Source organism: Entelurus aequoreus, linkage group LG01 (assembly GCF_033978785.1).
Source record: "Entelurus aequoreus isolate RoL-2023_Sb linkage group LG01, RoL_Eaeq_v1.1, whole genome shotgun sequence".
In the NCBI taxonomy this organism is placed as follows: Eukaryota; Metazoa; Chordata; class Actinopteri; order Syngnathiformes; family Syngnathidae; genus Entelurus; species Entelurus aequoreus.
In genome coordinates, this window is record NC_084731.1 from 12,706,206 (window position 1) to 12,778,294 (window position 72,089).

The window sequence follows — 72,089 nt, forward strand, 5'->3', positions numbered from 1 at the left end:
AGCATCACCAACACCACATGACTGCTTCAAGGCTGTTGTCACCACCTTGAAATTAGCTTTCCAAAGTGTCTGCTGCTGGATCAGTGCGATATTCGCAAGCTCCGAGGCGGCCGGACGGGAGCTGGTTTCATCCCCCAGCCCCGTGTTGGCGACCCCTCCATGTTTTATTACGGGAGATTGGTTCCAGAAGCTTTAGCTCCACCTGCTCGGGAGAACGAGGTGCAGGTGATCTGAGGGGGTCCTGCTCTACCATGTAGGCAGTCACAGTGTCTCAGTCACCATTAGCATCTCATTTCATACTGTTAGTTACCATTAGTCACACTGCTCTCTTACCTCACGGTTAACCGCCTCAAAAAAAAGCTTGGTGTGGCTAGCAGGTAATGATACCGGTACTAAAATTATTTCCATACTTTATGGTACTTTTCAGTACTTTTCTAAATAAAGGGGACCACAAACAAATTGCAATATTGGCTTTATTTTAACAAAACATCTTAGGGTTCGTTAAACATATGTTTATTATTGCAGTTAAGTCCTTAAATAAAATAGTGAACATACTAGACAACTTGTCTTTTAGTAGTAAGTAAACAAACAAAGCCTCTTAATTAGTTTGCTGACGTTTGCAGTAACATATTGTGTCATTTATACACATTATTAAGGACAAGTGGTAGAAAATGTATGATTAATCTACTGTCATGTTCTGTGGTCTGGATTATGTTTTGTTATTTTCTGCTAGTTTTGGACTCCATAGTTCCTGTTTTTGGCGCTTCCTTGTTTGTTTTGTCACCATGGCGACTCATTAGTTTCACCTGCCTCATTTGTTTGGACTCACGCACCTGTTCTAATCAAGAGACTATTATTTAAGTCTGTTTTTTCAGTTCGTCGTCCTGGCGACATTATTCTGTATCATGCGCTGTATTGTTTGTTTCATGCAGTGCCATAGACTACTCTGGATCTACTCTGTTTTGGCTCTGTCCATGCCATAGTTCTTGTTACAGTAAAAGTTTTTTGTTTCATGTCCATAGTTCTGCCCAAGTGTTAGTTTTTGTATCATGCGTTAAGTTTTGTCTTCGCCTTGTGCGCCCCTTTTGTTTTGTAGTACTTTTTTTGAAAGATTAAATCATGTTTTTACCTGCAAGCCTTGTCTGGTCAAGTCCGTTTGCATCTCGGGAAAACAATCCTCGCAGAAAGCTGGGTAAAGATCCACGTTATGACATCTACTTGTTCATTTACTGTTAATATCTGCTGATTTTCTCTTTTAACATGTTCTATCTACACTTCTGTTAAAATGTAATTATCACTTTTTCTTCTATTGTTTGAATACTTTACATTAGTTTTGGATGATACCACAAATTTGGGTATTGTTGCGTTGACCAGCATTCCTCCAATGGGGAATTCAAATTGCTAGTCTCTCCCAGATTATTTTTATGGCAATAAGCTGATGTTTACATTCAATCACCAGGCAGAAGTTGGTATTTTGTGGTTTATTCTCCAAGCTTAGAGGACAAACGTGAGACCAATCTAGGTCCAGATCGGTCTCCCCTCAAACCCCCGGAAGTCCCGTGATCTTCCCTCTGTCCCTCACCCCCACTCCCGTTGTTTAGACTACTCCGAGTTATCTCTACTCTGACACATTCCAATCTAGAAGGCCGACACCTTACTATGAGACTCAAAAGAAGGAAGAATACTAGCTATTCTTTATATGACTATAGGAGTTTAGAAAGAAATAACACTTAAATATGGATATGATTCTGATCTGCTTCCAACAGTATCGATCCGATACCAAGTAGTTACTGGATCATACATTGGTCATATTCAAAGTCCTCATGTGTCCAGGGACATATTTACTGAGTTTATAAACATTATATACATTTTTAAAAAACGAAAGAAATGTCGACGTAATCATAGTGGTATCGACTATGCCTGTACTTGATATAATTACAGTGGATGTCAGGTGTAGATCCACCCATGGCGTTTGTTTACATTGTGACGCCGGTGAGCTACGGTGTGTAGTGAAGCATGTTTAGCTATACCTCGTCCTGCAGGGATGATACTTGTAAGAAACTTACTTTATTTGTCGCCATGGAGACCAGGATTAGTGATTTAGAAGTAGCTAAAACACTGGCGACGGCGGATGGACTTTAGCCGCTAGCTAGCCAGCCATGTCTTGAAACACCTCTTCCTGTTTCAGTGTTATAACTTCACCTTTATCGTTAGTTTTTAAGCCAAAATGCGTCCGTTCTCCCTTTTCTGTCTACACACTGTGTCTGCTTGTAAGTACTCTGTGTGCGCGCGCTGCCGAACACGCTCCTCTGCTCGTAAACCAGCAATGTCGATTAATTAGTATCGCGTTGCTAAACTAATTCCGGTATACCGTACAACCCTACTAGCAGGTGCAGAACCTTGCTCATTCGGATTCGGTTACTGCCTCCCCGTTAGGTCGAACCGTCGGCCTCGGCGAGGTGAGCGTGGGTGCGGCGCCGCGTAGGAGGTGCATGCTCCTGATAAGCAGAATCTCGTAGGACGATGGTGAACTTGTTCTCTGCGGTACGCCGCTATCCCGCAGCGACTGATGAGCCATTGATACATTTAATTAGGGGGGGGTCCATTTCCCCTCCTCCTCCAAACGCTCTCTGGATCCACTTCTTCATGTCATTTACACCAGAACTGTGACCGAAGGCAGGCTGGGGGTGGGTGGGTGGGTGGGGGGGGGGGGGAGAACAAGATCCACTCACAAAAAAGAGATAAGGAAAAAAATTAATACTTCCACATTTTCCAGTGCTCCTTTCATCATTATTCAAAAATTAGTTTTTAATGCAATGGACTAGCTCCAATCATGTTAAGGTCTCCGTGATCCAGATACTATCATAATTACAATTAGATTACATTACCGCAATCAGAGAAAGGGTGATCGTTAAGAGAAGGAATATAAATTGCTTTAGTTTTACAAGTACTGAGCAAGCAGAAATTGGAATTAATCTCCACTTAAACATCTTCCCTCTTTCAGAACTGCAAAGTACGCTGAATTCTTCCGGCCCATCAATACAAATTAAGAGAGAAGTATGATTTTTTATTTTTTTTCCCTTCTTCCATTTCCTTCATATTTGAAGTTTTGGCCGCAGACATGTGCTTCACACATTCCGTGCAACTTTGGGGTGTAAACTTTGCAGCAAAATGCACACCGTGTGCAATTGTGTCTTCAATAATGACTTTATTATTCATCCATCCTCATTATGCTGGAGCCTATCCCAGCGACTTGAGGCAAGAGACTATGAGGGACACCCTCGGAGCAGATCGATATTGCTGTTGTGTCACCAACTCGCATGGATGCGGTAATTGTGGTCCCCGGGATGCAGGAGACAGGCGGACAAAGTGCAGGTAAGACAAGTATTTTAATAATTATGAACACAGGATGCAGCTAACATAGTAACATAAGCCATGTGCACATGGACACAAACACAACTTCAGATTGTTTTCTTTCTTTTACTTTGAACGAAAATAGAACAAGCACTTTATGAAAATGTACATTTTACAAATAATTCTATTGGCAAAACACTTCAAGTGAGTTGAAAGTTCTCAGGAAAAGAATCAAAACACTGTAAAGAACACAATGAACTAGACTTCTCAGTGTATTTACGAAGCTTTAAGCACTTCCTGTTTCGCATGTTGGCAGTTCACCGTTAAAAAAGTGTTTGGAAAATCAGCCGAGTGTTTCCTCAAACCGCCGCATTGGTGACACCCGCAACTGCCACAACATATTCATGTATCGTCATCCATATGCAGGGCACTCTAACTAAGATGATGGTCAAGTTGACTAAAGTCTTTGCATCTTTATTTGTTTTGTTATTTTATCCATCGGGTGGATGATTTACAAGGAAAGGAGGTATTTTGCGTCGATACTGCATCAGTCTGCCGCCATCTGCTGCCAGCTGATTGCTTGAACCTGCGCTGATTGGAGGGCGCTTAAAGTCAGCCGACACCATCTTTAAACAGTGTGCCATGCGTGACGTGGGTTGAACTCTAATTACTATTGCAACATCCAGTGGACACATTTAGAACAGCAGTTTCTTTCAATTAAAAAAAATGCAGCTCATTTGTATACTTTGCAAACTCATCTTGCGGGCCAGATTAAACCAGTACGTTTGACACCCCTGCCTTAGGATGTTCCATCCTCTAGAGCAGTGGTTCTTAACCTTGGTTCGATCGAACCCTAGGAGTTCGGCGAGTCTGGCTCAGGGGTTCGGCAGAGGTCAAAACACACCCGACTCATCGTGTAAATACAAACTTCTCCCTATCGGCGTATTACGGATACGGCAACAGCAGAAGTCAGACTGATTTGCAGCTGTGTCATTTGTTGTGAGTTTATGCACTGTGTTGGTTTTGTTCTTTGAACAAGGTGATGTTCATCCACGGTTCAATTTATGCACCAGTAAAAAAAACATGGTAACACTTTAGTATGGGGAACATATTCACCATTAATTAGTTGCTTATTAACATGCAAATTAGTAACATATTGGCTCTTAACTAGTCATTATTAAGTACTTATTAATGCCTTATTCGGCATGGCCTTATTATAACCCTAACCTTCTAACCCTGGCCCTAACCCTAACCTAACCCGAACCCTAACCCTAACCCTAACCAACTAACTCTAAATTAAGTCTTTGTTACTTAAAATATGTTCCCCATACTAAAGTGTTACCAAAAACATATAAATTTGTCTGGAATTTGAAAAAAAAAATTATTTTTCACTAAAGAAGGGTTCGGTGAATGCGCATATGAAACTGGTGGGGTTCGGTACCTCCAACAAGGTTAAGAACCACTGCTCTAGAGAGCATTGATCCGAAAATGTCAATTTTTCATCTCCTCAAGAACTTTTGGACAAATGAATGCTTCCAACTCGGAGGGAGTTTGAGCAAGATCATTTTCTCCTAGTAGGACTATTCCCCCCGTACACAAAGCATGTTCATAAAAGTACGGATGGCTGAGAACTTGACTGGAGCCTACCTAGAGATTGCAAGCCAACATCAGTGACCTCTGAACTGACAGACAAGTAGACAAAACACCCTACGGGACACATTTCCACAACCAAAAAGTTTTCTGAAAAGATTGGAAGAAGAGCTGCCAATGTCCAATTTAGCAATCGTGGTAGTAGTAGTGGTGGTAGTTGTGGTGCATTTGAATGAGTGTTGATGAGCCTGAGAGGAAGTGAATGCGATGTCCCGACTGTCCTCTGCAGCGGTCACATTCTGCAGGATTATCCCAAAGTGCAGGATGGAATAAAACACAAATGACAACAATGAAGCATCAGTGGAGTGATTAAGATTGAAGTTGGCAAATCCCTGAGCTGCTAATGAATCAAGACTTTCTTGATGACAGCTGACTATTTTGCCGCACAACAACAGTTTTGCTTAATTGTACTTGAATGAAGACCAAAACCGCTTCTCTGTCACTGCTGCTTGTGCGATTAATAATGCGGACGACCGCCTTAGTCTGCACAACTTTTTCGTCGGGTTTCTGCCCATTTGGCGACATATCAATTACCTATTTATCCCGTTGTAGAGATTAATGTGTGCCTGTAAATTAACTCGCATGCCCTCCATTTATCAGTTCCCAGAACAATCCTGCAGATTCATCCCGAGACTAAGTGGCAGAATATTCATGAAATGGTGAAAAAATGGGGAGTAATTTTGTTCATGCTTTGATGAAATAGAAAGGGAAAATTTCTCCTTTCGCTCATTTACTTTGTGAGTTTGTCTCATTGTTTTGCTTATTGTGCGGGCAAATCCTTCTTAATTTAGCTCAACACAGAGACTTATATTTATGGCGGGAAAAACAGGGCGATACATTACGCCGCAACAATGTGATAATAGCGATAGCGCGAGGCATTGTGCTTGTTTGTAAAGCCGCGGTTCTGAGGCCCATAATGGACCGCCATTCAATGGTTGACTTCAGTAATGAGTTGAGTAAACAAAATGAGTTTCTGAATCCGTGAATGGAGCGAGCACCGGGCGCTTCTGGTCCTTGACACTGCAGCTTTAATCAGGCACGAGGAAACGGGAGTGAAGATGTTATGAAAATGCAGCGCTGGCCTTTGTTCGGAGTCTGTCATGGCATTGACTTTGCTGACACAATGCTACAATGCATGACGGATCAAAGTAATTAAAGTTCCAATAATTTACCTTCCGCTGTTGCGTGTCAAGTCTGCCAGACCGGCGGCTCTGGGCCTGTCATTGATTTCCTCGCTGCTATCCGAGCGTCATCCTTAAAGACAGAGAGGCAGCTTTAATAACACGCTGATACAATGGCGACGCTTCACATGTTTAACCATTAATGATCACGGACAGATGACGGAGATGGAGAGACAAGGGCGCCCTCGGAGATTTCCACCGAACGCCACGGGCCGTGGAGTCGCTCCTGCTGGATGGCTCAGAGAGGTCAAACCCCAGCTCACTGCTTCACCTTGTTTACATTGCAAAACTCGGCTTTGCGCACAAATCCGCGGTGGGTGTACGAGGATTGTGACGCACCAACGGCAGACCATCGGAGTCGTTGTGTCTCGAGCCGAGATTGACGACTCCCTGCGTCGCGGTGGCAGCTCACCCTCCTTTCCGGCTCTCAGCCGCGACAATGTGTCATTGTGGTGTTCGAGCAGGTTCTCGCGGTGTAAGGTGGCGGTGGAAGCGTTGGGGGTTGGTTTTGGAGGCTTTGAGGCTTTTTTGAAGGCTTACTTCCTGAGCACGTCTCTCTCTCCCTTGACGAAAGTTAAATGGTTGAAGTATTCCTGTTCTGAGACATGATTAGCATGTCACACATTAAAATGCCACATTAAATAATCCCATCCTTCAGGCTTTACTTCCTCCACAGGTATTAGCTCAAACGGAGAATAATCCTAAGCTAGTTGGAAGTCCTGAGGAAATCCACAGAAAGATCTTGGCACTCTGCTGTTTGAATTTGCGATCTGCATCGGTTTTTACACCGCAGACGGCGGCAGAGGAAGCCGAGCTCCGGCGCTTAGAGCTCACCGTGGCAGCGCCAGGTTCTCTTCCTAATCTCTTTTCTCTGCAGACAAACGTGACAGTGATTCTTCGCTGCGAACGACTTGTTTTCCATCACATGTTGGAAGTTTTGTTACTCTTTTAAATATATTCGTCCCAGTAACTTGGGGAATCTTTCTTCTGCCAAGACGGTTATGTTGTCGATGCCATGTGCTCTTTTGTTTTGTTATTCAGTTGGATTATGCAAAATTGACTCTACGACAAAAAACTACAACTCGTTGTGAGGTGTCGGGTATGGGCCAGGAAAAAACTCCATGAAGATTTGGATACAAGTGTGAATCCAGGAAATGTTACTCTGTAAACATTAAACATATTGTATATACATATACACACATGTATAAATGTATGTGTATATGTATGTAAATATATATATATATATATATATATATATATATATATATATATATATATATATATATATATTATATATATATATATATATATATATATATATATATATATATATATATATATATATATATATATATATATATAATATATATATATATATATATATATATATATATATATATATATATATATATGCCATATTTTTCGGAGTATAACTCGCACTGGAGTATAATTCGCATTTTTGCGGAAATTTATTTGATAAAAGCCAACACCAAGAATAGACATTTGAAAGGCAATTTAAAATAAATAAAGAATAGTGAACAACAGGCTGAATAAGTGTATGTTATATGAGGCATAAATAACCAACTGAGAAGGTGCCTGGTATGTTAACGTAACATATTATGGTAAGAGTCATTCAAATAACTATAACATATAGAACATGCTATTGTTTACCAAACAATCTGTCACTCCCTAATCGTTAAATCCCATGAAATCTTATACGTCTAGTCTCTTACGTGAATGAGCTAAATAATATTATTTGATATTTTACGCTAATGTGTTAATAATTACACACATAAGTCGCTCCTGGGTATAAGTCGCACCCCCGGCCAAACTATGAAAAAAACTGTGACTTATAGTCCGAAAAATACGGTATATATATATATATATATATATATATATATATATATATATATATATATATATATAAATATATACTATATATATATATATATATATATATATATATATATATATATATATATGTATGTGTGGGAAAAAATCACAAGACTATTTAATCTCTAGAGGCCTGTTTCATGAGGGTTTCCTCAATCATCAGGAGATTTCCATCATCTCCTGATGATGGCCTATATATATATATATATATATATATATATATATATATATATATATATATATATATATATATATATATATATATATATATATATATATATATATATATATATATATATATATATATATATATATATATATATATATATATATATATATATATATATATATTTATATATATATATATATATATATATACATATATATATATGCCATATTTTTCGGAGTATAACTCGCACTGGAGTATAATTCGCATTTTTGCGGAAATTTATTTGATAAAAGCCAACACCAAGAATAGACATTTGAAAGGCAATTTAAAATAAATAAAGAATAGTGAACAACAGGCTGAATAAGTGTATGTTATATGAGGCATAAATAACCAACTGAGAAGGTGCCTGGTATGTTAACGTAACATATTATGGTAAGAGTCATTCAAATAACTATAACATATAGAACATGCTATTGTTTACCAAACAATCTGTCACTCCCTAATCGTTAAATCCCATGAAATCTTATACGTCTAGTCTCTTACGTGAATGAGCTAAATAATATTATTTGATATTTTACGCTAATGTGTTAATAATTACACACATAAGTCGCTCCTGGGTATAAGTCGCACCCCCGGCCAAACTATGAAAAAAACTGTGACTTATAGTCCGAAAAATACGGTATATATATATATATATATATATATATATATATATATATATATATATATATATATATATATATATATATATATATATATATATATATATATATATATATATATATATATGTATCGGTGGGAAAAAATCACAAGACTATTTAATCTCTAGAGGCCTGTTTCATGAGGGTTTCCTCAATCATCAGGAGATTTCCATCATCTCCTGATGATGGCCTATATATATATATATATATATATATATATATATATATATATAAAACAGCCTGTATGTCAGCTTTGGGTTATTATGTCAAAATTTCAACTTCTGGTCTTTTATTTCACTGTTTACGGGGTTTTTTAATTGTATTTTTAGAACGTGCTTAAAAAAAAATCTGTTGGGGCCGCAAACAACACCTGGGCCACACTATGAACTCTCCTGGTCTATAATATTGATTTTAATACATGTGCTGTGTATAAGTTTATTGTTCTTCTTTTAAAGCCTGCTACAGTACATTCAAAGGTCCAAGGAAAGGTATTGTCTTTCCAACACACATTAGCTACGCAATTTAGCACCCGAGGTCTCAGATTTAGCCCAATGAGTACCAGAAGAATGATAGTATGTATTTCAATAGAATAGGATATAAATAGTAGGTTGTAAATGACATGGGTTAATAGGAATAGCTTATGAATAGAATCAATTGTGATCTGTAGTGCAAATAGAAAAGATAACAATGACAGCAAATCAAAGCAAATAAAAGTCTAGTTAATGGGCTTTTAACACCACCATGGGCTCACGGCGGCATCGTAGAAGTTCAATTCATTTTAATGAAGAACATTGATTTGACATATGAATATTTTAAGTTACGAGTTGGGTCGCAGAACCATTTAAACTTGCGATCCTAGGTACCACTGGATATGTTGAGATTGATCTACGAGCTTTAGCCCAAACCAAAACAAGCTTATATGAGCCACATCTGTTTATTTGTTTGTCTTTCATGGGTCGTGTCAGGTCTCCACGGGTGGCAATTTAGCCCTTCCTTTATAAGCGCAGGTGCGGGTAATCAGGGGGAAGCGAGGTGGTGGAAGATAATCATCAGTTCACCGCTCGCTCGGCTTACTCACGTGACCTTTTGTTTCCCAGCAGAATAACATAATTCCATCGTTTTGCATCATTATAGTCTTGATAGTGTTGTAACTTTTTCAACGGTAAAGGTTAACCCCACCCAAACGTGGAGAGCTTTGGACAATTGTTCGTCGAGAGCAGTCTCCTATACCCATATACGCACGGTTGACTGACTACAGGAGGGCAGGATAGCAGCTATGCAGATGTTTGGCTTGTGACAATAAATAAGAATGCAATGCCTCTTTGATGGAAGCATTGCCGAGAGTCCAGCATTTGAAGGGTTTTATGGTATTGTCAGGGACATTTACAGCGCTCCAATTTAACCGCGGCAACTGCCCGCCCTCGACATTCGCCGTAATGCCCAAAAAATTGACCAACATTTGCGGCAAGAACATGTTAATGGACTAGGGATGTACTGGTAAACGGTATAATGATAATTTGCGATAATTTCCGACGATTAGTACCGTATTTCCCTGAATAGCCGCCGGGGCGCTAATTAATTTAAAACCTCTTCTCACTCCTGCGTTTACCAAAAGCATGCGGGATTGGCAAGAATGCGCTAATTATTTTAAAACATCTTCTCACTCCGGCGCTTACCTTATCATGAAAAGCACATTTAACAAAAAAACGTTATTATGGTCTTACCTTTAGGAATAAATGAGTCCATGCGCAGCTCCTATAGAATTCTTCTTTATCTTTCTTCAGTTTTAAAAGTCTCTCTGTCTCGATGGAGATCTTCCTTTAAGTATTACCTCCTGCTTCGATTGAAAGTCCAGTTTAGAAAACTGTTTTATTTTAGATATGTAATCCTCCATGGTAAAAGTGCAAGCAAACAATAGCTGCTCACTCTTGCTGCGTGTTGTCTTCTTCTGCAGCACCGGTCTTCTGCAGTACCAGCAGTCGCAAGAAGGATCACTAGCGCCCTCTACCACCAGGAGGCGGAAGTCATTTAATGACTCATATTTGACCCGGCGGAAGTGCCAAGCATGCGCTAATTATTTTGCGAAACGAGTTTGACCCAGCTGTAATTCTAGGCAGGCGAATACTATATTCCCGGCGGCAATTCAAGGAAATATGGTAATACCGTTTAATTTTTTAATTACCGAAAAAACGTCATTTATTAATTAAAGCATTTTAGGCAACACGAAGTCAGGCGCATGCACACTAGCGTCGTTTGGCTTGATAATCATGGCAGACTAACGACACAGACTTTGCTGTGGAGTTTTCCCCTCGGAGTAAACAGAGCCAAGCACTTGGTTTAACGCAGTTGCTCTTAACCTGGGTTCGATCGAACCCTAGGGGTTCGGTGAGTTGGCCTCAGGGGTTCGTCAGAGCCTCCGCCGCGGCGGTCAAGACACACCCGACTCATCGTGTAAATAATCAATCAATCAATCAATGTTTATTTATATAGCCCTAAATCACAAAAGTCTCAAAGGGCTACACAAGCCACAACGACATCCTCGGCACAGAGCCCACACAAGGGACGTCGATGTGAATGACAATGAGAAACCTTGGGGAGGATCGCATATGTGGATAACCCCCCCTCTAAGTATAGTCCCTAGTGGATCCAACATAACAGTGAGAGTCCAGTCCATAGTGGGGCCAGCAGGAGACCATCCCGAGCGGAGACAGGTCAGTAGCGCAGAGACGGCGAGCGGTCCACCCCGGGTCTCAGCTCTGGACAGCCAGCACCTCATCCATGGTCACCGGAACCGGAATAACCCAGCGAGGGGGCAGAGGAGAAAAGAAAACGGCAGATCAACTGATCTAAAAAGGGGGTCTATTTAAAGGCTAGAGTATACAAATGACTTTTAAGATGGGACTTAAATGCTTCTACTGAGGTAACATCTCTAACTTTTACCGGCAGGGCATTTCATAGTACTTGAGCCCGAACAGAAAGCGCTCTGTAGCCCGCAGACTTTTTTGGGGCTCTTGGAATCACTAATTAGCCGGAGTTCTTTGAACGCAGATTTCTTGCCGGGACATATGGTACAATACAGTCAGCAAGATAGGATGGAGCTAGACCGTGTAGTATTTTATACGTAAGTAGTAAAACCTTAAAGTCACATCTTAAGTGCACAGGAAGCCAGTGCAGGTGAGCCAGTATAGGCGTAATATGATAAAACTTTCTTGTTCTTGTCAAAAGTCTAGCAGCCGCATTTTGTACCAACTGTAATCTTTTAATGCTAGACATAGGGAGACCCGAAAATAATACGTTACAGTAATCGAGACGAGACGTAACGAACGCATGAATAATAAATAAAAACTTCTCCATATCGGCGTATCACGGATACGGCAACAGCAGAAGTCACACTGATTTGCAGGTGTGTAATTTGTTGTGAGTTCATGCACTGTTGGTTTTGTTCTTTGAACAAGGTGATATTCATGCACGGTTCATTTTGTGCACCAGAAATAAAAACATACAACTTTGTCTTGAATTTGAAAAAAAACATTTTATTTTTCACAAAACAAGGGTTCGGTGAATGCGCATATGAAACTGGTGGGTTCGGAACCTCCAACAAGGTTAAGAACCACTGGTTTAACGTCATTTCCCCTTGCTTCCTGCCGTGTGTTTAAGAGTGCACTGCTGTGTTTAGATGGAGACAGGTGTGGACAATATTGGAGACACTTGTCCACACACTAAAAGTATACAGCAAAGGAGAAACTTATTTGATGTTTTGCAGCAGGAGATGTGTCGTGAACGTTGTTACAACTTGTTTATAAAGTCTTTACTTTGTTTACTGGGTTGATCACCCGTCCTTTATTTAACTGCAAACTGTATCAGTGTTCAAATAACATCAATATGAGCTAAAATGGTTTGTCATCTCATCAAATTGAACGCAGGCTGTGAAGATTGTGTATTCGATGTGAGAAGGTATCACTCCGGGGTTTTTTTTGTTGGCCAAACTGTTGTACTGAAACACTAGGGAGGCATTGGAGAAGAACAAAGCTTGTTTATTAGACTTCATCTCCATTAGCCAAACTGCTTTTTGTTTTATTTTGATATCAAAAAGTAAACACCACATGTTATTCTTGTAAGAAAGGTATTACTTCAAAAAGCATTCATGTGACACATCATTTTGTCAAGGTGTTATTGTGTATAGTTAATTCCTATACAATATATTTCTGCTCAAACTCTTAATGAATCTGTCCCGATACAACATCTACATGTACATATACATGTACATAACTTAAAAAATAAAAAAATAAACTCTCTATCAAAATGCAAAAATAGAGATAAAGGCATCATGTCATGACAAAAAGCTGACAAGTTGTTGTTATCAAAGAATAAAACAAAACTAATATCTGTCTATAAATATATGGATAATGTTTGTCTATAGTCTTTTTATTAGACATTACAAATGACATGATGGTATTACGGTCACACCCCAACACTGCTTTACCTAACAATCAGTAATAATGATTTCAATATTGATAACAATAATCTTAATTATTACTTGGGCCATAATTGGCAGCCCTAGAGCTCATACATGAACACTATTTTTTATTATCTATTAAATATATATAGGGATGATGTTTGATAAGAAATTATCGAGTTCGAGCCCATTATTGAATCCTCTTATCGAAGCGATTCCTTATTGATTCTCTTATCGAATCCAGATAGGTTGTTGTATATGGAAAAAAACACGATATTTGGTTTAACATAAGCTCACTTTTATTTTATAAGAAAAAAATAAAATAAAATAAATAAATAAATATTGACTGTTACCCCCTTAAAAAAAATATATATATATATATATATTGACTGTTGTTACCCAAAGTATATCAAGTGGGATTTTTCAGAAAAACAAATATATACAGTAACACAAAAACAACCTGTCTCTGTGATCACTATAGGTGAATAGCCATGCCTTGAGGCGTTTTTTCTGGTCCATTATTTTTGCTGCTTGTGTGATGTTCCACAGGGCATTTCTTGTCGGACGGGATTCGTTCCCAGGGATTCGAATAAAGAACCAACTCTTTTTCTTTACTATAGTGGCCTCGATAACGGGAACCTGTTCTCAAAAAGGAATTTGAGTCCACGAAATCGGTTATTTTTTTATCGAACGGTTCTTTTCTTATCGAACAACCGGGAGAACCGGTTTCGAACATCATCCCTATATATACACTACTGTTCAAATGTTTGGGGTCACATTGAAATGTGGTTATTTTTGAAGGAAAAGCACTGTACTTTTCAATGAAGATAACTTTAAACTAGTCTTAACTTTAAAGAAATACACTCTATACATTGCTAATGTGGTAAATGACTATTCTAGCTGCAAATGTCTGGTTTTTGGTGCAATATCTACATAGGTGTATAGAGGCCCATTTCCAGCAACTATCACTCCAGTGTTCTAATGGTAAAATGTGTTTGCTCATTGGCTCAGAAGGCTAATTGATGATTAGAAAACCCTTGTGCAATCAATGTTCACACATCTGAAAACAGTTTAGCTCGTTACAGAAGCTACAAAACTGACCTTGAGCAGATTGAGTTTCTGGAGCATCACATTTGTGGGGTAAATTAAACGCTCAAAATGGCCAGAAAACGAGAACATTCATCTGAAACTCGACAGTCTATTCTTGTTCTCAGAAATGAAGGCTATTCCACAAAATTGTTTGGGTAACCCCAAACTTTTGAACGGTAGTATATATATATATATATATATATATATATATATATATATATATATATATATATATATATATATATATATATATATATATATATATATATTCCTGCCTCCAAAGAAAATAATGTTTGCCTTGGTGCCCTAAAATATGAGCCTTCTTTAAGGCAACACTTGCCTTGACCCTAAAAAGTTAAAATTCGAGGCCTGCATTTACCTTGATAGGTTATGAATTATGCAGAATCCAAAAGGTTTTCACACAGCTTTTCAAAGACAATAAATCGGACCAAAAAAGTCCCTGAAATTGGAATAGTACCAGTTGGTGGAGTCCTACCATTCGTCTAATTTGAGATTCAACCAGCATCAGACATGGTTTCAAGTCCAGAGACAAGAATGGTTTGGTGCACAAAGCCCAGCACACATTGTGCACAATGTGTACTGAGCGTGCCTCGAACATGAAGTCACCAAGTTCCCCTGCATGAATCTTTGCGTTTGTTTCTATCCGAGGGTCGGGGGTCAGCACCCTCCGGCCATGTCTGACTGCCATCATGCAGATGGGTTGTCATTATCTCTGGTCACATGACTATGTTTATGGGACATGTATTAATCATTGCGACCCTGCACCACAATGGAGCTACAGTTTTTGGGGAACTCCTCCAGAATTTCCCCTAAAGCCAGGGATGTTCAACAACAGAATTCTCTGTTCAGAAAATATATTTAGCTCACATAACTGGCCATCAGCCTGTTTGCTGGCTAAAAATACACTTCATGTATTCTAAGACTTAGAATTAATTGCATGTTCTTTTGATCTGATTGAAAAAAGTTCTGAATTCCGGCCTTGGGGTTTTGCAAAGGAGATCCGGTTGTATAAAAACAACGTTGTTATCAAACTCAATGAACTTTGAAGACCTGGGAAAGGACTTTTGGTACAACTCAAGAAATTATATTAACATAGTATCACCTCTCAACAGACGTGGGTAGAGTAGCCAGAAATTGTACTCAAGTAAGAGTACTGTTACTTTAGAGATTTATTACTCAAGTAAAAGTAAGGAGTAGTCACCCAATTATTTACTTGAGTAAAAGTAAAAAGTATGTTGTGAAAAAAATACTCAAGTACTGAGTAACTAATGAGTAACCTGTTTGTTTAATGATGACGGCAACAAATAATGCACAAAAACATAACAATAGCAATGAGCAAATTCAGAGCCAGGAATATCTCTTAAGCAACTAAAACAATAATATATATTAAATAATAATACATTAACATAAAAAAAATGCAGGCAAATTGAGCCACAATAACTTAACAGCACCATAGGCTCAGTAGGCAGAGATTACAAAGGAAAATAACAAGTTAGCCTTTATGCAAACCATAAACTGATAGGTGTGGGCTGCACCTGAGAACACACTGTGCACTTCTGATTGGTGTTTGTATGCATGCGTGAGTGTGTGTGTGTGTGTATGTGTGTGTATGTGTGTGTGTATGTGTGTGTGTGTGTGTGTGTGTGTGTGTGTGTGTGTGTGTGTGTGTGTGTGTGTGTCTCTGTCTGTCTATGAGGCTGCACTGCGTTAATAAATGTCCCCACATGATGTACATTTGACAGTGATTCATAGCAGGGAAGCTAACATCAGCCTACGGTGACAGCCAAAATATCTACTAACGTTACTTAGCGCCATGTGCTTCCTCAAATTTGATGTTGAGTTCATGTAAGCTTAAGCTTGTTGTTGTTTTGCATAAAGTTTCAGCGGCCTGGCCCTGTTTGATTGGTGGAACGGAGTCAAATGTCACCAGTGACTAGGGATGATGTTTGATAAGAAATTATCGAGTTCGAGCCCATTATTGAATCCTCTTATCGAACCGATTCCTTATCGATTCTCTTATCGAATCCAGATAGGTTGTTGTATATGGAAAAAAAACACAATATTTGGTTTAACAAAAGCTCACTTTTATTTTATAAGAAAAAAATAAAATAAAATAAATAAATAAATATTGACTGTTACCCCCCTAAAAAAAAAAAAAAAAAAATATTGACTGTTGTTACCCAAAGTATATCAAATGGGATTTTTCAGAAAAGCAAATATATACAGTAACACAAAAACAACCTGTCTCTGTGATCACTATAGGTGAATAGCCATGCCTTGAGGCGTTTTTTCCGGTCCATTATTTTTGCTGCTTGTGTGATGTCCCACAGGGCATTTCTTGTCGGACGGGATTCGTTCCCAGGGATTGGAATAAAGAACCAGCTCTTTTTCTTTACTATAGTGGCATCGATAACGGGAACCTGTTCTCAAAAAGAGATTCGAGTACATGGAATCGGTTATTTTCTTATCGAACGGTTCATGTCTTATCGAACAACCGGGAGAGCCGGTTTCGAACATCATCCCTAACAGTGACTGCATTTGATTGGTGAAACGGAGTCAAACGTCACCAGTGACTGCATTTGATTGGCGAAACGGAGTCAAACGTCACCAGTGACTGCATTTGATTGGTGAAACGGAGTCAAACGTCACCAGTGACTGCATTTGATTGGTGAAACGGCGTCAAACGTCACCAGTGACTGCATTTGATTGGTGAAACGGTGTCAAACGTCACCAGCGACTGCATTTGATTGGCGAAACGGAGTCAAACGTCACCAGTGACTGCATTTGATTGGTGAAACGGAGTCAAAAGTCACCAGCGACTGCATTTGATTGGTGAAACGGAGTCAAACGTCACCAGTGACTGCATTTGATTGGTGAAACGGTGTCAAACGTCACCAGCGACTGCATTTGATTGGCGAAACGGTGTCAAACGTCACCAGCGACTGCATTTGATTGGTGAAACGGAGTCAAACGTCACCAGTGACTGCATTTGATTGGTGAAACGGAGTCAAACGTCACCAGCGACTGCATTTGATTGGTGAAACGGAGTCAAACGTCACCAGCGACTGCATTTGATTGGTGAAACGGAGTCAAACGTCACCAGTGACTGCATTTGATTGGTGAAACGGAGTCAAACGTCACCAGTGACTGCATTTGATTGGCGAAACGGAGTCAAACGTCACCAGTGACTGCATTTGATTGGTGAAACAGAGTAAAACGTCACCAGTGACTGCATTTGATTGGCGAAACGGAGTCAAACGTCACCAGTGACTGCATTTGATTGGTGAAACAGAGTAAAACGTCACCAGTGACTGCATTTGATTGGTGAAACGGAGTCAAACGTCACCAGTGACTGCATTTGATTGGCGAAACGGAGTCAAACGTCACCAGTGACTGCATTTGATTGGTGAAACGGAGTCAAACGTCACCAGTGACTGCATTTGATTGGTGAAACGGAGTCAAACGTCACCAGTGACTGCATTTGATTGGTGAAACGGAGTCAAACGTCACCAGTGACTGCATTTGATTGGCGAAACGGAGTCAAACGTCACCAGTGACTGCATTTGATTGGCGAAACGGAGTCAAACGTCACCAGTGACTGCATTTGATTGGCGAAACGGAGTCAAACGTCACCAGTGACTGCATTTGATTGGCGAAACGGAGTCAAACGTCACCAGTGACTGCATTTGATTGGTGAAACGGAGTCAAACGTCACCAGTGACTGCATTTGATTGGTGAAACGGAGTCAAACGTCACCAGTGACTGCATTTGATTGGTGAAACGGAGTCAAACGTCACCAGTGACTGCATTTGATTGGGGAAACGGAGTCAAACGTCACCAGTGACTGCATTTGATTGGTGAAACGGAGTCAAACGTCACCAGTGACTGCATTTGATTGGTGAAACGGAGTCAAACGTCACCAGTGACTGCATTTGATTGGCGAAACGGAGTCAAACGTCACCAGTGACTGCATTTGATTGGTGAAACGCAGGCATGTGATAGATCCTACTTTGAAGGTCTGTCTGACAAACCAAAACAAACAAAGTGTGCATTAACAGATCGATACAAAATCAGTCGCGAGTAGCGAGCTGAATGTAGATAAATGGAGCGGAGTAAAAGTAGCGTTTCTTCTCTATAAATATACTCAGGTAAAAGTAAAAGTATGTTGCATTAAAACTACTCTTAGAAGTATAATTTATCCCAAAAGTTACTCAAGTAGATGTAACGGAGTAAATGTAGGGCGTTACTACCCACCTCTGCCTCTCAAAGTCAATAAGACCTGCTTTCTCTACAACAAGATCAACAAACAAACGGAGCCCCAGAATAAAAAATCCTGCAAGCGTTGCATTAAAAGGCTTCTGTGCTATCAGTGTGAACCCTGGTTCAGTGAGCAAAACAAGGGTCCATTCACACAAAGGTAAAGATGGCGGATTCATGTTCCATGAAGACTTTAATGCAGTTGTTGTTCTCGGTATGAATGAAAACGGCTTCCTGAGCCAAAGTGGAGACAGTGAAGGCCTCTTTTAGCGTAGACTGTCCAAAGGCAGCAGTGATAACAGGATGCGAATTCATGGGCGCTCACTAATGCCGCCTCTGTTCTGCCTCGATAGTAAACAAACAGAGTTGTAAGTGTGTGGAGTCGGACCACGAGCATGGCTGCATAGTTCTGTTCAGGCCAGGTGGCAGATGATGCTCGGAGGAGAGCAAATCTGTTTGTTGCATGGGTGAACATTGTCCATCCATGCCGGGGCCCGTTGTTACGTGACCCGGGGCACCGAAAGCACAGAAAGGCTCCATGTGTTCCTTCCGCGTTCCTTCCATCTTTTTTTTTTTCCTGTCGGCCAGCATGAACATTGGAACCATAGGCGCCGATCTACGTTTCTGCCAGGGGGTGCTCGGTGTGTGCGTGTTAGTGTTGCCCCCATACCAATGTTTTGGTACCGGTACCATAAGTATTTCTGTACTTTTCAGTACTTTTCTAAATAAAGGGGACCACAAAAAATGTCATTATTGGCTTTATTTTAACCAAAAAAATCTTACGGTACATGAAACATATGTTTCTTATTGCAATTGTTTCCTTAAATAAAATAGTGAACATCCAAGACAACTTGTCTTTTAGTAGTAAGTAAACAAACAAAATATTGTGTCATGTATCATTCTATTATTTTGTCAACATTATTAAGGACACACTGCAAAAACCGAAATGTAAGTAAGATGAAATATCTCAAATAAGGGTGATATTTGCTTATTTTCTGTCTGATAAGATCATTCTTCTCACTAAGCAGATTTGATGTTAGAGTGTTTTACTTGTTTTAAGTGTTTTGCTCCTAAATGACCTCAGTAAGATATTACAGCTTGTTGCTGAGATTTGATGAGCTATATTGAGTAAAACATGCTTGAAACTAGAATATCAACTGCTGCAAAGCTGTGTCATCAACACTCACAAGTAGAAAACTACTTTTTTAAAGTAATTATTTCTTATTTCAAGCATGAAAAAAAAAAAAATCATGACTTTGACACAATTGTGTCTCATAATTAAAACAGATGACAGCCAAATGGACTTTGCTGTTTTATTTTCAATGAAACAATAGAAAAGACATACTCATATAGTAGTACAGTTGTTAAAGTTAAAGTTAATTAGTGAGAATATACTTATTTTAAGGTATTTTGGGGTTCATTGAGGTTAGCTAATTTTGCTTGTTTTGGAAAGTCTTGACAATCCAAATTTTCTTGTTCTATTGGCAGATAAATTTGCTTAGTTCAAATAAAATACCCCTCATTTTTGTGTATTTGTTTCTTGTTTTTGAACACTGACTTTTTGCAGTGTACCAAAAGTATTTCTGTACTTGTCGGTGCTTTTCTTTTTTTTTTTTTCTTTTTTTTTTTTCTTCCCAAACAAGCGAAATGTTCTTGTTCTTTTGGCAGATAATCTTGCTTAGTTCAAATAAAATACCCCTCATTTTTGTATTTTTTATTCTTGTTTTTGAACACTGACTTTTTGCAGTGTACCAAAAATATTTATGTACCTGTCGGTACTTTTCTTTTTTTTTTCTTTTTTTTTTTTTTTTTGCCAAACAAGCCAAATGTTTTTGTTCTATTGGCAGATACATTTGCTTAGTTCAAATAAAATACCCCTCTTTTTTTTTTTTTTATTCTTATTTTTGAACACTGACTTTTTGCAGTGTACCAAAAGTATTTCTGTACTTGTCGGTAGTTTTCTTTTTTTCTTTTTTTTTTTTTTTGCCAAACAAGCCAAATGTTCTTGTTTTATTGGCAGATAAATTTGCTTAGTTCAAATAAAATACCCCTCATTTTTGTATGTTGTATTCTTATTTTTGAACACTGACTTTTTGCAGTGTACCAAAAGTATTTCTGTACTTGTCGGTTCTTTTCTTTTTTTCCCCCCAAACAAGCCAAATGTTTTTGTTCTATTGGCAGATAAATTTGCTTAGTTCAAATAAAATACCCCTCATTTTTGTATTTTTTTATTCTTATTTTTGAACACTGACTTTTTGCAGTGTACCAAAAGTATTTCTGTACTTGTCGGTACTTTTTTTATTTTTTTTTATTTTTTTATTTTTTTTTACCAAACAAGCCAAACATTCTTGTTCTATTGGCAGATAATTTTGCTTAGTTCAAATAAAATACCCCTCATTTTTGTACATTTTTTTTCTTGTTTTTGAACACCGACTTTTAGCGGTATGGAACAGTGACGTCGTTTATTTCCGCCAGGAAGACAGGAAACAAAGTGTTTCCTCTTCCCTTTTATCTGTGACAAAGCACCCCGTGGATTACGCCCCGAAACCCTAAGTTATTCAATTTCCACCTGGAGAGGCTTACCGCTCGCATTCTGCATATTACGAGCGTATCTGCACGATTGGATATAATTCACACCTCGACGGAAGCTTACACCTGCTCGAGGGAATTAGGGCTGAGGCCTTTAATAAATGTTTAAACCTGTCAGACAAATGAGATAAGTGCATTCATGACCTGTTCCTCCTGTTCACCGCCTTAATTCCGTCTGAGGGATCCCCGCCGTCATACCTGTGCAGAGCAAACGCTCTGTCATTCTGTGGCGGGCGGACGGGCGGGCGGGCGGGATGGCGGGCGGGCGGGCGGGGGGGCGTCACGGGCCAACAGGAAACACATTCACTGTCAAAAACAATTAAAAGATGGCCCTGATGAAGGTCGCCAGGCGTCCCACACTGTGACAGGTTTGAGGATGTTTGAGCGTGAGGTAAATCATCCATTAATGTGTGTGTACGTAGAAGGAGGAGGGGGGGGAAGACTTACTTCCCACTGAGAGAATTTCTCCAGGTCCAATGCAAAACGTTACTGACTAATCATCCGCGCTGTGGAAACGCCAGCTGCGGCCTGTGGTAGGATTATCACTCTCATGGACCTCGTACCGAGCTTTTAGCTAAATGAAAAATCTGCTCATAGCCGGGAGGAAGACGAGTGCAGATAAGAAGCGAGACTGTTTACTGGGAGCTGGAGCGGGAGGGATGGGGGTGGGTGGAGTCATTATGGGAACCACAACTAGACAGGACAGGACCAATGAATTTACATAATTCATTTGCGACACAAAAAAATAAAAAAAATAAAAAAATGCTTCTTTCTACCTTCAGCCCCTCGGGTAACGTACATTTTATTCCTTTCTCCTCATAATATCTTTTCAGCCCGGAATAATCACAAGGCCGTCAGCAACCTGATGCAGGACCCGCACGCCCACACCTTAAAGGGGACTTGTGAGGATTTCAGTCTACATTTAAAACACATCATTATGGTCTAGATACGTCAGGCCCGCGAACAGGTTTTACACGGCCCGCGGGGATGAGTTTACTAAGTATAAAAATTAACCTGAGATTTTTTAACAAAAGAAACTGCTGTTCTAAATGTGTCCACTGGATGTCGCAATAGCAATTCTTTGTGTCTTTGTAGATGAAGTTACAAAATAAACCACATGATGTTTGGTACATCAGTCGAGGAAAATGATCAAACTACATAAATAGCATCCTGTAATTTCCATCCATCCATCCATCTTCTTCCGCTTATCCGAGATCGGGTCGCGGGGGCAGCAGCCTAAGCAGGGGAGCCCAGACTTCCCTCTCCCCAGCCACTTCGTCCAGCTCCTCCCGGGGCATCCCGAGGCGTTCCCAGGCCAGCCGGGAGAGATGGTCTTCCCAATGTGTCCTGGGTCTTCCCCTACCGGGCGGACGTTTGGAGCAGGTTTGCCTCCATGGTTTGACTACAAGTACTAACGAGTAAGAAAAGTTGTTTTCACATTTTCACCTTTTTTTCCAATGGTGGTGCTGCTGTAGTGGGTGCTGGTGGCAGGAGTTCTGTGCTCTTGTATCATCCTTTTGTGTTCCCTCTTGTTTTCATTTGCCTTTTTCTTCGGGACCCTTTGGGACTGTGCGACAAGGGGTGCCACTTTCGTGACTTCTGTGGTGCCTTTTTCGTGAACTTCCGGATCTTCCTCCCGGGAGCCTTTTGGCCACGGAGACCCGGTGCTGGGTCTCTGCCACACCAGAGTCCGTTTGGAGAGAACGGAGGAGATGCGGATGAAGAGACAGGACTGCGGAGCTGGTGCCGAGCGCCGGGACGGACAAGCTTCACAGTGTCTCGGCTGAATGAGCAGGTATCGGACACCTCTGTCTCCTTGGACGTTTCCAAGGAGAGACATGACTGCGGAGCTGGTGCCGAGCGCCGGGACGGACAAGCTTCACAGTGTCTGGGCTGAATGAGCTGGTATCGGACACCTCGGTCTCCTTGGACGTTTCCAAGGAGAGACATGACTGCGGAGCTGGTGCCGAGCGCCGGGACGGACAAGCTTCACAGTGTCTGGGCTGAATGAGCTGGTATCGGACACCTCGGTCTCCTTAGAAGCATCCTCGCTCATCCATGCGGACTGGACACTGGCCGAGAGTTACTAAGCGGCCGAGGGTGGAGCCGGCTCTCTTGGTTGCTTTGTTGGATCTGCTCCTGTCTCTGGCTATGCTCCCCCCACCCCAGCAGACGATGGCGTGGAACACCGGAGAGGCCACCACAGTGTATATATATTTTTTTGTAGCTGTATTGTAGAAATGGCTGGTTGCATTAGCTCTGCTCTTTTAATGTCTTTAGTGTCCTTTGTGTTCTTTGATGTTTGATGTTTCCCTCTTACACACATGCTTATGTGTGCTATGGCTATGAATTTTTTTCTTCCTTGGCCTCAGTCTACACCCCCGCTCCAGGGGCCCACGCTTAGACTGATTTTTTTTTGTTTCTCAGCCCCCAAAGCGTTTACCTGTTTCCCACCTTTTTCTAAGGGGCACCGGAAGTTGGCAGACCCGTCAGCGATCAATCAATCAATCAATCAATGCTTATTTATATAGCCCTAAATCACAAGTGTCTCAAAGGGCTGCGCAAGCCACAACGACATCCTCGGTACAGAGCCCACATCCTGTTCTGTCTCCCTGTAATGTTTGTCTGCTCTTGAATGGGATTGTGTTGAAAATCTTGATTTCCCCTAGGGGATTATTAAAGTATTTCTGATGCAGCACGGTGGTAGAGGGGTTAGTGCGTCCGCCTCACAGTACGAAAGTCCTGGGTTCGATTCTGCGCTCGGGATCTTTCTGTACGGAGTTTGCATGTTCTCCCTGTGACTCCGTGGTTTCCCTCCGGGTACTCCGGCTTCCTCCCACCTCCAAAGACATGCACCTGGGGATAGGCCCCTCCCACCTCCAAAGACATGCACCTGGGGATAGGCCCCTCCCACCTCCAAAGACATGCACCTGGGGATAGGTTGATTGGCAACACTAAATGGTCCCTAGTGTGAATGTTGTCTGTCTATCTGTGTTGGCCCTGTGATGAGGTGGCGATTTGTCCAGGGTGTACCCCGCCGTCTGCCCGATTGAAGCTGAGATAGGCTCCAGCACCCCCCGCGACCCCGAAAGGGATAAACGGTAGAAAATGGATGGATGGATGATTCAGATTCTGATTACAGGACCCTTTAACGTCTAAGTATGTCATAGCCATAGCCAAACTGTAAAACCTTGCAGAGGCATCCAAAACTACGTGCAGGCTCATGCCACCTCATGAATCTTATGATTTGGCGCTTTGGCATCATTCATTAGTCAGAAAAGGTGAAATTCATCATAGTTCCTCTTTAACACCGTTTGGCATGAAGGATGGAACGAATCCGAGGGATGCAGAGGTTAGTTACAAATGTCGTCATCTTGGGAGCGTCACCGCCAAGCAAAGGCTTAATAGATCTCTATCAGTGCTCTATTGCCAACATCTGTAACATTGTAGCGCTGCGCCAAACGTGGCTAACAAGGGCAATGTATTTGGAAGTTACTGACTGGCTCCCAGCGGACGCCGCCTCTCATTACGGACCGTTCTGTTTGCCCGGACAGCCCAGGGAGGGGGGTGATGATGCAGCGTGGGGTTGAAATAACAATTAAAAGCCTTTGTGGGATGTTAGGGGTTTTGGGTTGGTCCCTCGGGAGCCCTTCAGGGCCAGTCGAGCCTCTTTTCTGCTATCTGACAGGAGACAATGCCCAAGCAGAAGGTTGGTTTATCATTACCAGGTCTAATTCGCTCTTGACTCTGGAGTCAAATGTGAGTGGGGAACGACATCCATGATTTACAATTGGTATAAATATTACCAGAGGTGGGTAGAGTAGCCAGAAATTGTACTCAAGTAAGAGTACAGTTACTTTAGAGATTTATTACTCAAGTAAAAGTAAGGAGTAGTCACCCAAATATTTACTTGAGTAAAAGTAAAAAGTATGCTGTGAAAAAACTACTCAAGTACTGAGTAACTGATGAGTAACCTGTTTGTTGAATGATGACGGAAACAAATAATGCACCAAAACATAAAAATAGCAATGAGCAAATTCAGAGCCAGGAATATCTCTTAAGCAACTAAAACAATCATATATATTAAATAATAATACATTAACATAAAAAAATGCAGGCAAATTGAGCCACAATAACTTAACAGCACCATAGGCTCAGTAGGCAGAGTTTACAAAGGAAAATAACAAGTTAGCCTTTACGCAAACCATAAACTGATAGATGTGGGCTGCACCTGGGAACACACTGTGCACTTCTGATTGGTGGTTGTATGCATGCGTGAGTGTGTGTGCGTGTAAAGTATGTTGTGAAAAAACTACAAAAGTACTGAGTAACTGATGAGTAACCTGTTCGTTTAATGATGACGGCAACAAATAATGCACAAAAACATAAAAATAGCAATGAGCAAATTCAGAGCCAGGAATATCTCTTAAGCAACTAAAACAATAATATATATTAAATAATAATACATTAACATAAAAAAAAATGAAGGCAAATTTAGACACAATAACTTAACAGCACCATAGGCTCAGTAGGCAGAGATTACCAAGGAAAATAACAAGTTAGCCTTTACGCAAACCATAAACTGATAGATGTGGGCTGCACCTGGGAACACATTGTGCACTTCTAATTAGTGTTTGTATGCATGCGTGAGTGTGTGTGTGTGTGTGTGTGTGTGTGTGTGTGTGTGTGTGTGTGTGTGTGTGTGTGTGTGTGTGTGTGTGTGTGTGTGTGTGTGTGTGTGTGTGTGTGTGTGTGTGTGTGTGTGTGTGTGTGTGTGTCTCTGTCTGTCTATGAGGCTGCAGTATGTTAATAAATGTCCCCACACGATGTACATTTGACAGTGATTCATAGCAGGGAAGCTAACATCAGCCTACGGTGACAGCCAAAATATCTACTAACGTTACTTACCGCCATGTGCTTCCTCAAATTGGATGTTGAGTTCATGTAAGCTTAAGATTGTTGTTCTTAACGCTGAAACTTTATGTTTCAGCGGCGGTCACATGACCGCCTGGCTCTGTTTGATTGGTGAAATGGAGTCAAACGTCACCAGCGACTGCATTTGATTGGTGAAACGGAGTCAAACGTCACCAGTGACTGCATTTGATTGGTGAAACGGAGTCAAACGTCACCAGTGACTGCATTTGATTGGTGAAACGCAGGCATGCGATAGATCCTACTTTGAAGGTCTGTCTGACAAACCAAAACAAAAAAAGCGTGCATTATCAGATCGATAAAAATCAGTAGTGAGTAGCGAGCTGAATGTAGATAAATGGAGCCGCGTAGAAATAGCGTTTCTTCTCTATAAATATACTCAAGTAAAAGTAAAAGTACCCTACCGTTCAAAAGTTTGGGGTCACATTGAAATGTCCTTATTTTTGAAGGAAAAGCACTGTACTTTTCAAAAAAGATAACTTTAAACTAGTCTTAACTTTAAAGAAATACACTCTATACATTGCTAATGTGGTAAATGACTATTCTAGCTGCAAATGTCTGCTTTTTGGTCCAATATCTACATAGGTGTATAGAGGCCCATTTCCAGCAACTATCACTCCAGTGTTCTAATGGTACAATGTGTTTGCTCATTGGCTCAGAAGGCAAATTGATGATTAGAAAACCCTTGTGCAATCATGTTCACACATTTGAAAACAGTTTAGCTCGTTACAGAAGCTACAAAACTGACCTTCCTTTGAGCAGATTGAGTTTCTGGAGCATCACATTTGTGGGGTCAATTAAACGCTCAAAATGGCCAGAAAAAGAGAACTTTCATCTGAAACTCGACAGTCTATTCTTGTTCTTAGAAATGAAGGCTATTCCACAAAATTGTTTGGGTGACCCCCAAACTTTTGAACGGTAGTGTATGTTGCATTAAAACTACTCTTAGAAGTACAATTCATCCCAAAAGTTACTCGAGTAGTAACGGAGTAAATGTAGCGCGTTACTACCCACCTCTGGAAACGACGTGTATGATTTACAATTGGTATGAATATTACTGAGGAATTCCAGCGATGTCCGCCCCTGCCTGATTTCTCCAGCTGCGCTCCCCTTTCTTAATCAAATAAACCACGGTCTAAAGCGGACCGAGCCAATTCTGCGTTTGCAAAATAAAAGTGCCTTCCTGCGAACTAGTTCAAAGCGATTACTCTGATTACAGCTGAGTGCGGCGGCATTAGACACGCTCTCTGTCAGGGATATTTTCATCTTGACACGGGTCTTTTTTGAACCGGGGGATCAGGGTGACAAGAGCGCTGATATTAAAAGACATAGCCCGAGGGCGAGAAGACGGGCCCTATCTTTGGAATAAAAGGTTAAAATCGCTTCTTGCGCTCTGATGGAGAGAGTTGGAGGTGGCGCTCTAAAGACTCGGCACAACACGTCCTGAATAAAAATGACAGTGGCAGCCTCGATGCTTTTAGACGTGCACACACACACAAACATGGAGGGATTTAGCATAAGTCCATCACAGCCTGATACTGACCGCATGTAGACTGTCAAACAATGCGGAAGGGGAGCAAAAAAAAACCCCCAGCATGATGATTCTTAATCCAATTGGCACTGGGGCCAAACTTGTAAACTAATCTATGTATTAGCCAAGCTGGCACAGAGCGCCTGAACGCTCCTCTGGAACCTGCAGCCGTTTGTCGCCAGCCGGTTGATAAGAGCCGGCGTCAGAGAAAGTGGGCTTAGCCGCCTTTCTTCTCCACTGGAATCACTTGAGTCCATTTATCACCCTACCTGTGTCTGAGACCTATTTAAGATTAAGGTCAGAGGGGGAAAAGGCGCTCCTTTGGATACTTTTAAAATTCATAAGTCAAGAGGCTTAGCTTTTCTCCGTGCAAGTCTTCATAACAATGAATATTGGAATATTTTATGTAAGAATAGCTGACAGGAGACCCCCCCCCCCCCCCCTTACTCCCCATCCCTTGCTCTATTTTGCCCGTTAGAGTAAAAATACATTTTTGACAAAGCTCATCTCTGACTGCTGTTGATGGACACAAATCCCGGCCAATCACATGACATGCTTTTGACAAAGTTGCAGTCTTCACTCACAACTTTGAAAATTAAAGACCCAGTAAACCTTTTCAATATGCAACCAGATTCTCTCTCTCTGCTTTGGTCAAGTCTTCTGTTCGTTTATGATCCGCCGGGCCAACATTCAAGGTTTGACTCACAACACTGCGGCAGCCGCCACGTCCTTGTTTTCTCCTTCTTTAAACATCTGCAACAAATTGATCATGTTAGATTTTTTTTAGATTTACACTACCGTTCAAAAGTTTGGGGTCACCCAAACAATTTTGTGGAATAGCCTTCATTTCTAAGAACAAGAATAGACTGTCGAGTTTCAGATGAAAGTTCTCTTTTTCTGGCCATTTTGAGCGTTTAATTGACCCCACAGATGTGATGCTCCAGAAACTCAATCTGCTCAAAGGAAGGTCAGTTTTGTAGCTTCTGTAACGAGCTAAACTCTTTTCAGATGTGTGAACATGATTGCACAAGGGTTTTCTAATCATCAATTCGCCTTCTGAGCCAATGAGCAAACACATTGTACCATTAGAACACTGGAGTGATAGTTGCTGGAAATGGGCCTCTATACAGGGGACGGCGTGGCGAAGTTGGTAGAGTGGCCGTGCCAGCAATCGGAGGGTTCCTGGTTCGATTCCCACCTTCTACCAACCTAGTCACGTCCGTTGTGTCCTTGAGCAAGACACTTCACCCTTGCTCCTGATGGCTGCTGGTTAGCGCCTTGCATGGCAGCTCCCGCCATCAGTGTGTGAATGTGTGTGTGAATGGGTGAATGTGGAAATACTGTCAAAGCGCTTTGAGTACCTTGAAGGTAGAAAAGCGCTATACAAGTATAACCCATTTATCATTATCATTTATTTATATACACCTATGTAGATATTGCACCAAAAACCCGACATGTGCAGCTATAATAGTCATTTACCACATTAGCAATGTATAGAGTGTATTTCTTTAAAGTTAAGAGTAGTTTAAAGTTATCTTCATTGAAAAGTACAGTGCTTTTCCTTAAAAAATAAGGACATTTCAATGTGACCCCAAACTTTTGAACGGTAGTGTAGATTTATTGGTCCCCGTTGGAGAAATTAATTTCCACTGCCGTACATTTAAACTATAGACATTACACATTACGAAACAAAAATAACAAAAAAGACATCATACATGACCAACACATTTACAGGCTTGTCAGACAGGTGGGCCGGGCCTGCTGTTAAGGGCGGCTATAGCTGCAGGGATAAGGCTTTTACTGAGGCGGGCCCTCTGGAATTTGACGGTTCTGTACCTGCGCCCTGATGGTAGTGGGATGATGTATTGGTGTAGTGGGTGAGTCATATCCTGGACTATTGTGTTTGCCAGTCGAATGATGGACCTGTGGTTTGAATCTGAAATGTTGGGTGTGGGTACGCCAAAGATTTTAGCTGCTATGTTTGTAATGCGTGTGAGTTTGGTCCGGTAGAAAGCATTGTGAAAAAACATGTGGAACAGTACATAAGGATGTGTTGAACAATGCTTTGTTGTTGTTAAACTCATGTTTGTTTTCTTATTGTGTTTTCAATGTTATCTATTGCTATTATGACTAATATTATTCTCTCAATGTTTTTATTATCTTAGTGACGTGCTATTTATATCTTATTTTTATGTATATGCACTGCAAAAAGTCACTGTTCAAAAACAAGAAGAAAAAAAATACAAAAATTAGGGGTATTTTATTTGAACTAAGCAAAATTATCTGCCAATAGAACAAGAAAATTTGGCTTTTTAAGACTTTCCAAAACAAGTAAAATTAGCTAACTTCAATGAACCCAAAAATACCTCATAATAAGTATATTCTCACTAATAACAAGTGCACTTTTCTTGGTAAAAAAAAGAGACCTTTTTGCTCAATATGTTGAAAAATATTCTTAAATGAAGTAAATGCTAGTGCCATTATCTTGACATAATGATATGCGCTCGGCATTACATTTCTTGAAACCAGCAAACTTATACTAAAAATTAATGTATTGTTCTTAATGGAAAGGCAACAAGGCAAGCGCTTGTTACTCTCGGGGTCTCCTAGCCGCTCAGGCAAATCATATTGTCTAAAAATGCATTTTTCCATGGATAACATGACATCATTGCGCCAAGTACGTGCTCTTTCAGTCAATTAGTGCGCATATATACAGCCCGGCCCCCGGGCAAACATTTTTTTATTGTAATTTTGAGGAATTTATCTGAATGTGCATGAACTATTTCTGTTCAAAATTGTTTGAAATGTTAAATGTTTAAATATTAACTGTCAGTTTACTGTACTGTGCCAACTGTACTACTATATGAGTGCGTGTTTTCTATTGTTTCATTGAAAATAAAACAGCAAAGTCCATTTGGCTGTCATCTGTTTTAATTATGAGACACAATTGTGTTAAAATCATGATTATTGTTTTTCATGCTTGAAATAAGAAATTATTACTTTAAAAAAGTAGTTGTATACTTGTGAGTGTTGATGACACAGCTTTGCAACAGTTGATATTCTAGTTTCAAGCATGTTTTACTCAATATAGCTCATCAAATCTCAGCAACAAGCTGTAATATCTTACTGAGATCATTTAGGACCAAAACATGTAAAACAAGTAAAACACTCCAACATCAAATCTGCTTAGTGAGAAGAATGATCTTATCAGACAGAACATAAGCAAATATCACCCTTATTTGAGATATTTCATCTTACTTAGATTTCACTTTTTGCAGTGTGTTATCTTATGTTTCATACAATTTTTTTAGATGGCGTTCGCAGCTGAGTGTGAAGCGACTGGGATGAGAATCAGCACCTCCAAGTCCGAATCCATGGTTCTCGCCCGGAAAAGGGTGGAGTGCCATCTCCGGGTTGGGGAGGAGATCTTGCCCCAAGTGGAGGAGTTCAAGTACCTCGGAGTCTTGTTCACGAGTGAGGGAAGAGTGGATGGTGAGATCGACAGGCGGATCGGTGTGGCGTCTTCAGTAATGCGGACGCTGTATCGGTCCGTTGTGGTGAAGAAGGAGCTGAGCCGGAAGGCAAAGCTCTCAATTTACCGCTCGATCTACGTTCCCATCCTCAAATATGGTCATGAGCTTTGGGTTATGACCGAAAGGACAAGATCACGGGTACAAGCGGCCGAAATGAGTTTCCTCCGCCGGGTGGTGGGTCTCTCCCTTAGAGATAGGGTGAGAAGCTCTGCCATCCGGGGGGAGCTCAAAGTAAAGCCGCTGCTCCTCCACATGGAGAGGAGGCAGATGAGGTGGTTCGGGCATCTGGTCAGGATGCCACCCGAACGCCTCCCTAGGGCACGTCCGACTGGTAGGAGGCCACGGGGAAGACCCAGGACACGTTGGGAAGACTATGTCTCCCGGCTGGCCTGGGAACGCCTCGGGATCCCCCGGGAAGAGCTAGGGGAGAGGGAAGTCTGGGCTTCCCTGCTTAGGCCACGTAAACTGACAGAGAGGTCAGCATAGTGCAAAGACTTTCTGCAGCTATAGTTGCTACAGAGCTCCAAACTTCCTGTGACCTTCAAATTAACCCACGTGCAGTACGCAGAGAGCTTCATGTAATGGGTTTCCATGGCCAGGCAGCTGCATCTAAGCCATGCATCACCAAGTCCAATGCAAAGAGTGGGATGCAGTGGTGTGAAGCACGTCGCCACTGGACTCTAGAGCAGTGGAGACGCCTTCTCTGGACTGATGAGTCACGCTTTTCCATCTGGGAATCTGATGGACCAGTCTGGGTTTGGAGGTTGCCAGGAGAACGCTACATTTCGGACTGCATTGTGCCGAGTGTTAAAGTTGGTGGAGGTAATTTAATAACGATAATGTACAGAATTTACCTTAGTAGGCTGCTTCTTTGTCAAACACACCATCAGCAGCTTCTTTATATTTTCCTGTATACATGTCCTCAGTTAAGAAATGATTTTAACCCCCTGGGCTAATGTTATGATAACTTTATCAAACTAAGTCAGTATGGTGCAAGTTGTAAAGCGCTATGCACACGTACACTTTGTTCAATGTTTGATGATTTATTTATTTTCTTCAATAAATGTAATTTAAGAATAATTTGCTTCTTTTACTCACTACCGTCCCACACACTCGCATTCTTCGTTGCCGTGGTTGGATAAACATAGTCTAGAGCAGGGGTCACCAACCTTTTTGAAAGCAAGAGCTACTTCTTGGGTAGTGATTAATGCGAAGGGCTACCAGTTTGATACACACTTCAATAAATTGCCAGAAATAGCCAATTTGCTCAATTTACCTTTAACTCTATGTTATTATTAATAATTAATGATATTTACACTTAATTGAACGGTTTAAAAGAGGAGAAAACACGAAAAAAAAATGACAATTACATTTTGAAACAGTTTATTTTCAATTTCAACTCTTTAAAATTCAAAATTTAACCGAAAAAAAGGAGAAAAAGTAGCTAATTTGAATCTTTTTATGGAACATCGTTAGTAATTTTTCCTGATTAAGATTAATTTTAGAATTTTGATGACATGTTTTAAATAGGTTAAAATCCAATCTGCACTTTGTTAGAATATATAACAAATTGGACCAAGCTATATTTCTAACAAAGACAAATAATTATTTCTTCTAGATTTTCCAGAACAAAAATTTTAAAAGAAATTCAAAAGACTTTGAAATACGATTTAAATTTGGTTCTACAGATTTTCTAGATTTGCCAGAATATTTTTTTTTTATTTTAATCATAATAAGTTTGAAGCAATATTTCCAAATATTCTTCGTTGAAAAAACAGAAGCTAAAATGAATAATTAAATTAAAATGTATTTATTATTCTTTACAATAAAAAAAATAAATTTACTTGAACATTGATTTAAATTGTCAGGAAAGAAGAGGAAGGAAATTAAAAGGTAAAAAGGTATATGTGTTTAAAAATCCTAAAATAATTCTTAAGGTTGTATTTTTTCTCTAAAATTCTCTTTCTGAAAGTTATAAGAAGCAAAGTAAATAAAAATAATGAATTTATTTAAACAAGTGCAGACCAAGTCTTTAAAATATTTTCTTGGATTTTCAAATTCTATTTGAGTTTTGTCTCTCTTAGAATTAAAAATGTCGAGCAAAGCGAGACCAGCTTGCTAGTAAATAAATAAAATGTAAAAAATAGAGGCAGCTATTTTTCAAATTGTATTTATTTACTAGAAAGCTGGTCTCGCTTTGCTCACTGGTAAGTGCTGCTATTTGAGCTATTTTTAAGAACAGGCCAGCGGGCTACTCATCTGGTCCTTACGGGCTACCTTGTGCCCGCGGGCACCGCGTTGGTGACCCCTGGTCTAGACTTCCTCACTGTGCCCAATGGGTTGGGTTTTTCTTGCCCTGATGTGGGATCTGTGGCTTGTGCAGCCCTTTGAGACACTTGTGATTTAGGGCTATATAGATAAACTTAGTTTCACCTGCCTCTGATTAGTGTTTGGGACGCTCACCTGCTCCTGGGCACTAATCAGAGAGCTACTTATTTCTGCTTTTTTCCACACTCAGTCTGGCTGTCAAGTTACGTGGGTATACTATTTGAGTCCTGATTCAATGCTAAGTCTTCCTGTTAGCGTTGAATCAGGACTCAAACAGTATACCCACGTAACTTGACAGCCAGACTGATTCAATGCTAAGTCTTCCTGTTAGCGTTCAATCAGGACTCAAACAGTATACCCACGTAACTTGACAGCCAGACTGATTCAATGCTAAGTCTTCCTGTTAGCGTTGAATCAGGACTCAAACAGTATACCCACGTAACTTGACAGCCAGACTGATTCAATGCTAAGTCTTCCTGTTAGCATTCAATCAGGACTCAAACAGTATACCCACGTAACTTGACAGCCAGACTGATTCAATGCTAAGTCTTCCTGTTAGCATTCAATCAGGACTCAAACAGTAGACCCACGTAACTTGACAGCCAGACTGATTCAATGCTAAGTCTTCCTGTTAGCGTTCAATCAGGACTCAAACAGTATACCCACGTAACTTGACAGCCAGACTGATTCAATGCTAAGTCTTCCTGTTAGCGTTCAATCAGGACTCAAACAGTAGACCCACGTAACTTGACAGCCAGACTGATTCAATGGTAAGTCTTCCTGTTAGTGTTCAATCAGGACTCAAACAGTATACCCACGTAACTTGACAGCCAGACTGATTCAATGCTAAGTCTTCCTGTTAGCATTCAATCAGGACTCAAACAGTAGACCCACGTAACTTGACAGCCAGACTGATTCAATGCTAAGTCTTCCTGTTAGCGTTGAATCAGGACTCAAACAGTATACCCACGTAACTTGACAGCCAGACTGATTCAATGCTAAGTCTTCCTGTTAGCATTCAATCAGGACTCAAACAGTATACCCACGTAACTTGACAGCCAGACTGATTCAATGCTAAGTCTTCCTGTTAGCATTCAATCAGGACTCAAACAGTAGACCCACGTAACTTGACAGCCAGACTGATTCAATGGTAAGTCTTCCTGTTAGTGTTCAATCAGGACTCAAACAGTATACCCACGTAACTTGACAGCCAGACTGATTCAATGCTAAGTCTTCCTGTTAGCGTTCAATCAGGACTCAAACAGTATACCCACGTAACTTGACAGCCAGACTGATTCAATGCTAAGTCTTCCTGTTAGCGTTGAATCAGGACTCAAACAGTATACCCACGTAACTTGACAGCCAGACTGATTCAATGCTAAGTCTTCCTGTTAGCGTTCAATCAGGACTCAAACAGTATACCCACGTAACTTGACAGCCAGACTGATTCAATGCTAAGTCTTCCTGTTAGCGTTCAATCAGGACTCAAACAGTATACCCACGTAACTTGACAGCCAGACTGATTCAATGCTAAGTCTTCCTGTTAGCATTCAATCAGGACTCAAACAGTATACCCACGTAACTTGACAGCCAGACTGATTCAATGCTAAGTCTTCCTGTTAGCGTTGAATCAGGACTCAAACAGTATACCCACGTAACTTGACAGCCAGACTGATTCAATGCTAAGTCTTCCTGTTAGCATTCAATCAGGACTCAAACAGTATACCCACGTAACTTGACAGCCAGACTGATTCAATGCTAAGTCTTCCTGTTAGCATTCAATCAGGACTCAAACAGTAGACCCACGTAACTTGACAGCCAGACTGATTCAATGGTAAGTCTTCCTGTTAGTGTTCAATCAGGACTCAAACAGTATACCCACGTAACTTGACAGCCAGACTGATTCAATGCTAAGTCTTCCTGTTAGCGTTCAATCAGGACTCAAACAGTATACCCACGTAACTTGACAGCCAGACTGATTCAATGCTAAGTCTTCCTGTTAGCATTAAATCAGGACTCAAACAGTATACCCACGTAACTTGACAGCCAGACTGATTCAATGCTAAGTCTTCCTGTTAGCGTTCAATCAGGACTCAAACAGTATACCCACGTAACTTGACAGCCAGACTGATTCAATGCTAAGTCTTCCTGTTAGCGTTGAATCAGGACTCAAACAGTATACCCACGTAACTTGACAGCCAGACTGATTCAATGCTAAGTCTTCCTGTTAGCATTAAATCAGGACTCAAACAGTATACCCACGTAACTTGACAGCCAGACTGATTCAATGCTAAGTCTTCCTGTTAGCATTAAATCAGGACTCAAACAGTATACCCACGTAACTTGACAGCCAGACTGATTCAATGCTAAGTCTTCCTGTTAGCATTCAATCAGGACTCAAACAGTATACCCACGTAACTTGACAGCCAGACTGATTCAATGCTAAGTCTTCCTGTTAGCGTTGAATCAGGACTCAAACAGTATACCCACGTAACTTGACAGCCAGACTGATTCAATGCTAAGTCTTCCTGTTAGCGTTCAATCAGGACTCAAACAGTATACCCACGTAACTTGACAGCCAGACTGATTCAATGCTAAGTCTTCCTGTTAGCGTTCAATCAGGACTCAAACAGTATACCCACGTAACTTGACAGCCAGACTGATTCAATGCTAAGTCTTCCTGTTAGCATTCAATCAGGACTCAAACAGTATACCCACGTAACTTGACAGCCAGACTGATTCAATGCTAAGTCTTCCTGTTAGCGTTCAATCAGGACTCAAACAGTATACCCATGTAACTTGACAGCCAGACTGATTCAATGCTAAGTCTTCCTGTTAGCATTCAATCAGGACTCAAACAGTATACCCACGTAACTTGACAGCCAGACTGATTCAATGCTAAGTCTTCCTGTTAGCGTTCAATCAGGACTCAAACAGTATACCCACGTAACTTGACAGCCAGACTGATTCAATGCTAAGTCTTCCTGTTAGCGTTCAATCAGGACTCAAACAGTATACCCACGTAACTTGACAGCCAGACTGATTCAATGCTAAGTCTTCCTGTTAGCATTCAATCAGGACTCAAACAGTATACCCACGTAACTTGACAGCCAGACTGATTCAATGCTAAGTCTTCCTGTTAGCATTGAATCAGGACTCAAACAGTATACCCACGTAACTTGACAGCCAGACTGATTCAATGCTAAGTCTTCCTGTTAGCATTCAATCAGGACTCAAACAGTATACACACGTAACTTGACAGCCAGACTGAGTGTGGCGAAAAGCAGGAAAAGGTAGCTCTCTGATTAGTGCCCGGGAGCAGGTGAGCGTCCCAAACACTAATCAGAGGCAGGTGAAACTAAGTTTATCTATATAGTCCTACATCACAAGTGTCTCAAAGGGCTGCACACGCCACAGATGCCACATCCCAATGGGATGACAATGAGAAACCTTGGAGGGGACCGCAGATGTGGGGACCCATTGTCTTACCTGCACTCTACCTCCCGAGTTCCGTCTGCATCCTGGGAAAACGATCCGCGCAATAACATGCCGCCCCGACGTGACAATTTTAGTGCTTCCGGTGCTGACGTCCCACAACCTTGTGACTCGCATCCCCACATGTGACCATACGATGAAGAAACGGACTACTAAGACTGTAGTGGCCGCTTCAATGTGGATGCCCAAAGTGTGGCGTAGGGGCCATCTGCAGCCCGTGGCCTTCCTTGGCACAATGCAGAAACAAAGTTTAAAAAAAAAGGGAAAAGCATGAAAAGACACAATGAGAAAAAAGCCCAAATGTTGATAGTAAATACTCTGTATGTGTATGTAAATATACTAGGGATGTCCGATAATGGCTGTTTGCCGATATCCGATATTACGATATTGTCCAAATCTTTAATTACCGATACCGATATCAACCGATATATGCAGTCGTGGAATTAACACATTATTATGCCTAATTTGGACAACCAGGTATGGTGAAGATAAGGTGCTTTTTAAAAAAAATAGTAAAATAAGATAACTAAATTAAAAACATTTTCTTGAATAAAAAAGAAAGTAAAACAATATAAAAACAGTTACATAGAAACTAGTAATTAATGAAAATGAGTCAAATTAACTGTTAAAGGTTAGTACTATTAGTGGAGCAGCAGCACGCACAATCATGTGTGCTTACGGACTGTATCCCTTGCAGACTGTATTGATATATATTGATATATAATGTAGGAAGCAGAATATTGATAACAGAAAGAAATGGGGGGAGGGAGGTTGTTTGGGTTGGTGCACTAATTGTAAGTGTATATTGTGTTTTTTATGTTGATTTAATAAAAAAAAAACAAAAAAAACGATACAGATAATAAAAAAAATATATCAAATTTATCAAATATTATATAATATTTAAATGTAGCATTGGCAGTATATATATATATATATATATATATATATATATATATATATATATATATATATATATATATATATATATATATATATATATATATATATATATATATATATATATATATATATATATATATACATATGTTTGTACATGTATATGTATGTATATATATATATATATATATATATATATATATATATATATATATATATATATATATACTGCCAATGCTACATTTAAATATTATATAATATATATATATATATATATATATATATATATATATATATATATATATATATATATATATATATATATATATATATATATATATATATATATATATATATATATATATATATATATATATATATATATATAATATTATATAATATTTAAATGTAGCATTGGCAGTGAATTACTAATTAATTAATTAAAACAAATTAATGACCCAATTACAGTGCAATTGTAATGAAGGTCCTGGTAATATTCTACACCACAGCGCCTTTCTGTAACACACATTACCTTACAAGGAGCGGTGCAACTACCCGACAAGTAAACGCACACACCATGCAGTCTTGGCATTTGGCCACCAGCTGGTGCTCCACTCAGCTATAGGTAGAACGTTTTGTCTAAATCAGGGAATTGCTTTTCAACCAATGTCCGATTTCTCCCCCCAAAAAACTCTGATTGCACCTTGGATGACAGAAGTCAGAATAAAGTACGTCTTAGGTGTGCCACACTTGTACTGCAGGTGCGATAACACACAATATTATTACTATTTTTTCCCTGTTTGTACCATTTATTGTAAATACAGGCTGGTAGGCGGACTGGATGTATATGTGGGTCATTGTATTTGTACCGGGGACTGCTGCGAAAGGAGGGTGGTGCTATTTGGGGAGGGGGGGGGGGAGCTCAATGCGACACACCAATAATTATGCCAAGCTGCTTTCTTTTTTCTTTTCTTTTTTTGAAGGAAGAAAAGGGAGATTTACACGGGCCATATAATATTGTTGTGTGTAAGTGATATTTAGGCTGGTGTGGAAGAATACATTGAATAATGGGGACTGCCCTCTCCTGAAGCTCAATATTGAAAGCACAAATATAGAAATCAGCCTCTCTTCATTGGAATTTTAGCTACAAATGGGAGAAACATAAATTGGCTGTTTATTTATTATTTTGTATTGTTTAGTTTTTTTTGCAGAAGGTCTTTTTTTTCTCTTTTTTTTTTGCAGATACAGTCGTGGTCAAAAGTTGACATACACTTGTAAAGAACATAATGTCATGGCTGTCTTGAGTTTCCTGTTACGGCTCAGACTCCTCCATCGACTCATCCATCTGTGCGCTCCAGTGAGAGCCCACGGGCGTTCCCTTTCGGCTGCGGGTGCACCTCCGCACGGCTGCAGGAGATCTGCAATCTGCGCACCTGCCTGGGATGAACGAGCTGCCTTCATAAGCCCGCACAACCTGCCATGCCGTGCCGGAATATAATCTTCTGTTGATGTCCCGTGAGCGATCATCCTGCTCTATGCAAACCTTGATTCACTCGCTGTGTTTCCCACCGTCGTGTTTGTATGGTCTCACGTTTTCCCTCGTCGTCCTTCCTGCAGTCTGCCTTTGTTCCACGTGTCGACATTCCTCATTTCTCCCCCTGTTTCCTGGACTGCCTTTTGGATCTCGACCTCCCGCTTGGACACGGATCTCTTGACGCCTCTCTCTCCCGCCCTGGATCACCTGCCTGCCCCACGGACTTCCGTGTTCCTTCGCTCTCGACAACATTTGGTAACACACACCTCAGCTAACTACACACATAGCCTCACATCACATACACTTTTGGATCTAGTTCACACTCCATTTCCTTAGTTTATATTATTATTGTTTGAGTATTATATATATATGGTGAATATATATAATAAATCTCAGAGCTACATACTGCACCCTGGTGTCTGTTGCCGTCACCTCCCCTCCGAACAACAACATTTCAAATCATTTCTACAATTCTTATTTTTTGTGATAGAGGGATTGGAGCACATACTTGTTGGTCACAAAAAAAACATTCATGAAGTTTGCTTCTTTTATGAATTTATTATGGGTCTACTGAAAATGTGCTGTGTCAAAAGTATACATACAGCAATGTTAATATTTGCTTACATGTCCCTTGGCAAGTTGACCTGCAATAAGGCGCTTTTGGTAGCCATCCACAAGCTTCTGCTTGAGTTTTTGACCACTCCTCTTGACAAAATTGGTGCAGTTCAGCTACATTTGTTGGTTTTCTGACATGGACTTGTTTCTTCAGCATTGTAGGTCAGGTAGGTCTTTATTGTCATTGCACAAGTACAACGAAACTTTGTTTTCAGCACAAACCCGTTCGAGATTAGACAAACAAACAGTGTACAGGGTTACAGAACAGGAACGCTGATGGGTCGCCACAAGGCGCCCCGTAAAAGATGGGAAAAAGGTCAACGCTGGGGAAGGATGAGTAAAAAAATACAATCTAGACTCGGGAAAAAAACCTCCATAGCAAAGCACATTAACATATTACAACATATATCTCCAGATATCTAGCAACAGAGGGGAGGGAGTGCGGAGCCATGGTGGCAGGCTGCAGCTCTTCGGGCGCTGCCCATCCGCCCATCACCCCTATGGGATTTGCGTCGAGGGCGTTGGATTGGGGGCGGGGTATGTATGTGTTGTTCACACGTTTAAGTCAGGACTTTGTGAAGGCCATTCTAAAACCTTCATTCTAGCCTGATTTAGCCATTCCTTTACCACTTTTGACGTGCGTTTGGGGGTCATTGTCCTGTTGGAACACCCAACTGCGCCCAAGACCCAACCTCCGGGCTGATGGTTATATGTTGTCATGAAAAATTTGGAGGTAATCCTCCTTTTTCATTGTCCCATTTGCTCTCTGTAAAGCACCAGTTCCATTGTCAGGATCATAATACTACCACCACCATGCTTGACGGTAGGAATTGTGTTCCTGGGATTAATGGCCTCACCTTTTTCTCCTCCAAACATATTGCTGGGTATTGTGGCCGAAAGGCTCCATTTTTGTTTCATCTGACCACAGAACTTTCCTCCAGAAGGTCTTATCTTTGTCCACGCGATGTCCCTTAGGACAGGAGCCCAAAAGTTGATGCCCATAACACTTCAATCCGGGCAGAGTTTCATTAGCACACCACACTCCTAAAATGTCCAATTTCACGTCTAATGGTGTCTATTGTTGCACTGCTTCAAACAAGGCTGCCCCCTTTCGAGTTCTTAACCGGGGCTCCGGTATCTTCTCGGCAGTGCCATCCTCATTTCCAGCATATAATACGCCCGTGTAATGAAAGCCACTTCAATTAACACAATCACTCCTTGTTGGAAATGGGAGTGCGAGGCCGCATATGACAGCCTAATCTCCACCACGCTGGATCGCTGCTTCCCGCCGCAAGGAAAAACGGGGAGAAAAGTTCATTTGAGTATCGTAGTTAACAATGCCTCTTCATCACCTTGAGGCCGTATTTAAAATTCACCATTTGAAATATAAACCCTCTTTTATTTTTTTGTTCTTTGTCACCTCGTCTTTTGCCGCTTTCCGTCAAAATGAGGCGACCTCGAATCCCGGCTAATTAGGTGTGTGAATATCTGGACCCTAATTAACATATTTGTGAGACAGGGAGGGCCCAGCCGGAGCTGCCATGTTTGCTCACAGCTTGAGTCGCGACTTTCCGCAAGCCGCTCACAAGGAACGCGAGGAGGCTCCAGGTCTGCAGGCCCGTCTGAAAGGAGGAGAAAATTCCAGTAATTGGATGACCGTCTTATTATCCCTTTGTTGGTTGCAATTCCCTGATTAGCATTTTGGAATATTTTAAATTATAATCCAAGAATTAGGGGATTTTATCGTTTTACCCCCTCAAAGATCTCTCTCTCTTTCTCTCTCCCAATTAGGTTCAGCCTTTTTGGGGTGTGCACACATGCCCAGGTTAGCACACAAGCGCTCAGGTTTAACTAATTGCTTAGTTTTACCTGCATTCACATTATTCATTAATTGCATTTCACTGCTCTGCTTTAAACTGATTTTAAATGATCATTATTATTTATATGATTATAATTATATCGTTATATAGTCATGAGAGAGAGTGAGGTGTAGGTTATAGTATTATGTTATTTTACATTCATAATATAAACATGCAAAAGCAAGTATCAAACAGGGGTTTTTTTTACCTTCATTCCCATTATTCATTAATTGCATTTCATTGCCCTGCTTTAAACTGATTTTAACTGATCATTATTATTTATATAATTATAATTACATCGTTATATATACAATAATATAGTCCTGAGAGAGAGTGAGGTGTAGGCTATAGTATTATGTTATTATACATTCATAACATAAATGTTTTTTTGTTTTTTTTTACCTGCATTCACAAACTTCATTAATTATCTTTCACTGCTCTTCTTAAAAATAATTTTAAATAATTTTTGGTATTAGTAGTAGTATTGTTGTCAGTGATAACAATAATGCTGTTAATAATAAAAATAATATAATATGTTTGTTGATTAATTATTAATTGTTTTTTATATGTATGTAAGAAAAATCACATGAGAGAGAATGAGATGTCGTTATATTAACTTTTTAGTATTATTATCATTATTACTACTATAATTATTATTATTACATATTTATAATATAAATATGCCTTACTAGTTAACAAACATTAGTTTCACCTGTATTCACATATTTCATGAATTGCCATTAACTGTTCTCCTGGAAACTGCATTTAAAGTAGTATTGTTACTATTTGTATTATTATTATTTGTATTATTATTATTATTATTATTATCATTATTATTATGATTATTGTTCAGTTCAGTTCAGTCTCAATTTATGTGGAACATGCATACAAAATAGGGATGTCCGATAATGGCTTTTTGCCGATATCCGATATTCCGATATTGTCCAACTCTTTAATTACCGATACCGATATCAACCGATACCGATGTCAACCGATATATGCAGTCGTGGAATTAACACATTATTATGCCTAATTTGGACAACCATGTATGGTGAAGATAAGGTACATTTTTTAAAAAATAATAAAATAAGATAACTAAATTAAAAACATGTTCTTGAATAAAAAAGAAAGTAAAACAATATAAAAACAGTTACATAGAAACTAGTAATTAATGAAAATGAGTAAAATTAACTGTTAAAGGTTAGTACTATTAGTGGACCAGCAGCACGCACTTGCTGACTTTATTGATATATATTGATATATAATGTAGGAACCAGAATATTGATAACAGAAAGAAATGGGGGGAGGGAGGTTTTTTGGGTTGGTGCACTAATTGTAAGTGTATCTTGTGTTTTTTATGTTGATTTAATGGAAAAAAAAACAAAAAACGATACAGATAATAAAAAAAACGATACCGATAATTTCCGATATTACATTTTAACGCATTTATCGGCCGATAATATCAGACCGATATTATCGGAGATCCCTAATACAAAACAATGTGCATCACATATTTCCAGCTGTTTCAAGATAGCAAAAGGAGTAGGAAGAAGCAGATCTTATTTAATCCTACCCCTTTTCATATCATAGCCGTTTTTATTTTTGTATTTATTTTTTCATAAAGAAATACAATCATGTGTGCTTACGGACAGTGTCCCTGCAGACTGTATTTATCTATATTGATATATAATCTATATATTGTGTTTTTTACGTTGATTTAAAAAAATAAAATAAAAATATATATATATTTTTTTATTTTTTTATTTTTTTAATTTCTTGTGCGGCCCGGTACCAATCGGTGGTTGGGGACCACTGGCCTAAGGTGTGTGTCCAATTTAAATGAAATGACAGGCTGTCTTCTTCTAATGGATTTATAACAATCTATGCAAGCTGGGTTACGTTTGCTGTGGTCTGGAACAACATGGCACACAAACAACTATGAGAAATGCAGCCAATACTACATACAGATAATGTGTCATGAGACATAAAAATATAAATTAAATACAAAGAGGACATAGGAAATTAAATGAGCTCAAATATACCTACAAATGAGGTATGATGATGCAATACCTTCTTGTTTTTAAATCACTGCTTGCCTATCTGTTTTTCATGTTTTTATTTCTATTGTATCTATGTTTCTGTTTTATCTAGTTTTTTTTAACGTTTTTTTATTTCTATTTTAATTTTCTATTATATATTCTAACTTTTTATTTTATTTTTGTATTTAAATTTTTTATACTTTGTAGTACTTTGAGATTTCAACAAATGTAAAGTGTGTTACAAATGTAATTCATTATTATTATTTGTGGAAGTCGCTTCCTAGAAGTCCCACTGACAGACACTTCACAGGATCCAAGCTTGCAGGTTTTATCAAAGTTTTAATCCTCATATATTTTATCAACTGCTTCCTTGTCCCAGAACGTGACTTTTCAGACACGTCCGTACTGTTAATGACAACAGATGATTAGATTAACACGTACCACCTGTGAAATCTAATCACCTGTCAGCTGTGTCTCGCCGTCAACACATGCCACGACCCCCAGTCTGATGGTGCTCTGTCTTCAGCGCCATGGACAGAGGCGGTGACCTTTGCTCCTGCAGGCGCACTGATCACACTCTCTCTCCGCATAATTATTATTATCACACGTACATAAAGCGAGCCTAAATAGCATGTTAGCGTCGATTAGCTTGCACTCCACACAAGTCAACAACATCAACAAAGCTCACATTTGTGCATTCACGCACGGCATAAAAAGATTGGTGGGACAAAATGAGACAAAGGAGTGGCGTAAAATGTGTTTTTCACTGGCATCGTTAAAGAAAGTTGTACATGTAAACAAACTACGGTGAGTTCAAGGACCACCAAAATTAGTAGGACAAAACGGCGCTTGCCAAATACTCTCATCAATGCAAACAGTGGGATTTCTAACAATTCGGGAGGTTTGTGTCATAATGTCCCTCCTACAGCAGAAAATAGTTATTTGTATTACTTCTGTGTGGACAATGCTCGGTGCGCGATTGTGATCTATGTCGTGCGTGCAATACAACTGTGCTGCTTTTATTTTGAAAAGTGTTATTTATGGGCGTATGTCCGTGTGTAACCTGTGAGTGAAGGTGCACAGCGACAAGTGATGCCCGGTTTACACCCGAGACGCTAAAAAGAGAAAAGTTGATGAGTAATGCCGTGTTTTCAACAAGACATGGACTGCCAAGTATTTCTTTACAGAAATTAAGGTAAAGCCGTGTGCTTAATTTGTGGTACACAGGTTACTGTGTTTAAAGAATATAATTCGAATCGCCACTACACGACGAAGCAGGAGGAAAAATACCGGAATCTGTCTGATGAAGAGCGCGCAAGGGAGGCTGATGTGTTGATGGTAAAACTGCAAACCCAACAAGGACTTTTTGCCAAATTTCACACCCCCAGAGATGCAGCTGTCAGGACAAGATTCGTCATTTCTCACAAAATCGCCAGAAAAAGTAAGGCGTTTTCTGACGGAGAGTTTATTAAGGAGTGCTTATTGGGCTCTGTTGCGCTGATATGCCCGGAGAAGAGGTGAGCATTTGAGAACGTGTCACTCTCCCGACGCACTGTAACAAAGCGGGTTGAGACCATCGCTGGAAACTTGGAGCTTCAGTTGAAGAACAGAACGGCCGAATTTGACTTTGGATGAGAACTGCGGTGTACGTGACACCGCCCAGCTGCTCATCTTCTTACGTGGGATAACTGCAGACTTTCAAATCACGGAGGAGCTGGCAGCCATGCGGTCAATTAAAGAGACAACCACAGGTAATGACTTGTTCACAGAGGTAAATGCGTGTTTGGACATGTCAGGACTGAAATGGGACAAGCTGGCAGGTGTGACAACTGATGGTTGTCCAAATATGACGGGGAAACATGTTGGACTTTTAAAGGGGATGCAGGATAAAGTGACAGAAGTTGACATTTTTGCATTGTATTATACATCAGGAAGTGTTGTGTTAGACAGTGTTAAAAATAAAACCATCAAAAGCAATCTGATTGTGTATAAAGTTAAATGAAATTATTATTATTATTATTATTATTATTATTATTATTATTATTATTATTATTTATCTTACGGTATATCAAAAATAATTTGAGCAACATTTAATTTAAATATTGTCGGTGTGGCCCTCCAGCAGTGCTCGGGTTGCTCATGCGGCCCCCGGTAAAAAAATAATTGCCCGACCCTGTCCTACAGAAACAATATTAAAATAAAAATATATTTTTTTCCCCACATCTTTTTGTATTTTTATACATTTTTGAAAAAGCTCCAGGGAGCCACTAGTGTGGCAGGTTGCAGAGCCCCCGGCTCTATACTAACTAACTTTCTCAGAAGCTCTTTAAACAACACATTTTGTCATCAGGAACATTTGCCGAATACGAAAAAAAAAAAAAAAAAGTCCTCTCCTCCAGAGACAATACCACCACTCACACGGCTTTGAGGGGCACGCCGTCTTTCACGGCGCTCTCAATGCCACTCGCCGTTTGTTCCCGGTGTCTCGCTTTCTCTGTATGAAAAGTTGAGGGTGTCACACAGGCATAATCTGACAGTGGAGGTTTTAGTTAAAGCAAACGTGTCACATTGTACTTCTATTAGCAGGTCGCCATTGCACTATTGGTGACATGCGAATCACTGGCGTGTCACCTTAATTTAAAGTTAAGTACTGTGACAGTTTAATATGCCAGCCAGATGAAAGCCGCCTCTTTTCGCCGCCACGTCAAACCATTGTCAAACGGGCAATAAATAGGGCTTATTGTTTCAGCAATCAAGAGGAACTGTCTGTCTAACGTGCCTTTATTCCAGTACGCAACCCCTCACCCTCATCCTCCTCAACCCTCTTTCTCAGTCATGGAGATTTTGCTGTTGGAGCTGGAGCGGCGCTACCTAGAGGTTGAAGATTATGCCGAGAACACAGGCTGAGTGCCTGTCAGCCAAGGGTGGGAGAGTCTTACAGTGTGCGGAGGAGGAAAAAGGGGGTGAACGGATTGCGGGTAAGGGCGTCAAAGGGGTTGTACCAGGGCTCCAAGCACTGGGTTCGGAGTTGTTAATATACAAACCCCAAAACCAGTGAAAGAGGCAAAATAACCATCTGGTTTTTTGTAGGCCTCTTGAAAAAGCTCCAGGGAGCAACTAGTTCTAGGGGGGCCGAGACCCGGGTTAGGGTTAGGTCACACTCGGCTGCGAACCGATCCAGTGAGAGCTGAAGATCCTGGCCAGATGAAGCCATCATGATCACATCATCTGCAAAAAAGCAGAGACCTAATCTTGCAGCCACCAAACCGGATCCCCTCAACGCCTTGACTGGGCCTAGAAATTCTGTCCATAAAAGTTATGAACAGAATCGGTGACAAAGGACAGCCTTGGATATACAGTATATAATATATACTGATATGAGTTTTTTCTTGCCCTGATGTGGGATCTGAGCCGAGGATGTCGTCGTGGCTTGTGCAGCCCTTTGAGACACTCGTGATTTCGGGCTAAATAAGTAAACGTTGATTGATTGATATATAGGGTGCGATAAAGGGACATTCTGCAGTCTTGTGGTTGGAGGCCCAGAATTTGGTGCAATGCCACTGATTCTGGGTATCAATCAATCAATGTTTATTTACATAGTCCTAAATCACAAGTGTCTCAAAGGGCTGCACAAGCCACAACGACATTCGCGGTACAGAGCCCACATAAGGGCAAGGAAAAACTCACAACCCCAATGGGACGTTGATGTGAATGACTATGAGAAACCTTGGAGAGGACCGCAGATGTGGGTAACCCCTCCCCCACTCTAGGGGAGACCGGATGCAATGGACGTCGAGTGGGTCTGACATAATATTGTGAAAGTCCAGTCCATAGTGGATCTAACATAATAGTGAGAGTCCAGTCCATAGTGGATCTAACATAATAGTGAGAGTCCAGTCCATAGTGGATCTAACATAATAGTGAGAGTCCAGTCCATAGTGGATCTAACATAATAGTGTGAGAGTCCAGTCCATAGTGGATCTAACATAATAGTGAGAGTCCAGTCCATAGTGGATCTAACATAATAGTGTGAGAGTCCAGTCCATAGTGGACCTAACATAATAGTGAAAGTCCAGTCCATAGTGGATCTAACATAATAGTGAAAGTCCAGTCCATAGTGGATCTAACATTATAGTGTGAGAGTCCAGTCCATAGTGGATCTAACATAATAGTGAAAGTCCAGTCCATAGTGGATCTAACATAATAGTGTGAGAGTCCAGTCCATAGTGGATCTAACATAATAGTGAAAGTCCAGTCCATAGTGGATCTAACATAATAGTGTGAGAGTCCTGTCCATAGTGAATCTAACAAAATAGTGTGAGAGTCCAGTCCATAGTAGATCTAACATAATAGTGAGAGTCCAGTCCATAGTGGATCTAACATAATAGTGAGAGTCCAGTCCATAGTGGATCTAACATAATAGTGAGAGTCCAGTCCATAGTGGGCCCAGCAGGAGACCATCCCGAGCGGAGACGGGTCAGCAGCGCAGAGATGTCCCCAACCGATGCACAGGCGAGCGGTCCACCACGGGTCCCGCCTTTGGACAGCCAGCACTTCACCCATGGCTACCAGACCTGTGTCCCCCCCTCCACGCAGAAGAGGGGGGCTGAGGAGAAAAGAAAAGAAATGGCAGATCAACTGGTCTAAAAGGGGGTCTATTTAAAGGCTAGAGTATACAAATGAGTTTTAAGATGGGACTTAAATGCTTCTACTGAGGTAGCATCTCTAACTGTTACCGGGAGGGCATTCCAGAGTACTGGAGCCCGAATAGAAAACGCTCTATAGCCCGTAGACTTTTTTTGGGCTCTGGGAATCACTAATAAGCCGGAGTTCTTTGAATGCAGATTTCTTGCCGGGACATATGGTACAATACAATCGGCAAGATAGGCTGGAGCTAGACCGTGTAGTATTTTATACGTAAGGTAGAGGTGTAGGGTAAGTAGGTGTCTCCAGGAGACAAATCAAAGTCACAAGTTCAAAAGAGACGACAAACGACCGACACGGACTGGACACGGGGGGAAGCCGATAACACCCCAGCTTTGACCAACTCCTGCGAGAGCAACTTTCTCTTGCTGTGATCACCCAACCGCCCACAGGTTTTCCCTAATTCCAGCAGCACCGGCGGACAGCCAGGGCTTGTGGAAGGCCTCGCCATGGGTGTCCTCTGACACATCATTAGCAGCAAAGGAGGTGGGAGGGACACAGGTTGCTTGCTCAACAGAAACCCATTAAAATAAAATGTTTCCGCCAGCTACAGGTGGGCAATTTTGGCAGCAGCTGCACAAAAAGGTGCCAAGGGGACGCTGGTGTTGAGCTAAGGACTATTAAGCCAGGGACGGTTGCTGGTGTGGTTTCTCCATAAATCTCTATCTTTTACACGAGGTGAAGGGAAAAACGAGGTGCCGTGAAGCTTGAAAGCGTGCCTGACATCTGAAGTCTTCTGATAGCTCCCCGCCACGCTCAGGCAAAAAAAAAAAAAATTAACTCTGACACGCGGATCGAGCCTCAGGAGCTTAATTACATCAAAGAGAAAAGGGATCCTTGTTAGATTCCAACCCAAACAACACACCAAAAAAATGATCAGTGCTTTTCAAGGCTTTGTTTGACATTGAGAAGACGACAGTGCGGGAATCAAACGTGTGCGGCGGGAGGAAGTTTGTCATGCGGAGAGCCGGGATTATGGAAAGACGACCGGGCGTCGGAGGGCGACGCGTCACCGTGCGGCTGAGAGTTCAAACAACACAACCAGACGAGACTGCCGCGGCTACGAGGGAAGGTAGCGCCCTTCCCCTCCTCCGCCCCCCCCCTCAGCCGTGCTATTGACAGCGATGACAACGCTCCCTCGACGCACCATTATCCTTGACCGTCAAGCCCGCATCAAAGGAACCGGGGAGCTGTCCCTGTCAAGGCGGCGAGCGCGGCCTCCGACGCGAGTTGAGAGTGGCGAGAGAGGAGCTCGTTACAAACGCTGCTCTGCACCTTGCTTATTGGGCTGGCACACAAGCCTCCGGGGATGGATTCCGGCCAGAGACGGGATAAAGAATCAAGACATGAATGGTGTAAGTTCTTTCAGGAGGGGCGAGGCTGTGCGTGTTCATGCAAACCTTGACTTTTCCCCCAAAAAAACGAAGGTTGTGATGGTAGTGCTTTGAGGGGCCATGAAACTAACCGCTATCTCTGGTTTGGGGAATTTTTTGGTACTTGTGATCACTGGCATAAGGCTCAAAGAATGATAAATGGTAAAATGCACTTCAAAAACTGAAATCTAAGTAAGATTAAATATCTCAAATAAGTGTGATATTTGCTTATTTTCTGTCTGATAAAATATTTCTTCTAACTAAGCAGATTTTAATTTAGATTGTTTTACTTGTTTTAAGGGTTTTGGTCCTAAATTATCTCAGTTAAAGTACCAATGATTGTCACACACACACTAGGTGTGCACTGCAAAAAGTCAGTGTTCAAAAACAAGGAAAAAAAATACAAAAATGAGGGGTATTTTATTTGAACTAAGCAAAATTATCTGCCAATAGAACAAGAAAATGAGGCTTGTCAAGACTTTCCAAAACAAGTAAAATTAGCTAACCTCAATAAAGTAAATGCTAAATGAAGTAAATGCTAGTGCCATTATCTTGACATGATGATATGCGCTCGGCATTACATTTCTTGAAACCAGCAAACTTATACTAAAAACTAATGTATTGTTCTTAATGGAAAGGCAACAAGGCAAGCGCTTGTTACTCTCGGGGTCTCCTAGCCGCTCAGGCAAATCATATTGTCTAAAAATGCATTTTTCCATAGATAACATGACATCATCGCGCCAAGTGCGTGCTCTTTCAGTCAATTAGTGCGCAATATGTATGTATGTATATATATATATATATATATATATATATATATATATATATATATATATATATATATATATATATATATATACATATATATATATATATATATATATATATATATATATATATATATATATATATATATATGTATATATATATATATATATATATATATATACACTACCGTTCAAAAGTTTGGGGTCACCCACACAATTTTGTGGAATAGCCTTCATTTCTAAGAACAAGAATAGACTGTCGAGTTTCAGATGAAAGTTCTCTTTTTCTGGCCATTTTGAGCGTTTAATTGAGCCCACAAATGTGATGCTCCAGAAACTCAATCTGCTCAAAGGAAGGTCAGTTTTGTAGCTTCTGTAACGAGCTAAACTCTTTTCAGATGTGTGAACATGATTGCACAAGGGTTTTCTAATCATCAATTAGCCTTCTGAGCCAATGAGCAAACACATTGTACCATTAGAACACTGGAGTGATAGTTGCTGGAAATGGGCCTCTATACACCTATGTAGATATTGCACCAAAAATCAGACATTTGCAGCTAGAATAGTCATTTACCACATTAGCAATGTATAGAGTGTATTTCTTTAAAGTTAAGACTAGTTTAAAGTTATCTTCATTGAAAAGTACAGTGCTTTTCCTTCAAAAATAAGGACATTTCAATGTGACCCCAAACTTTTGAACGGTAGTGTATATCAATGATGAAATCTTAACATTGCAACACATGCCAATACGGCCGGGTTAGATTAGTAAAGTGCAATTTTAAATTTCCCGCGAAATATTCTGCTGAAAACGTCTCGTTATGATGACGTTTGCGAGTGACGTCACGGATTGTGCGGACATATTGGGACAACATTGTGGCCAGCCATTATGTCGTCTGTTTTCATCGCAAAATTCCACAGTATTCCGGACATCTGTGTTGGTGAATCTTTTGCCATTTGTTCAATGAACAATGAAGACAGCAAAGAAGAAAGCTGTAGGTGGGAAGCGGTCTATTAGTGGCTGGCTGCAGCAAGAAAACCAGGAGGACTTTGAGTTGGATAGCAGACGCGCTACCGTGAGTACGCAGCTTTGGCTTCCAAACATTTGATCGCTTGCCCGTACGTGCGTGCCGCTACGTGCATGTCACGTACGTAACTTTGGGGAAATATATGTGCTGTATGAACTTTATGGAGGTGAACGGTGTACTTTGGGCTGTGGGATTGAGTGTGTTGTGCGGGTGTTTGAGTTGTATTGGCGGGTTATATGGACGGGAGGGGGGAGGTGTTTGTTATGCGGGATTAATTTGTGGCATATTAAATATAAGCCTGGTTGTGTTGTGGCTAATAGAGTATATATATGTCTTGTGTTTATTTACTTTTGTAGTCATTCCCAGCTGAATATCAGGTCCCACCCGCCTCTCACAGCATCTTCCCTATCTGAATCGCTGCCACTGCCCTCTAGTCCTTCACTCTCACTTTCCTCATCCACAAATCTTTCATCCTCGCTCAAATTAATGGGGAAATCGTCGCTTTCTCTGTCCGAATCGCTCTCTCTGCTGGTGGCCATGATTGTAAAACAATGTGCAGATGTGAGGAGCTCCACAACCTGTGACGTCACGCTACTTCCGCTACAGGCAAGGCTTTGTTATCAGCGACTAAAATTTGCGAACTTTATCGTCAATGTTCTCTACTAAATCCTTTCAGCAAAAATATTGCTGACCTGCTATCTCCGTTTAAATAAGAAAATTGTATTTCAGTAGGCCTTTAAGGAACTCAAAGCGCTTTGACACTCTTTCCACAATCACCCATTCACACACACACATTCACACACTGATGGCTGAGAAGTATATTCTCACCAATAACAAGTGCACTTTCTTGAAAGGAAAAAAAGAGACATTTTTGCTCAATATGTTGAAAAATATTCTTAAATGAAGTTTATGCTAGTGCCATTATCTTGACATAATGATATGCGCTCTGCACCATGATTTTTTTTTTCCATGCTTGAAATAAGAAATGATGACTTTAAAAAAGTAGTTTTATACTTGTGAGTGTTGATGACACAGCTTTGCAACAGTTGATATTCTAGTTTCAAGCATGTTTTACTCAATATAGCTCATCAAATCTCAGCAACAAGCTGCAATATCTTACTGACATCATTTAGGACCAACACACTAAAAACAGGTACAAACTCCGTTTCCATATGAGTTGGGAAATTGTGTTAGATGTAAATACAAACGGAATACAATGATTTGCAAATCCTTTTCAACCCACATTCTGTTGAATATGCTACAAAGACTGATAAACGTTTTTTTTTGTTGCAAATAATCATTAACTTTGGAATTTGATGGCAGCAACACGTGACAAAGAAGTTGGGAAAGGTGGCAATAAATACTGATAAAGTTGAGGAATGCTCATCAAACACTTATTTGTAACATCCCACAGGTGAGCAGGCAAATTGGGAACAGGTGGGTGCCATGATTGGGTATAAAAACAGCTTCCCAAAAAATGCTCAGTCTTTCACAAGAAAGGATGGGGCGAGGTACACCACTTTGTCCACAACTGCGTGAGCAAATAGTCAAACAGTTTAAGAAAAATGTTTCTCAAAGTGCAATTGCAGGAAATTTAGGGATTTCAACATCTACGGTCCATATTATCATCAAAAGGTTCAGAGAATCTGGAGAAATCACTGCACGTAAGCGACATGGCCGGAAACCAACATTGAATAACCGTGACCTTCGATCCCTGTATCAAAAACTGACATCAATATCTAAAGGATATCACCACATGGGCTCAGGAACACTTCAGAAACCCACTGTCAGTAACTACAGTTGGTCGCTACATCTGTAAGTGCAAGTTAAAACTCTCCTATGCAAGGCGAAAACCATTTATCAACAACACCCAGAAACGCTGTCGGCTTCGCTGGGCCTGAGCTCATCTAAGATGGACTGATACAAAGTGGAAAAGTGTTCTGTGGTCTGACGAGTCCACATTTCAAATTGTTTTTGGAAATATTCGACATCGTGTCATCCGGACCAAAGGGGAAGCGAACCATCCAGACTGTTATCGACACAAAGTTGAAAAGCCAGCATCTGTGATGGTATGGGGGCAGGGCCGGCCCGTGGCATAGGCCGTATAGGCAAATGCTAAGGGTGCCGTCCATCAGGGGGCGCCACGCCAGTGCCACAAATGTTGGAGGAAAATAAATAAATAAATAAATAAAGTTGGTACTATTATTCCTAAATACAAAAAATAATCCCACGTTAATTAAAATGCAAAGTAAAGCCTATTTAATAGAAATATTATTTGTTACAACATTACGCCCCCCCCCCCCCCGCCCCCCCCCCCCCCCCCCCCCCCCCGTGGGTGCGCCCCCTCCCTTCCCATATCATGACTGATTATGGACGTCACCGCATGAAAAAATCAACACAAGATGTCAAAACGGCCAAAACTGTCAGGCGCCCAGGGAAGAAAAAAGAGAAAAGAAGAGGTGAAACGAGAAAAAGACAGAGGTAGCAGGTAGGTAATGTTAGCCTACATGAAATGATTTGTCTGTTACAGAATGTGATAGTAACCTGGCTTTTTAGCATTAAGCTAATGTTACATGATTCGGCAATTGCTAATCAATAAATAGCTAGTTCTGCTTTAACGTCGGGTTAATATTGTGGAGGGGGCTAAATTGTTATGGAAAATAATAATGTAACGTAAGGTAATTACACTACTCCCACCTTACATTCCTCAGGGACATTTGTATTAGATATTTTAAGCAGGTGTTTTTGTTTACATTATTGGCTTCTGGTTAGCTAATGTTTGCCCTGCAGGTAATAGTCACTTTTCCACCCCTTTATATATTAGGTATAGTTGTAAGCCTAGTTGTTAAAGTGCACATCATTAATGTTAATTAAGCAATATCACATGAGAGGGAATGCTGTTTTTTAATTTGAGCACTGCTGTGATTCGGTTAAAGATAATCATAACATAACATTCTCATATAATATGTTAATTTGCTTTCTTTAAGTAAAAAAAAAGGTCAAAGACAAAGCTATTCGGTTTCTTGTGAGTATATACACTTCACTGCCGATGTGGGGGGGCGCCACCTAAAATCTTGCCTAGGGCGCCAGATTGGTTAGGGCCAGACCTGTATGGGGGTGTATTAGTGCCCAAGACATGGGTAACTTACACATCTGTGAAGGCGCCATTAATGCTGAAAGGTACATACAGGTTTTGGAACAACATATGCTGCCATTTAAGCGCCGTCTTTTTCATGGACGCCCCTGCTTATTTCAGTAAGACAATGCCAAGCCACATTCAGCACGTGTTACAACAGCGTGGCTTCGTAAAAAAAAAGTGTGATGGTACTTTCCTGGTCCGCCTGCAGTCCAGACCTGTCTCCCATCGAAAATGTGTGGCGCATTATGAAGCCTAAAATACGACAGCGGAGACCCCCGGACTGTTGAACGACTGAAGCTCTACATCAGGGGTCACCAACGCGGTGCCCGCGGGCACCAGGTAGCCCGTAAGGACCAGATGAGTAGCCCGCTGGCCTGTTCTAAAAATAGCTCAAATAGCAGCACTTACCAGTAAGCTGCCTCTATTTTTTAAATTGTATTTATTTACTAGCAAGCTGGTCTCGCTTTGCCCGACATTTTTAATTCTAAGAGAGACAAAACTCAAATATAATTTGAAAATCCAAGAAAATATTTTAAAGACTTGGTCTTCACTAAATTCATTATTTTTTTTACTTTGCTTCTTATAACTTTCAGTAAGACAATTTTAGAGAAGAAATACAACCTTAAAAACGATTTTAGGATTTTTAAACACATATACCTTTTTACCTTTTAAATTCCTTCCTCTTCTTTCCCGACAATTTAAATCAATGTTCAAGTAAATGTATTGTTTTTATTTTAAAGAATAATAAATACATTTTAATTTAATTCTTCATTTTAGCTTCTGTTTTTTCGACGAAGAATATTTGTGAAATATTTCTTTAAACTTATTATGATTAAAATTCAAAAAAAATATTCCGGCAAATCTAGAAAATCTGTAGAATCAAATTTAAATCTTATTTCAAAGTCTTTTGAATTTCTTTTAACATTTTTGTTCTGGAAAATCTAGAAGAAGTAATGATTTGTCTTTGTTAGAAATATAGCTTGGTCCAATTTGTTATATATTCTAACAAAGTGTAGATTGGATTTTAACCTATTTAAAACATGTCATCAAAATTCTAAAAGTAATCTTAATCAGTAAAAATGACTAATAATGTTCCATAAATTATTTTTTTTATTTTTTCAAAAAGATTCGAATTAGCTAGTTTTTCTCTTCTTTTTTTCGGTTGAATTTTGAATTTTAAAGAGTCGAAATTGAAGATAAACTATGTGTAAAAATGTAATTGTCAATTTTTTCGTGTTTTCTCCTCTTTTAAACTGTTCAATTAAGTGTAAATATCATTAATTATTAATAATAACATAGAGTTAAAGGTAAATTGAGCAAATTGGCTATTTCTGGCAATTTATTTAAGTGTGTATCAAACTGGTAGCCCTTCGCATTAATCAGTACCCAAAAAGTAGCTCTTGCTTTCAAAAAGGTTGGTGACCCCTGCTCTACATAAAACAAGAATGGGAAATAATTCCACTTTCAAAGCTACACCAAACAGTTTATTGAGTGTTGTTAAAAGGAAAGGCCATGTAACACAGTGGTGAACATGCCCTTTCCCAACTACTTTGGCACGTGTTGCAGCCGTGAAATTCTAAGTTAATTATTATTTGCAACAAAAAAAAACAAAGTTTATGAGTTTGAACATCAAACTAGTAGTGCATTCAATTGAATATGGATTTGCAAATCATTGTATTCCGTTTATATTTACATCTAACACAATTTCCCAACTCATAAAACACTCTTAACATAAAATCTGCTTAGTGAGAAGAATTATCTTATCAGACAGAAAATAAGCAAATATCACCCTTATTTGAGATATTTCATCTTACTTAGATTTCAGTTGTTGCAGTGAGACTCTCGGTCGTACACGATACTGACTGATCGACAACTCCTTTTTGCGGCGGTGAGACCAACGCTGTAACATTTACCTCAATAAACGCTCGCCAAATCCTCCAGAAGACCCGACCTTTTGACCGCTCGACAAAATAACGTGAATGGAGACTAACAGTCGGTGGCAAATTGATAAAGAGGGATCACACTTGAAAAGGGGGCGCTGCCACAAAATGTTGCACATCCCGCTTTCATCAGTCCCACAAGAGCGGAGTCAGCGCCGAGCTGGGAGCGCACGCCCGCTCGTTATTACCAGGCAGCGCTCCAATCAAAAAAAAGGTCTGACTGGCTCCAGGCAGCCACTTCAGAGCCGTAACCAATCACCTTTCCAAATATTTGCACTGGTTCAGAAAGCAAGAAGTGGAGGCGAGATGAGAGGCTTATATAAGCATGGTGATGTGTGTTCTGGAGACATTCAAACTGCCGGGGCCCCCCAGGCTCCTGCGCCACGCAGACAAGGAATAGAAAAACATGAAATCATGTGCTTTAATTTGCTGTATAAATTCTCTTGTTCCTACCATTGAAGCAAGTGTTTACATTTGTTTAGCGAGGTGTATTTGTTCCCTTGGCTTTGGCAACGGAAATGACAAAATGAACACCTTGATGACTCCAGAAGGGGCCCCTATGCATCAAAACCAAGGCGAGAAGCATAGGCAAAAACTGAAATCCAAGTAAGATGAAATATCTCAAATAAGGGTGATATTTCTGTCTGATTTGATTGATTGATTTGATTGATTGAAACTTTTATTAGTAGGTTGCACAGTGAAGTACATATTCCGTACAATTGACCACTAAATGGTAACACCCGAATAAGTTTTTCAATTTATTCCACTTAAATTGATTCATGATACAGATATATACTATCATATATACTATCATCATAATACAGTCATCACACAAGATAATCACATTGAATTATTTACATTATTTACAATCAGGGGTGTGTAGGGGGGGTGGGGGGGGGTAAGGATATGGACATCAAGTAGTGGACATAGAGAGAGAGAGAGAGAGAGAGAGAGAGAGAGAGAGAGAGAGAGAGAGAGAGAGAGAGAGAGAGAGAGAGAGAGAGAGAGATCAGAAGGCATAAGAAAAAGTATCTGCATTTGATTGTTTACATTTGATTATTAGCAATCCGGGGAGGGTGTTAGTTTAGGGTTGTAGCTGCCTGGAGGTGAACTTTTATTGCGGTTTTGAAGGAGGATAGAGATGCCCTTTCTTTTATACCTGTTGGGAGCGCATTCCACATTGATGTGGCATAGAAAGAGAACGAGTTAAGACCTTTGTTAGTTCGGAATCTGGGTTTAACGTGGTTAGTGGAGCTCCCCCTGGTGTTGTGGTTATGGCGGTCATTTACGTTAAGGAAGTAGTTTGACATGTACTTCGGTATCAGGGAGGTGTAGCGGATTTTATAGACTAGGCTCAGTGCAAGTTGTTTAACTCTGTCCTCCACCTTGAGCCAGCCCACTTTAGAGAAGTGGGTAGGAGTGAGGTGAGATCTGGGGTGGAGGTCTAGAAGTAACCTGACTAGCTTGTTCTGGGATGTTTGGAGTCTAGATTTGAGGGATTTGGAGGTGCTAGGGTACCAGGAGGTGCATGCGTAATCGAAAAAGGGTTGAACGAGAGTTCCTGCCAGAATCCTCAAGGTGCTTTTGTTGACCAGAGAGGAAATTCTGTAGAGAAATCTCGTTCGTTGGTTAACCTTTTTGATTACCTTGGTTGCCATTTTATCACAGGAAAGGTTAGCCTCTAGAATGGAACCTAGGTAGGTGACCTCATCTTTCCTGGTGATAACAATGTCACCCACTTTTATAGTGAAGTCACTGACTTTCTTAAGTTTGATGTGGGACCCAAACAGGATGGATTCTGTTTTACCCAAGTGTATGGATAGCTTGTTGTCAGCGAGCCAGGTGCAAGTTCTACAGAGTTCAGCACTGAGGATTTTCTCCACCTGTGACTTGTCCTTGTCGGATACCAGCAAGGCAGAGTCATCCGCAAACAAAAACAATTCACAGTCGCATGCTGATGACAAGTCGTTTATGTATATTAGGAACAGTAAAGGTCCCAATATACTGCCTTGGGGGACTCCACAGCTCACCGAGAGGGGGGGGGGACACGGTGCCGTTCACCTCTACCACCTGCTCCCTCCCCTCCAAGTAAGAGGGGATAAGCTAATTCTTCTCACTAAGCAGATTTTATGTTAGTGTTTTACTTGTTTTAAAGGCCTACTGAAATGACATTTTCTTATTTAAACGGGGATAGCAGATCCATTCTATGTGTCATACTTGATCATGTTGCGATATTGCCATATTTTTGCTGAAAGGATTTAGTAGAGAACATCGATGATAAATTTTTGGTCGCTGATAAAAAAAGCCTTGCCTGTACCGGAAGTAGCGTGACGTCACAGGTTGAAAGGCTCCTCACATTTCCCCATTGTTTACACCAGCAGCGAGAGCGATTCGAAACCGAGAAAGCGACGATTTCCCCATTAATTTGAGCCAGGATGAAAGATTTGTGGATGAGGAACGTTAGAGTGAAGGACTAGAGTGCAGTGCAGGACGTATCTTTTTTCGCTCTGACCGTAACTTAGGTACAAGCTGGCTCATTGGATTCCACACTCTCTCCTTTTTCTATTGTGGATCCCGGATTTGTATTTTAAACCACCTCGGATACTATATCCTCTTGAAAATGAGAGTCGAGAACGCGAAATGGACAGTCAGTGCCTTTTATCTCCACGACAATACATCGGCGAAGCACTTTAGCTACGGAGATAACATGATAGCATCGTGCTTAAATGCAGATAGAAACAAAAGAAATAAGCCCCTGACTGGAGGGATAGACAGAAGATCAACAATACTATTAAACCATGGACATGTAAATACACGGTTAATGCGGTACCGCCTGGCAAAGCCTAGCAATGCTGTTGCTAACGACGCCATTGAAGCTAACTTAGCTACGGGACCTCTACAGAGCTATGCTAAAAACATTAGCTCTCCACCTACGCCAGCCAGCCCTCATCTGCTCATCAACACCCGTGCTCACCTGCGTTCCAGTGATCGACGGAGCGACGAAGGACTTCACCCGATCATCGATGCGGTCGGCGGCCCGTAGACGGAGGAAGTCAAGGGGAGGACAGTGGCGCGGCGGCGGGTGTTGTAGCTTTCGACGACACCCCGGCCGCCATCAGTCGGCAAGAATCATATATTTCCCCAAAGTTACGAACGTGACATGCACATAGCGCCACGCACGTACGGAAAAGCTGCGTACTCACGGTAGCGCGTCTGCTATCCAAGTCAAAGTCCTCCTGGTTGTGTTGCTGCAGCCATCCGCTAATACACCCATCCCACCTACAACTTTCTTCTTTGCAGTCTCCATTGTTAATTGAACAAATTGCAAAAGATTCACCAACACAGATGTTCAGAATACTTGTTACTGAGATTTGATGACCTATATTGAGTAAAACATGCTTGAAACTAGAATATCAACTGTTGCAAAGCTGTGTCATTAACTCTAAAGCAGTGGTTCTTAACCTGGGTTCGATCGAACCCTAGGGGTTCGGTGAGTCGGCCTCAGGAGTTCGGCGGAGCCTCCGCCGCGGAGGTCAGGACACAACCGACTTATCGTGTAAATAAAAACTTCTCCCTATCGGCGTATTATGGATACCCACAAACAATGTTCCCTCTAACTCAGTGGCCTAGTGGTTAGAGCGTCCGCCCTGAGATGGGTAGGTTGTGAGTTCAAACCCCGGCCGAGTCATACCGAAGACTATAAAAATGGGAGCCTTTACCTCCCTGCTTGGCACTCAGCATCAAGGGTTGGAATTGGGGGTTAAATCACCAAAAATGATTCCCGGGCGCGGCACCACTGCCCACTACTCCCCTCACCTCCCAGGGGGTGAACAAGGGTGATGGGTCAAATGTATAGGACAAATTTCACCACACCTAGTGTGTGACAATCTTTGGTACTTTAACTTAGATGTGGCCACACCAGCAGCACACCTGTCCCAAACCTGACTAAATACCAAGTTAATGACCCCAAAAGGGACAAGCGGTAGAAAATGGATGGATGGATGAATGTTTTATCATTATATTTAAATGACAGCAGTCATTTCCATGGGATTATTTTCTAAAATAAGTGTTTTGGCCCACTTACAATGACAGTAACACAACATATTGTTTTTCATGAGCTGTGTACTAGTATTGTATGTCTGGGTGGGGGTAATGCTTTGGAAAGAATGTGTACCCCTTTCCGATATCGCATTTAGTTCCCACTAAAACATTCACATTTTGCACAATGAGATGTAAACATGGGATCATGTGTACATTCCTGTAACGTTCTGTTTGTAAAATATATCTTTATTAGTATTTATTTAATATAATAACATCATTTCATGATTAATATTTATCAATTAAGATTAAATTAAGAAAAAAACATTTTATTTTTCACTAAAGAAGGGTTCGGTGAAAGCGTATATGAAACTGGTGGGGTTCAGTACCTCCAACAAGGTTAAGAACCACTGCTCTAAAGGCTTAGTGGCCACATGCGTGGACAGCACCTTTTAGCTTGTATTTCCAAAATTGTGTACACTACTGAATTGGGGTCTTATGGCCACTTATGTGGACACTTATACTGCCATCTGGTGGTGTCAGAAGAGTATAACATACAATGGAATTTGGAAAAAAAAAGTGTAAAAATAAGAATTAGCATGTCACTAAACATGAAGTACACGTTTGTGTACTTATGGACTAAGTACATCATATAAAAATATTATTTTTAGTTTTTATTCTAATTAGGGTCCAAAAAGCCCAAATAGCAAAGAGAAATAAAAATAAAAAAAGCATGTAAACACACTTCAAAAAGTCAGTGTTCAAAAACAAGAAAAAAAAAATACAAAAATGAGGGGTATTTTACTTGAACTAAGCAAAATTATCTGCCAATAGAACAAGAACATTTGGCTTGTCAAGACTTTCCAAAACAAGTAAAATTAGCTAACCTCAATGAACCCAAAAAATACCTTAAAATAAGTATATTCTCACTAATAACAAGCTGCATACATCAGCAGACTAATTAGGAGCCTTTGTTTGTTTACTTACTACTAAAAGACAAGTTGTCTAGTATGTTCACTATTTTATTGAAAGACAAACTTACAATAAGAAACATATGTTTAATGTACCCTAAGATTTTTTTGTTAAAATAAAGCCAATAATGACATTTTTGTGGTCCACTTTATTTAGAAAAGTACCGAATTAGTTTTGGTACCGGTATCGGTACCAAAATATTGGTATCGGGACAACACTAATACACACACACCAATCACCCACCGGCTTTGATTGATTGATTGAAACTTGTATTAGTAGATTGCACAGTACAGTACATATTCCGTACAATTTTCGGTAACACCCGAATAAGTTTTTCAACTTGTTTAAGTCGGGGTCCACGTTAATCAATTCACGATAATGGTAATGGCAGTGTCACGACGGGGACTTAGGCGACGCAAATTAATGTGCAGGTAGCGACATGATTTATTTTAACACTAACAAAAGGAACAAACAAACAAGGCGGAGGTACAAACTTAGCGTAAAAACATAAACTAGCACTTGGGCAGAAACTATGGACATGAAACAAAAGTCACTAACTGTGGCATTAATAACAAAAAACTTGGCAGCGCAGGAATCTATGGCATTAAACAAGCATGAACAGAGGTAACAGCAGATAATGTCGCCAGGACGACCAACAGAAAATGACAGGCTTAAATAACAGTGACATGATTCGCAACAGGTGCGTGAGTCCAAACAAGTGACAGGTGAAACTAATAAGTAACCATGGTGACCAAAACAATGCAGCGTAAACAGAAAAAAAGAGTCTAAAAACCAACAGGACATAACTAAACAAAATATGATCACAAAGACATGACAGGCAGAAATGTCTTTGGGAGGTATTGTAAAATGGCGAGTGGCGCTACTGGATCTGAAGTAGCAACACGCCGGACAAAAATGGTGTGACAGACTTTGTTTGGGCTTGCTGAGCTTAATGATGAACCAACGCCACAAGCTATCATGTGAAAATATTAATAGCACACTTAACCCTTGATGTGTGGGCAACAGACGTCTGTTCAGACAGCGAGTCCCGCCGACGAGTCCTTCGTTGTGGCGTGGATACACACCATCAGTGGCCACAACAAACACGGGCCCAGAGGGTGAAGACGCGCCCCGCGGGACTGGAAAGTACAGTAGCCTTCACCCTCCGCCTCCATGAGAGCATAGCCAGTCATTGTGTTGGCTTGGTGGGTAATTGGGGGAATTAAAGAAAAAAATATATATATTTCATCTTTTAGACAAAACATATTCTGATATTCACATTAGTGCTCATTAATAATAATTATATATATATATATATATATATATATATATATATATATATATATATATATATATATATATATATATATATATATATATATATATATATATATATATATATATATATATATATATATATATATATATATATATATATATATATGTCTTAATTAGATTATCCAAAAAATAGTGCTCGATACCGTGGTAGAGCGTAATATGTATGTGTGGGGAAAAAATCACAAGACTATTTCATCTCTACAGGCCTGTTTCATGAGGGGTTTTCCTCAATCCTCGGGAGATTTTTTTTTAAATCTCCTGAGGATTGAGGAAAACCCCTCATGAAACAGGCCTGTAGAGATGAAATAGTCTTGTGATTTTTTCCCCAAACATACATATATATATATATATATATATATATATATATATATATATATATATATATATATATATATATATATGTATATATATATATATATATATATATATATATATATATATATATATATATATATATATATATATATATATATATATATATATATATATATATATATATATATATATACATATATATATATATATATATATATATATATATATATATATATATATATATATATATATATATATATACATATATATATATATATATATATATATATATATATATATATATATATATATATATATATATATATATATATATATATATATATATATATATATATATATATATATATATATATAGTCAAGGTTTCTGTGGTTTATCCGTTATACAGTGCTCAATACTGGGGTAGAGCAGAATATACGTTAGGTCAGGAAAAAACAGAGGCTAGATCATCCCTACAAGCCTGTTTCCCTGCTAGTCAGGGGATTCCCCCAGGGAAACCTGTGAAACAGGCTTGTAGGGATGATATACACGGTATACATACGGTATATATATGTATCAGAACATGTTTTATATATATACTGTATATATATATATATATGTATATATATATATATATATATATATATATATATATATATATATATATATATAATATATATATATAATAAATTCATGTATCGATATATATTATATATATATATATATATATATATGTATACAGTACAGGCCAAACGTTTGGACACACCTTTTCATTTCAATGGGATTTCTTTATTTTCATGACTATTTACATTGTAGATTGTCACTGAAGGCATCAGAACTATGACACATGTGAAGTGAAAACCATTTCAGGTGACTACCTCTTGAAGCTCATGGAGAGAATGCCAAGAGTGTGCGGAAAAGTAGTAATCAGAGCAAAGGGTGGCTATTTTGAAGAAACTAGAATATAAAACGTGTTTTCAGTTATTTCACCGTTTTTTGTGAAGTACATAACTCCACATGTGTTCATTCATAGTTTTGATTTGACAATCTACAATGTAAATAGTCATGAAAATAAAGAAAACAGACTTTTGGCCGGTACTGTGTATATATACATATATAAATATATATATATATATATATATATATATATATATATATATATATATATATATATATATATATATAATATATATATATATATATATATATATATATATATATATATATATATATATATATATATATATATATATATATATATATATATGTATATTTATATTTATATATATATACACGTTAGGTCAGGGAAAAACACAGAGGCTATTTTATCCCTACAAGCCTGTTTAGCACATAAATCAAAATATAAATGTGAGTGCTAAATCTTAAATCTAAACCTAAATGTTAAATCTATATCTAAATGTGAGCGCTAAATCTTAAAACTAAACCTAAATCTTAAATCTAAACCTATATGTTAAATCTAAACCTAAATGTTCAATCTAAATATTGAATCTATATAAATGTGAGTGCTAAATATTACATCAAAATCTAAATTTTGAATCTAAATCTAAATATTAAATTTAAATCTAAATCTAAATGTGAGTGCTAAATCGTAAATCTAAACCTAAATGTTAAATATCTTTGTATATCTAAATGTGAGTGCTTAATATTAAATCTAAACCTAAATCTTAAATCTAAACCTATATGTTAAATCTAAACCTACATTTTTAATCTAAATCTTAAATCTATATCTTAATCTAAATGTGGGTGCTAAATCTTAAATCTAAACCTAAATCTTAAATCTAAATCTATATCTAGATGTGTGCGCTAAATGTTAAATCTAGACCTAAAACGTAAGTCTAAACCTAAATGTTAAATGTAAATCTTAAATCTATATCTACATCTAAATGTGAGTGCTAAATATTAAATCTAAATCTAAATATTGAATCTAAATCTAAATCTAAATCTAAAATCTAAAACTAAATCTAAATGTGAGTGCTAAATCTTAAATCTAAACCTAAATGTTAAATCGAAATATATATCTAGATGTGAGCGCTAAATGTTAAATCTAAACATAAATCTTGAATCTAAACCTATATGTTAAATCTAAACCTAAATGTCAAATGTTGAATCTATATCTAAATCTAAATGTGAGTGTCAAATATTAAATATAAATATAAATCTTGAATCTAAATCTAAATCTAAATCTTAAAATCTAAATCTAAATCTTAAACCTAAATCTAAGTCTAAATGTGAGTGCTAAATATTAAATTTTAACCTAAATGTTAAATCTATATCTAAATGTGAGCTTTAAATGTTAAATCTAAACCTAAATCTTAAATCTCAACCTAAATGTTGAATCTAAATCTTAAATCTATATCTAAATCTAAATGTCAGTGCTAAATATTAAATCTAAATCTAAATCTAAATCTAAAATATAAAACTACATCTAAATGTGAGTGCTAAATCTTAAATCTAAACCTAAATGTTAAATTGACATATATATGTAGATGTGAGCGCTAAATGTTGAATCTGAACCTAAATCTAAACCTTAATGTTAAATCTAAACCTAAATGTTAAATGTTAAATCTTAAATCTATATCTAAATCTAAATGTAAGTGCTAAATATTAAATATAAATCTAAATCTTGAATCTAAATCTAAATCTTGAACCTAAATCTAAATCTAAATCTAAATGTGAGTGCTAAATATTAAATATAAATATAAATCTTGAATCTAAATCTAAATCTTAAACCTAAATCTAAATCTAAATCTAAATGTGAGTGCTAAATTTTAAATTTAAACCTATATGTTAAATCTAAACCTAAATGTTAAATCTTAAATGTTAAAATCTATATCTAGATCTAAATGTGAGTGCTAAATATTAAATATAAATATAAATCTTGAATCTAAATCTAAATCTAAATCTAAATCTTAAATCTAAATCTAAATCTAAATGTGAGTGCTAAATTTTAAATGTTAACCTAAATGTTAAATCTAAATCTATATCTAAATGTGATCTTTAAATGTTAAATATAAACCTAAATCTTAAATCAATACCTAAAACTTAAATCTAAACCTAAATGTGAGCGCTAAATGTTCAATCCAAAAGTAATCCAGAAATCTTTATGTAGCCTTTTGTTCCATTTTTTGGATTCAGATAAAATGTTCATTTGAATAAATAAATAATACTTCTTTTTCTTTTAAAGTTTCAAGATCATAGTCGGTCGTTTGGTGATTCCACAGGAAACACGTTTTTGTGTCCATCTTTAATGGTATCGTTTGAGTTTAATGTCGTTCGAGCGTTGTTGGGGTTTTTTTAGGAAGTTTAGCGTTTAAAATATTTTCACTCATGCATGTAAACTAGTGATCTATGACTTACACTTCTCCATGTTTTTAATTGGTGGGAAAAAGAAGAAGCGTGTCAAGAAGTTTGATGCGGGATCATTATCATCTGGCAACCCCTTTCTTTTGAAATGTGATAGAAAACAAGTAGCTGCAGGCAAACGGACCGGATCGGATTGTTTACTCTAAGAGGTCACACGCTATAGTGCCCCATCCCCAGACAGCCACGAGCAAATCTTGTTTTCTTCTTCTCAGTATTTCAAACACTCTTTTTGTTTGCCCTTCACCCAAAAAGTGCAGCGTCTGGCAATTACTGGTGAACTTTTTAAAGTAGCCGTAATTGGATTGGACGCAGAAGAAAGTTTCGGGTTGTTGGTTACTTCTCGTTTTTGAGAAGAAAAAAAAAATGCTATTTATGGCGTGTGAGGAACATTTGGCAGCCGACGGTCATTAAGAGGAGTCCCGCCAAGTGAAAAGTTGCAGTCTTTACCAGAATACACCCCGAATCAAGACGTAAATACTCAGAGGGGAAATGTTGCACGCTCGCCTGAACTGGATCCAGCGCTCTATCATCATTTCATTAATTGCCCCTGCAGTCGATGATATCACAGGATATGCACTGACCGTGAAGACAGCCAACTTATTGGGCCAAATGTGCAAGAAAATGTATTTCATTCTGCACAAACCCTGTCAAACTCCATTTATTAATGCAGTGGAACATAGAAGACAACCAGAGGCAGAGTGTCATTGCTGCATGTCAAAGACGGGTTTCATGTTATTTAGTTATACTACTTTTTTTACTGAGGGCCGCACACTGAAAAATCAAAGCAAGCGGGGGCCATTTATTTCAAAAACCAATACAATATACGTATAAAAAAATATACATGTAGGCCTCCACTCAGGCTTGATCCCAGGGACCCCAAAGGGTTTTGGTCAAAAAAATATAAAAAATGTGTCATAATTCAGTAATATTATTTTTATTATTATTCAAGTTTTAAATCTCTAGATCAGGGGTCGGTAACCTTATTGGCTGAGAGAGCCATGAAAACCAAATATAAATATATATTATTTCATCCCTACAAGCCTGTTTAGCACTTAAATCTAAATCTAAATCTAAATGTGAGTGCTAAATCTTAACTCTAAACCTAAATGTTAAATCTAAATCTATATCTAGATGTGAGCTCTAAATGTTAAATCTAAACCTAAATGTTAAATCAATACCTAAAACTTAAATCTAAACCTAAATGTTAAATCTAAATCTTAAATCTATATCTAAATCTAAATGTGAGTGCTAAATATTAAATCTGAATCTTGAATCTAAATCTAAATCTAAATCTTAAATCTAAATCTAAATCTAAATGTGAGCACTAAATGTTATATCTAAACCTAAATCTTAAATCCAAACCTATATGTTAAATCTCAACCTAAATCTTCAATCTAAATATTGAATCTATATCTAAATCTAATTGTGAGTGCTAAATAATAAATCTAAATCTTGAATCTAAATCTAAATCTAAATCTTAATAATATTATTTTTATTGTTATTCAAGTTTTAAATCTCTAGATCAGGGGTCGGTAACCTTATTGGCTGAGAGAGCCATGAAAACCAAATATAAATATATATTATTTCATCCCTACAAGCCTGTTTAGCACTTAAATCTAAATCTAAACCTAAATGTGAGTGCTAAATCTTAACTCTAAACCTAAATGTTAAATCTAAATCTATATCTAGATGTGAGCTCTAAATGTTAAATCTAAACCTAAATGTTAAATCAATACCTAAAACTTAAATCTAAACCTAAATGTTAAATCTAAATCTTAAATCTATATCTAAATCTAAATGTGAGTGCTAAATATTAAATCTGAATCTTGAATCTAAATCTAAATCTAATTCTTAAATCTGAATCTAAATCTAAATGTGAGCACTAAATGTTATATCTAAACCTAAATCTTAAATCCAAACCTATATGTTAAATCTCAACCTAAATCTTCAATCTAAATATTGAATCTATATCTAAATCTAAATGTGAGTGCTAAATAATAAATCTAAATCTTGAATCTAAATCTAAATCTAAATCTTAATAATATTATTTTCATTGTTATTCAAGTTTTAAATCTCTAGATCAGGGGTCGGTAACCTTATTGGCTGAGAGAGCCATGAAAACCAAATATAAATATATATTATTTCATCCCTACAAGCCTGTTTAGCACTTAAATCTAAATCTAAATCTAAATGTGAGTGCTAAATCTTAACTCTAAACCTAAATGTTAAATCTAAATCTATATCTAGATGTGAGCTCTAAATGTTAAATCTAAACCTAAATGTTAAATCAATACCTAAAACTTAAATCTAAACCTAAATGTTAAATCTAAATCTTAAATCTATATCTAAATCTAAATGTGAGTGCTAAATATTAAATCTAAATCTTGAATCTAAATCTAAATATAAATCTTAAATCTAAATCTAAATCTAAATGTGAGCACTAAATGTTATATCTAAACCTAAATCTTAAATTCAAACCTATATGTTAAATCTCAACCTAAATCTTCAATCTAAATATTGAATCTATATCTAAATCTAAATGTGAGTGCTAAATAATAAATCTAAATCTTGAATCTAAATCTAAATCTAAATCTTAATAATATTATTTTTATTGTTATTCAAGTTTTAAATCTCTAGATCAGGGGTCGGTAACCTTATTGGCTGAGAGAGCCATGAAAACTAAATATTTTAAAATGTATTTCCGTGAGAGCCATATAATATTTTTTAACACTGAATACAACTAAATGCGTGCATTTTTAAGTAAGACCAACATCTTTAGAGTATAATAAGTCTCTTATTCGTTTGAATAAAATTGTTATTCTGAAGCTAACCAATAATAAATCAAATACTTCTTGGGGGGTATAGCTCGGTTGGCAGAGTGGCCGTGCCAGCAACTTGAGGGTTCCAGGTTCGATCCCAGCTTCCGCCAACCTAGTCACTGCTGTTGTGTCCTTGGGCAAGACACTTTACCCACTTGCTCCCAGTGCCACCCACACTGGTTTGAATATAATTTAGATATTGGGTTTCACTATGTAAAGCGCTTTGAGTCACTAGAGAAAAAGCGCTATATAAATATAATTCACTTCACTTCACTTCTTACCATTAATGCGACTTCTTGAACAGGTGCGGTAGAAACGGATGGATGGATTAAAATGCGAGAGAATGTTTTATATTTTTGAACGTTATTTTTAACACTGATTACCAGCGTCATTGCTGCATGTCAAAGACGGGGTTCATCTTATTTAGTTATACAACTTTTTTTGTATATAATGACTTCAATGAGTTTCAGTGAATGTGGGCGCTAAAACAGAACATAGAGCATAATCATTTTAGAAGCAGTACACTGCAAAAAGTCAGTGTTCAAAAACAAGAACAAAAAAAAATACAAAAATGAGGGGTATTTTACTTGAACTGAGGGAAATTATCTGCCAATAGAACAGGGGTGTCCAAACTTTTTCCACTGAGGGCCGCACACTGAAAAATCAACGCTAGCAGGGGCCATTTATTTTAAAAACCAATACAATATATGTATAAAAAAAATGACCGGTAAGGTCTATTCAGGTGTGCTGGAGAGGAGGCTACGCCGGATAGTCGAACCTCGGATTCAGGAGGAACAGTGTGGTTTTCGTCCTGGTCGTGGAACTGTGGACCAGCTCTATACTCTCGGCAGGGTCCTTGAGGGTGCATGGGAGTTTGCCCAACCAGTCTACATGTGTTTTGTGGACTTGGAGAAGGCATTCGACCGTGTCCCTCGGGAAGTCCTGTGGGGAGTGCTCAGAGAGTATGGGGTATCGGACTGTCTGATTGTGGCGGTCCGCTCCCTGTATGATCAGTGCCAGAGTTTGGTCCGCATTGCCGGCAGTAAGTCGGACACGTTTCCAGTGAGGGTTGGACTCCGCCAAGGCTGCCCTTTGTCACCCATTCTGTTCTGAACTTTTATGGACAGAATTTCTAGGCGCAGTCAAGGCGTTGAGGGGATCTGGTTTGGTGGCTGCAGGATTAGGTCTCTGCTTTTTGCAGATGATGTGGTCCTGATGGCTTCATCTGGCCAGGATCTTCAGCTCTCGCTGGATCGGTTCGCAGCTGAGTGTGAAGCGACTGGGATGAGAATCAGCACCTCCAAGTCCGAGTCCATGGTTCTCGCCCGGAAAAGTGTGGAGTGCCATCTCCGGGTTGCGGAGGAGACCCTGCCCCAAGTGGAGGAGTTGAAGTACCTCGGAGTCTTGTTCACGAGTGAGGGAAGAGTGGATGGTGAGATCGACAGGCGGATCGGTGCGGCGTCTTCAGTAAAGCGGACGCTGTATCGATCCGTTGTGGTGAAGAAGGAGCTGAGCCGGAAGGCAAAGCTCTCAATTTACCGGTCGATCTACGTTCCCATCCTCACCTATGGTCATGAGCTTTGGGTTATGACCGAAAGGACAAAATCACAGGTACAAGCGGCCGAAATGAGTTTCCTCCGCCAGGTGGCGGGGCTCTCCCTTAGAGATAGGGTAAGAAGCTCTGTCATCCGGGGGGAGCTCAAAGTAAAGCCGCTGCTCCTCCACATCGAGAGGAGCCAGATGAGGTGGTTCGGGCATCTGGTCAGGATGCCACCCGAACGCCTCCCTCGGGAGGTGTTTAGGGCACGTCCGACCGGTAGGAGGCCACAGGGAAGACCCAGGACACGTTGGGAAGACTATGTCTCCCGGCTGGCCTGGGAACGCCTCGGGATCCCCCGGGAGGAGCTAGGGGAGAGGGAAGTCTGGGCTTCCCTGCTTAAGCTGCTGCCCCCGCGACCCGACCTCGGATAAGTGGAAGAAGATGGATGGATGGATGGTATAAAAAAAATATGCATTTAGGCCTCCACTCAGGCTTGATCCCGGGGACCCCAAAGGGTTTTGGTCAAAAAAATATAAAAAATGTGTCATAATTCAGTAATATTATTTTTATTATTATTCAAGTTTTAAATCTCTAGATCAGGGGTCGGTAACCTT